The following is a 72,089-nucleotide window of genomic DNA, read 5'->3' on the forward strand; positions in this document are numbered from 1 at the left end:
GTTCGAAAGACTATTTTGTGATTTGCAAGAATTTGACGACAAAAATTCTAACTTGCAAAAATCTTTTAACAGTCGATCTCTTAATCCGAAAAATTCTTTTGATAACATATTTGGAAATAAATCTTTTGATAAAGTGCTTAATTCGCAAGAATCTAGTTTGCAAGATTTGTTATACAAAAGTTTTTTTGAACTGAAAATCTCTTTTGATGAATCAATTTCTAATTCGAAAAAATCTTTAGGCAGCTTTTCGATTGGTTTAACCAATTGATTAGAAGATGGAGACCATACCTGACTTACCTTTTTGGTCGTTGGTTCTCCCCCTGTTGAATTAATTTCTTCCGAAGATTCTCCCCCTTCATCGTTCTCAGGATGTACTTTTGATGACGGCTCGATGTCTATTGAGGAGACGACTTCAACCGGTTCTTCGTAGAGCATTAAGAACTTTTCCCCAAGTTCTTTCGCGCTTTTGTACTCTCCGACTCTGTCGAAATCTTTAGTTGGTATTGCGCTTAGAATGTGAAACTCTGCCCGAGCATTCGCCATGGACTCTTCACGTTGCTTCTCGTTCCAGAGGCATATGCCGATTTTCTCTCCGTTCATGTCTTTTGGTGCTTCATAATCTGTTTTCATTATTAGAGAAATACCAATATCAGAGTTAAGAAATACCTTCATTTGTTGCTTCCATGAAGAAAGCTCCCCCTCGAATGTTGGTGGGTAGTCGCTAGCTCCGGCCATTGTTGCTTCAGACGGCGGTTAGTCCTTCTGAGGCGTCTCGGCTCTGATACCACTTGTAGGACCGTTGGGCCGGCTAGAAGGGTTGGTTGAATAACCTGTCAATTAAAAACAAACAAACCTTCCTCGAACGATTAAGCTAACACTTGTAAAATGAATTAAGCAGATAAATAAAAGCATAAAAGAAAAGGCGAGGCACCAGATGTTTACTTGGTTACAACCGATGTAGTTGTTAATCCAAGGAAGATTAAGCTAAAAAACTCCTTCAGGCGGAGAAGCCTCTTACAGAAAACAAAAGCTTAACTACAACTAAAGCATACAAGTGTTTGGAAATAGAATGATCGTGATTGTTGAAAAGCCTGGGCCAAGGCTATATTTATAGCCTTGGTGGAGGCGCCTGGAAGGGTTCAGGGCGCGGGGATAAAATTTATCCCCAGCGGTTGGATCGAGTCAGCTCGATCCTTTGAAAAAGTCACTGGCGCCCAGGCGAGGCGCCCGGACGATTCCGGCGCCTGAGCCAAAAGTCAACCGATTGACTTTTGGTCCGTCTCTCTTCTCCGGTTCAGCTCGCCTCTGGTCTGGGTGCTCCGCTTGCTTGGGTGATCTCTGACATCCGGAATAGAGCTCACCCGAACCCATCTTCCGGTCTTCTCGAGCGTGCTTCCCTCCGGCTTCTCGTCCCTCGGAATTACCGCGTGTCCCTTCTCATCGACCAGCGTACTCATCCGCAGACTTCGTCCCTCGGTCGCACCCCGTGCCGACCTTCGCGCTAGCTGCGTCTCTTGCTCCCCGAGAAATCTTCCGTTCCGGCTTTCGTACCTCGGAACCACTGCGCGCACTTCCTTCTCGTCCGCCGGTGTACTCTTCCGTAGCACCTCGTCCCTCGGACGCACAGCGTGCCGTCCTTCTCGCTAGCTGCGTCTTCCGCTCGAGTACCTGTGCTCCTAAGCTCCTGCACACTTAGACACAAGGTTAGAAACAACGCAGGACCTAACTTAACTTGTTGATCACACCAAAACAACCTTGGGGTTCCAACAGTTTTCTAGAAAGAGAAGATTTTTAAAAATTCAAAACACCCCTCCTTGTTTGAATTATTATGGTCGGCCCCTACATGCTTGGGCACCAAGCAAAAGGGCTGGCCCCTATAGAAGAGGATGTGGCCGACCCTTGCTTGGTCACCAAGCATTGGACCGGCCTCCTTCTTTGACACCAAGATGGGCTTATATTTGGATGGACTTGAGGCTATAATGAGGCTACGACAGGGACCTAGAGGAGAAATTGGTTTTGGCCTTCCGATGAGCTTGAGTATCCCGTGCTCGCCCCGAACACACAACTCAAGTTCATCGATAATAACTCATTCCACTAGAGAGTTATTACCGCACTATCGCACTAATCCCAAATTACATTATGGGCTCCTTCTTATTATGAGTGTGTTAGTCTCCCTGTGTTTAAGATTATGAATGCCCACTAATTAAGTAAGTTACTGACAACTCACTTAATTAATATCTATCTCCGAGAGTAGTACCACTCAACTTCATTGTTATGTCGGACTAAGTCCACCTGCAACGTTTAACATGACAATCCTTATGAGCTCCTCTTGGGGACATTCTCAACCTAGATAACTAGGACACAGATTCCTTCTATAATCAACAACACACACTTATGTAATATCATTTCCCAACTTATCGGGCATATTGATTTATCGAGCTAAATCTCACCCTTTGATAAGTCAAAGAAATAAATATTAAATATATGTGCTTGTTATTATATTAGGATTAAGATCACACACTTTCATAATAACTAAGGTTTAGTTCTTTTACTAAGTCAGTACAAAAAGAACTTACCTAAATGGTCCTACTCAATACACTTAGAGTGTACCAGTGTAATTTATTAATCAAGATAAACTAATACTAAATTACACTACGACTATTCTGATGATTTGTTCCTTTCCATCTTAGTCGTGAGCAACTGTTTATAATTTATAAAGAAACGTCAACATGATCTTCTGTGTATGACACCACACACCATGTTGTATACTATATATATTAATTGAACAATTATATTTAACAAGTAATGTAGATATTGACCAATGTGATTTTTTTATTTCAAAAATAAATATTTACAAAAGTTAGGCTTTTAGTATACACTCCAACAATGATAACCTAGTAGATCCGTTAACCAAAGGGTTAAATAGAGTGTTAGTTGTAAGCTCATCATGAAGGATGAGATTGATGCTAATGGAAAATGTTGGTGCAAATGAAACCCAACCTATGTAGATTGGAGATCTCAAGAATTAGGTTCAAAGGGACAACCTAATTGTATCGACAAAGTTACTCACTGTGTGGGAACCACCCAATGAACTAGTGAAGAATGGAGGTTGAGCACACGACTTTTAATAATCTACGGTAATGATGAATACTATTAAGACATCACCCATGTGAGAAAGAAGTGGGACCACTTCGAAGAGAATTATAGGCATAATTCTTAGAGCTTCTCACAGAACCTAGCATGTTAATGGCCAAGAACAAATATACTCGTGAGAACTGAGTTGTATCAAGGAGAGTCATGGATGAGATATGTTAATGCTTACATATACGGTAGAACAGTTCAAGGGTATCATGTCTATTGTCGGCTAGTTTGCAAATAGATCTTCACAAGAGAAGGTTCAAAGAGTAAAATCTATCTCTCCTATACTTGACTCAACTACCGAATGCTATCACATACCCTATTTTTTATTCATGTGGGGAATTGTTGGAAATGTGAATGGAATAAAAAGGTAGAGAAGAAGAGACTCTATTATGCATGGGTTTTTAGACCTATATTGGGAGTCTCTTGGCTTTATTGTTGGTTTAAATTATGTCACATGCATTGATGTTTTGAACATATGTATGGGGAGAGACTCTCTCTCATGCGTGGATGTGCAGGGGTGCAAATCTAGGGCTCGAATTTGTACTAAATCAAGTTGACTTGTGTGCGAGTACGACCTGCGCGCGTCGAATGCTGGACTGATCGAACCGAAATTTGTCCAAAAAAATGAACTAACGTTTTGCCACCTGAATATCTTTTTGCTACCTGCTCAAGAGTATAATAGAAGTATTAATATGAAATTAATGACGATTCTGTAATGTTTAGACATTAATGGTAACATTAAACTCATTAATAGTAATTTTGTAACATTTTGATATTAATGGAGACATTAAACATATTAATAATTGGTGGCAAAATGCGAATACGCTCGCCCCCAGCGCCCCCGCCAACCCGTCCCAGGGCCAACACGGAGGAGGTAAATCACGGTCGGCTACTAGCCTTTGGAATAGTGACTAGCACATAAGGATGGCATTTACCTCGGCTTTGCCGAGATTCGAACCCCAGACCTCATTTGTGTCAACACCTCATGTGCTAGCCATTAGACCAATCCGAGGGGACATTAAACCTATTAATAATGATTCTATAACATCTCGACATTAATGAAGACATTAAATTCATTAATGACAACATTAAATCTAGCATTAAATGACCATAATTTGGTCATTCATTGTAGGCAAGGTGAGAGCTCTTATATAAGGAAGCTAGATCTTAAGCAAAGGAAATAGTAGTGGAAGATAAGCAAAAGCGAAAGCGAGAGCAATAGCAAAAGAATTCCTTCACCGTCGTTCCCCTATTCTTTTCTCTCAATCGTGCATCCGCCAGGCTGAACTACTCGTGATAACACTCAGGTGCATTCTCAGTTCGTCATGAACAACCAGTGCTTGGTTGTGTGCATGGTTATGTCGCTATATCCTAGGGAACAGACGACTCGAGAGAACCTCGAAGCATAGCCGAAGGTGGGGCGAATCTATTTCAAGAAAACTGCATTGAGCGTAGGCCTCGACATCTTCCTCAATGAATTCCTTTTCCGATTTGGTTGCGCATTGCATCAATTCTACGACTCGAATCATCAAAAGCTTGATAGGCAACCTAAGATTATCTACTCAAGTCATCACAACCGATAAATTAAAATTGATTTTATGTAATTTTAATTCAATAATTTTTCCTCAGAATCTCTATCAGATTATCCAATCGAGTATTGGTTTGATATAGTACAATAAAATTTTAATTAATTTTACTATCTAATTGCAATAGATTTACTTTTCAAAAACTAATTAAAAGGTTATTAGGTTTTAAAAAACAATGATCCCAAAAAATTGACGAAATCATCTAATTTGACAAGAAAAGTCCATAGGACTTCTACTTGCAAATTAAGAGGATTATAAAAGTAAGTCTTTATGCCAAATAGTATGAAATTTACACATCCGGATCCCTTGGTAGATGGACCACCATCAAAAGCCACTATCCTTACTCCATGAACCAGGAGCAAAAAGCCCCAACAAGCTAGTTGCAATTAGACCCGACCCCGGGCCGGGTCTGGCCCGGACCCGGCCCGGGCCCGTAATCGGGTCAACAGGCCGGTTGCCCGTTGACCCGGTTCGCCGGGTCGAACCGGCGATTCAGCAGAAAACAATTTTTTTTTTTTTTAAACGGCTTGAACCGCCGGTTAACCGGCGGTTCGTAGCCGTTGGGAGAGTTTTTTGGGTATTTTTTTTCAACGGTTAGGATCATTTGACCGTTTTTTGATCAATAGCTATGATTTAGTGTCCGTTACTATCAAAACTCTATAAATAGAGAGCTCATTTCATCATTTTTCATACACATCTTCTCTACTCTTAATCTCATTTTTGTATTCTCTAATCTCTACACACTTTTGTTTTCAATTTTCAATTACAATGGAAGGAGGCCGCGGAGGTGCATCATCTCGAGCTCAGAAGGGAAAGCAAATAATGAATCCGTGGGAGGAGGACCCCAACATTCAATCCACCGATGATGAGATCGAGCATCTTCCGAATCCGACACCCGAAACACAAGGAAGTACCGATGCAATTACTTCTAAGGTTCGGGAACTTCCTCCTCTAAAGTCTTCTATTTTTACTAAACATTTTGAGAAGGTCACTCTTCCGTCGGGAGAAATGCGTGCAAAATGTAAGCACTGCAATGCTTCCTACAAATTCCAAGCCGGCGGCGGCTATGGGTCGTTGAAACGACATGTAGAAACGAAGCATCCGACGGAATATGGACTCGACCGTTCTCAAACACAATTATCAAGATTTTCTTCAACTAGCGGTAGTACCGATTCCGGTTTATTTTTATATTCGGATAATAAATTAAGAGAATCATTAGCTAAATTTATTTCCGTAGAACATCTTTCTTTTAGTTTAGGATCTAAATGCACATTTGAAGATTTTTGTAAAGAATCTCTTAATCCATGCGCTAAACGTATTCCTAGGACTACACTTACTCGTACAATTAAAAAATTAGTAAAACAAGGAAAAAAGATTTTAATTGATGAATTTAGTAAATTAGATAATAAAGTTTCTTTATGTTCCGATATTTGGAGTGATCATTGGCAAACACATTCGTATATGGGTGTGACTTGCCATTGGATCGATAACTCTTGGAACCTCAAAAAAAGATTATTAGCTTATAGAGTTTTTGATGAATCACATAATGCTCATAATATCGCACAATTATTATGTTTAATTTTAGAAGAATATGGTCTAACTCATAAAATATTTTCAATATAATTAGAAAATGCTAGTTCTAATACCGCTTGTATAGATGATCTAAAATTTGTTTGTCAACCTATTATTGGAGGTTTATTTTTTCATATTCGTTGTGTATGCCATGTTTTAAATTTATGTGTTCAAGATGGTTTAAAAATTTTAGAAAGTTATATTAAACCAATTAGAATTGCAATTTCTTATTTATGGTCTCATCCATCTATAATGAAATAATGGGGTAGGTTTTGTAAAATTAATGGAATGAGACCTAAAAAATTTCCATGTGATGTACCAACACGTTGGAATTTAACATACCAATTATTACAAGATTCATTTCAATATAAAAAATTATTATGTTCATTTTTTGCACAAAACACTAATACTAATATATATTTATTTTCACAACAATGGAATATTTGAGTAGTATTTGTGAAATTTTAAAAGTATTTAATGATGCAACCGAACAACTTTCCGATGTTTATTATCCCATTGCTCAATTAGTTTTAGAAAATTTTTCTAATATAATATTAGTTTTAAATGAACATATTAATAATGAATCTTTATCTCCTTGCATCTTAGCTATGAAAACTAAATGGGAAAAATATTTTTATTTAATTCCTGAAATTTATTTAATTGCATTTGCTTTAGATCCTAGATTTAAATTAGAAGTTTTACAAGAAATGTTAACTTTATATTATGACGCTTTAATTCCAATTAAAGATTCTTCTTCCCCTGATCCAGTTAATATTATATATAATGTTAGAATTTATTTATATAATATTTATAATCAATATTATGCAAAATATGGAACATAAATTAATATTTCTGAAATTCAACAAACTACTAGTAGTAATTTAAAACATACAAAAGCACAACTCTTATTAAAAGAACTGACAAAACGTCCACGAGGATCCTCAAGTTCCACACAGGAACTTGAGAATTATTTTATGACTTCTTTTGATTTTAATGAAGCAGATAGCGAAAACTTCGATATCTTAAAGTGGTGGTCACAGAAGGCTCAAAACTTTCCCGTTCTCTCCGTGATCGCAAAAGAAATTTTAGCTTGTCCAGTGTCAACTGTTGCTGTGGAGTAGACGTTCAGTGCCGGCGGCAACATATTAGATGAACGACGATCAACTTTGTCTCCCGACTCATTGGAAGCCCAAGCATTACTGGACGATTGGACCAGAGCGGAGAAAAGAATCCAAGGAATGCAACTTTCAGATGACGAAGTTGAAGATTTTGATACTAAAGGAACAAATACGACAGGAAAAGGAAATGGAAGTGAATGAAAATGTAAAAGGATAAAAATGTAAAAGAACTACGTGGACTTTGATTCCCCTAAAGGGATGCGTAGGCAACTTAAATAAGTGCAAGCCCTTTTTTTAATAAATTTTAATTTCTAATTTTTAATGTTTAATGTTTAATTTTTTTAACATATTAATTTTGAACCGTGGCGAACCGTGACGAACAATGAACCGAACCGTGAACCGGCGGTTCTGAACCGTGAACCGTGAACCGTAACCGTCTTGGGCGGTTAAGGTTAAGGGTCGACCTGCCTGGAACCGTCGAACCGACGATTCCGAACCGTCGAACCGTCGGTTCCGAACCGTGGTCAGGTCTAGTTGCAATACTTAATGCAATACTTGTACATCTCGATGCACGTGGATTAGCTGGGACAGGTCTATGAAGCTCTTCCAATGCCTACATTCATATCACTAACCAAAAAAAAACCTACAATTCAATTATAAATATTTATGATAAAAATTATTTGTCGTAAATTTACGACAACTTTTGTGACAAAAAAAAGAACCTGTCGCAGCTTAACAACAAAGTTTGCGACAAAACGATTTCGCTGTCAATTATCAACAAAATAATATTCGTTGCAAACTTTATTAGAAATTAGTGATGAACTAAAATATTCGTCGCAAATATTGCGATAAATTTAGGATTCATCATAATTTTTGCGATGAATTTAAGATTAGTCACAATTTTTGCGATGAATTTAGGATTCATCACAATTTTTGCGACGAATTTAAGATTTATCGCAAAAAATATTTGTTTCCCAGTAGCGTCAGAAATTCCAAATTTATATATAAAAAAAACTCAAATCTACGATGAATTTAAAAATTTGTCGCAGATTGTAAATATTATTTTTTAGGAAAAAAGAACTTTGCAATGCCGATTAAGGTATCTATAGAGTTCGGAATGAGATGAAACCAAATCCTATGGGTTCTTAAAACTCCCTTCATCATATAGGTGTCCTCAAATATAACTTTGAGCCAATATATTGATGTTATTATTTTTATGAAGGTGATTAATGTTTTTATATCTTTGAGGTAAAAAAAATTATTGGTGGGATACAATTAATGGTTGAGGATATTTATAAAATCAGGAGAATTTTAAAAACCTATAAAAACTTGTTTCATCTCATTCTGAGCTCTTTAGGTATCTCAACCTAACCTACAAAATTTAAATTTATATATAAAAATATTTATAAATTTAAATTTTCCGGAGCCGGTTGAGGTACCTAGAGACTGTAAAAATAATTTAACCCATTATATTTATTCCTAATTTGCTAAATCAATTATGAGCATATAAGACTTAGTTAAATTTCTATATGACGGTGTAGATTAATAAGTTACACTTATTTTGAAATATCTAAAGAAGGTTGAGGTACCTAGAAAATTCGGAATGAGTTGAAATCAGTTCCTATAAATCTCTAATTTTACAAATATCCTCAACGACTAATTTTACCCCACTAGTGATTTTTTTATCTCGAAGATGTCCAAAAAATATTAATCACCTTTATAAAATTAATAATCTCAATATATTATGTAAAATTTATATTTGAAGACATCTATATAAGAACTAATTTTACAAATGTCCACAACCACTAATTTTACCCCACCGGTGATTTTTTTTACCTCAAAGATATCCAAAAAACGTGAATCACTTTCATAAATTAATAATCTCAATACATTGGGTAAAATTTATATTTGCGATGAATATGTAAATTTGTCATAGATTTGTGATAAAATTTGTGACGAAAAAACTTCATCGCAAAACTATAATAATATCCTGAAATATGACTATTATATTCTGCGATGACTTTTTAGATTCGTCGCAGAATCTACGATGAATCTACAAATTCGTCGCAAATATCTATGACGAATCTAATAATTTGTCGCAGATTCTGCGACGAATGCTGCGATGAATCTGAAAATTGTTGTAAAAATCAAAATTCATTGCAAATCGAAGTGTTTAAGTTTTGTAACCTTCCAACTAACTCTGCAATAAAAATATAATTCATCGCAAATTTTGCGACAAATTCTTATTTTCGTCGCAAAAAACAGCAACGAATATAATAATTCGTTGCAAAATCTGCGACGAATCATTTTTTTGTCGCAAAATATTTGCAACGAATATTATTTTCATCGTAAATATTGCGATAAATTCTATTTTTTCGTTGCAAATATTTAGAGACAAGTTTTTTGTGACGAAAAATATTCATCACTAATTTCGTCGTAAAACATTTTTGCAACGAATTTTTTTCCAATTTTCGTCGCCAAATTAATCACAAAAAAATAGTTTTTTTTTTTTTGTAGTTTCTAGAATAAAAAACAGTATGACATTAGATGGGAAACATTCAATAGAGGATGTAGCTGGCTCCAAATAGTTGGGACTAAGATGACTTGGTATATTATTTTGACAAGTTAAAATAGGGTTTCTACTTTCTAGTACAGTCATAAGAAAACCCGAGTGTTTATGCTCTCCCTCTTGATGTGTGCATGAGGACAATGGAGTCAACTAGTATTAAGAGCATCCATATCAATTTCTCTATCACTATATATCTAAAATTTAGGGTAAATAACTCACTTTATTAAATTTAGAGAATCATTTTTCATTACACACTACATCAACTACCCTAAAATTTCTATTATCTTTAATTTTTTATTATTTTCTTCTATTTCTTCTATTTTTTTATTATTATATTTCTGGAATAAGTGGAAGGAAAGAGATTGAAAAAAATAAGTGGAAGGAGAAAGATAGAAAAAAATGTTATTTTTTACTTTTATGGTAGAGATTTCATTTCCTAAATTTAGATAATCACTATTCATCAAATCTAAATTTAGGAAATATATAGGGTGGTTGATGCAAAAGTTTTTAGCTACCCAATCTAAAATTTAGGATAAAATCTTTAGATAAGGTAGCTGATATGGATGTTCTTATTGCTCTCCTTATAATGCAAGGATTAGACTCTACAAATAGTTAATCAGGTATTTAAGGATTGTAAAAATTTTCTTTTAGTGGGGCGATTACTATAAGAACGTTGGTTACTGAGATGGGTATCTACAAGCACATTAAAATATACTTTGTTGCCAGTGAAAATTTATATCTCTGACCATTAAACCATTAATGAAAATGAGACATCATGCGTAGGGCTATAAACGAGCCGAGTCGAACTTTGAGATGTTTAAACTTCTTTAATAAGGTAATTGAGTCGAGCCGAGCCGAGCCGAGCCGAGCCGAGCTTAAAATAAACCAATCTTTTAAAATGATTATTCAAATTTGACTTTGTTATTTTATGAGCTTGAGCTTGTTTAAACTTGGCTTAAGTTTTGTTCATTTAAATGTTATCGAGCTCTCAGTTCAAGCTTGCCTTGAACTTGATTCAAATTTGACTTGAGTTTGGTTCGTTTAGATGTTATCGAGCTCTCAATTCAAGTATGTTTAATTGTTTGAAACTTTAAGTTATTTGATTGATTATTGAATTTGATAATTTAAACTTATTTATCTATTTTATGTTATTTTATTATTTATTTAGCATATTGAAAATAATTTTATTAATGAATATGATTCATAAATATTATTCATGAACATTGTTTACAAACGTTGTTTATGAATATTGCTCACGAACATTATTCATGAACGTTAATGAGTTGAACACATATGTGTTCAAGCTTGTTTATTTAGTTTAACGAGCTATTAAAGCTTATTTATTTAATTAATCTTGTGTATATTGAACGAGTATAAACAAGCTATATATATATATATATGTGTGTGTGTGTGTGTGTGTGTGTGTGTGTGTGTGTGATTTAATTCTCAACTATAACGCACTGTAGGGATTTTCCTTCGATAGGATAAAAAAAATATAGAATGTTGGCAATTGGGCGAGGAACCACTTGCATTTCCAAATTTATCTTGATAATCGGTGGAAAACTTTTATGGATCGAGTCGATTATTGCTAGAATTAATCGATTCAAAAAATTGAATACCTATACCTTACTTAATAAAAAGGTTGTGTTAGAATAAGAATTAATGTCTTAGATACTTAATATTTGATAAAATGCAAATAGAATGAGCTTTATCGATGGTCCCATGGGAAGAATATATTTTATAGTTACTGATGCGGTGATGAAAGAGGGCCCCACCGATAGGTCAAAGTAGAAGAAAAGTAGCGAACGTAGAGGTCAAAGGCAAAGTAGTTAAAGGCTCCGACCCGGGAAACAAACCAATGGAGCAGAGCAGCACGTCATTTGTCCGGCTGGACGTGACCACCCGGTCGGCCCAAACTATATCTGAACGACTGCTCTGGGAAAATTCGTGATTAAGGCCCAATAGCGGAGTAGCAACTCTACGAGACTGATACCCTCAAACGGGAGACGTGGCCGGTCGGACAAAGGGCAATCCTTCGACAATAGTACAACCGAACGGAAAGTAAGGTAATACTCTGTACCTTATATCCAGGCAGGGACTACCCGACCAAGTAGCGGTTGGTCGACCACGTGTAGACCTGCTGACTATCGTATCATATCCTTTTAGGAGTTTGTGCCGCTGATAGCAGAGCATGCCCAGTAAGCAAATCGTACTTTAGAAGCTTCCAAGTTGTCACATTAGAGAATTACATGATTATTTAAAGAATAGTGTCAGAGACACTTTTTGATTTGTCTTTCCTAGGACTTCTAGGAAAACATGTCTACGCCTTGAGATACATATACGAATACTACAATGATGCTATAAAAGGGAGTTCTCATCTACAAGTAAAGATATATGCAACTTTGTTTTCTACGTGCTCTTACTATAACTCTTCTTTTCTACTCATTGGAAACTAACTTAAGTGTCGGAGATGGTTCTCCGAGAATTCTTTTCCGATCCGACACTAACAACTCTATGTTACATGCTTACATGAAGTCTTTACTTCATCAACGTAACTTTCTAATCACATCTTCAATTTATCATCATCTCCATTTTCAAATAGAATCAATTACCATCTCTGTTATGCCGGGGTGAAAATGTGGTGCAGAAGACGTTCAATAAGTAATGACAATAAAAAAAATCCAGCGAGCTAGTCAACAAGAATGAAAATCAACCGGTGCATAGTCCAAGGTGTTAATATAGTTAAATATTTGACAAGTGATTAAAGTCAAAACAGATAAAATCGATGGGATGTTTGCGAGTGATAAAAGTCGTCATGTCAAAGTTAATTGAATGCTTAGCGAGTTAATAAAGTAAAGACGGTCAACGTTGACTAATATTTAAGGAGCGGAAGATGCCCGAATTGGTTAAAATTGGCTGGATGTGTTAAAGTTTCAGAGGAGTATCCTCTAGGCATTTAAATTCTTAACGAGTCAAGATAAAACTAAAACTGGACAAGTGAGAAATAGTAAGTCACGGAGGACCTAAAGTTGGACGATTAAAAATCTTTACAAATCAAAATAGATCTAAGATTAGGCGAGCGGAAGTTCTACTATATCAAGATAAATAACACTAGATAAAAAAAATTGAAGTAGTGAAGACCGTTTTAAGCACAAAAATTTTGGTAGTTCGAAATCAAATACTAGTTATGATGTGTTTTGGAAAGACAAGAAAGTTTCTAAGATATGAGGGCTCTTATGTGGTAAAAGATAATTCGTTCGTCCTCAACGTCCCTATCAATTCAGTCTTTAAGCCAATAAGGAAAAAATAAATCAGGTATAAAAGAAGACATACTCGAACGTATCAAATTTCGATTCTATAATTTAATATGATTATATCCTATGTCTCAACTACGATATCATTATGAAAGGACAAGACATGGAGGCTCTTAGTAAGTTTAGGACGTAGTCATAGAGAGGGGCGAGCAATCGACTTAAGATTACTTTTAGTCTGCTGATGATTGAGTTGACCAAGCAGTCAACTTAGACAGAAATACTAATAAACAAAATATTTTTATTTAGAGTTAAACTAATAGGTAAGATCTGTCTGATACAATTACAAAAAATCTTAAAAGATAGTTATTGATCTAACAGAATTGGCTTTGGCCATTAAATGACTTGGATTTTATAATAGATTAGTCCATTAGATTGATTCAAGTAAATGTTTATAGTATTATAATAAAAAAAAGATGATTACGGTGATTTCAATTGTCTTTTATAATTTGTTTTTAAATTACGTAAAAGAAGATAAATCTTGTAGTCAGTTTATAAACGACATTGCTAAGGGTAGGATTCAAGTAAATGTTGTGAGTCAGGGTAGTAGCTAGGGTAGTTGACTAGCTACATGTAAATTCAATTAACTCAGCATATGATTAATAATTGATTGATTGGATAGATTCCAACAACTGGTTACTGCTAGCAAGTGATCTATGAGAAGGGATTCAAGGGGAGGTTTTTTTTTTTTGGTTCCACTTACAAGCAAATACCTCAGTCATTCTTGAAAAATTCAAAGTGAGAAAAAGCACACCATAACTCCATAAGCAGTTTAGATTTGTAAGAGGTGTCTACCTTTTATAGATATTCAAGAATAAAACATAGAGGAATTATCATAAGTCATGAAGAAGTAGAACTTAAGGGCTCTGAATCACATATATCAATTTGTTTTTGATTTTATTATTTATATTTTCTATCGATAATAACTCCTCCCATTAATGAGCATTTTTTTAGTTGGCATACGTATTCAATATTCAATCTACGCTAATTAATGATGATCAATTTAATCTTACAAAAAAATTTTAGCGATTACTAGGATGAATCAGTAAGTACTTCTCTAATGACAATTCATCAACCATTCATAAAAAAAATTATTTATTAATTTATTAAAATTTAGACTAATCCTTAACCACCTCACTCGATGTTTCATCGCTAGTTATCATATTATTGTTGCTCTGAGCTTCAACGTTCATCATCCACTTCTTTTTCAACACAACGAACATGAACACCTCCACGTTGTCAAAAACTGTCTGCTCTAGGTACAAACTATTTGCTTCAAGCTTGAGTTTCGATATTGGACAATATATGAAAAAAAATCAAGTAAGTTAAGGGAGGATCAGATACTTGTCTCGAAAAATCCTAACTGGAGGATAACAATAGGAAGTTCTAACTAAAGTTGGCAAAAGACAACTATGCTCGCCCTCAACTCCACGCCAATCTGTCCCAGGACCAACACAGAGGAGGTAAATCACAGATGACTACTAGCCTTGGAATAGTGATTGACATATGAAGAAGACATTTACCTAAGACTATGCCAAGATTTAAACCCCAAACCTCAAGTTGGCGGCATCTCATGCGCTAGCCACTAGACCATGCCTAATTGGAAGTCCAACAATGGGAAGTCCTACTAAGTAAAGCTAGGCAGTGGAGTCCTAATAAGGTTAGATGGTGAAGTCCTAGTGAGTGAAGCTAGACAATGGAAGCCCTAGTGAGACTCGGCAATGAAGCCCTAGTGAGTAAAGTTAGGCAGTGAAAGTCCTAACGGGGCTAGGTAATGAAGACCTAGTCAGGAACTAGGCCATGGAAGTCCTAGTGGGGCTGGGTAATAGAAAAGTCCAAGTAGACACTTGGTAATCGAAAGTCTAATTAATAGGATTGGCATGAGATGAAAAGTCTAAGTGAGTCAAAAATTAACCAGACACTTAGTGAAGAAACCCTAACAGGTCAAGGGTGATTAGATGCTAGGCAACGAGAAGTCACAACGAGTCATTGATGACTCTAGGGTTGGGCAAAGGAACCCTAAACTCGGGTCGATTTAAGCGTTGAACAATCAAGTAGTATAATTGATTAGGGCCAAAGTAATCAATTAGAATAATCGATTGAGCCCAAAGTAATCAATTAGAGTAATCGTTTAGGAGTTCTTCGCAGGAGTGCAGAAGGGTGAGGAATTGATTGACTCATGTTAATTTATTAGAGCAATCAATTAGGTTGTGTTTCTCTTGCGAACATAAAACCTTGAATTGATTGAATCAATTGGTTAAGGCTAAGCCAATCGATTGGCAATAGCCTTCTCACGAACAAGGGGTGCTGAATCAATAGGGAATTTGCCCAATCGATTGGTAGAAAGTCACACAAGAACAGTAAGGCTAGAAATTGATTGGTTAATCGACTAAGTCTCATGTTAAATGATTAAGCGAATCGATCCAGGGTTTTTTGCGTGAGATCAGAAAGACTTGGAATTGAATGGGACAATCGATTCAGCTCTGTCAATCAATTAGGCTAATCGATTGGGAAGTAATTTTCCGCAAACAGAAAGCTTCTGAATCGATTGTGACAATCAATTTAAACTGTCGAATAATTGGTATGACTCATCAATTGATTAGATGGGTGAAAAAGAGTCATTTTGTAGGTTTTGAATAGTCAACCTAATATGACAATCGATTGGAGTAAGCCAATCAATTAGGAGGTGTCAAAGTAACTCTAGAAAAGGAGTTCTACGAAGATTTGAAGCTAGATTTTCTTCATCTAGTTCTTGAGGTTTTGGTGAGAATTGTTGTTGCACTTTCTAAACATCAAGAGGCTAACCAAAGCAAGAAACAAGCAAGTAAAGCAAGGTTCATTATTGTATAGACATTTTCTATTCCAGTGCAACCTAATTTGTGTTTTCTTGTAGCATGCTCATGCTTGAGCATGTACGAGGCTTTTTTTCCTCCGGGAAGAAAGGTTTTCATGGTGTATCTATGAGAGTGAGGAGTGAACTCTTGGATTAGTCACCTAAAGGACACAGATACCAAGTAAAACGAAGATGTTATCATTGCTTCAAGTTTTCCGTTGCAAATCAAGCTCAAAGAAGTGAATGAAGTTATTCACCCCCTCTAACTCTCTACATGTCCTAACATTCATGACCTATTACAACAACACCACATACAAGTACAAATTGCGTCAGCCCATGGAGGCAAAAATAAAAGGTATATTACTCAATATATTTGCACGATCACTATAAAAAAACTGAGTTTAGCGACGGAATTAGAGATGGAAAATTATTTTTGTCTCTATATTATAGACAGAAATGAAATTAACATTCCATCTCTAATTAGAGACAGACCTAAAGTTTCATCTCTAAATAGAGATGGAACCATAAAGTCATTGTTAAAACGATTGTTATTAATAAAAAATATCATAGTTAATATGAAATTATTAGCAACGTAAGTATTAGTGTCATTAGTAATTTCCATTGCATCTATTTTTTTGTTTGTAACATATTTATAATATTTTCCTTTTTTTATATAGTTTTACCCCACATAGTCATTGGTTGGCGGCGTACATAACTGTTAGAGTAATCCCAATGGTCTATGCGACCATGTGTTTTAGTGTTTGGGAAAAGAGTTTAAGTTAAGTTCACCCTTGTATTTGATATGTGTATATGAGTGTGCAGGTTTACAGGATACACATATGACTCAGCTTAATGGCTTTGGGTCCAGTGAAGGAAGGAGTATCCGAGGGACCGTGGACAAGGCAAGGACAAGGGCCGAGGGAAGCGACTTCGAGGCATACGCGAAGGATGACATTGGGGATGAACCGTAGGCTTGGATGCATCCGAGGGACGAGAACCAAAAGAAGTAGACTTGAAAGCAAGAGGTCAAGGCTATAAAGAAGCGTTAATAAGTCGTAAGGGTGAGGATCCGAGTGCTAAGAGACTATACTTGGGGTATCAGTCAACTGATGGGAATAGCAATCTATTGGTACAGTTGACTAAGCAGTCGGTTGGCCAGTGTGGAACAATCGACTGGTACTTTCACCAGTCGACTGGTATCGAGCCGTTGAGTTGTAACGGTCGAATCTCCAAAGAGGGTAGTCGACTGGCACTTTCACCAGTCGACTGGTAGGCAGGTTTTCCAACCCTTGAACTATATAACCAAGGCTTGGAAGCTTGGTTAAGGTTGATGAAATAGAGGTGGTTAACCCCTATTAGTAGTCTACCTGTGCCCTAGCGTCTCAAGTGTTCTTGTGAGAGTTGTGGTGAGGTTTCTCCACCCACAATGAGCTACGTGAGCTAGCTGAATTTTGTTGGGGAGTCATCCACTGATGGATCAGGATCGTGAATCTTACAGACAACCGTGGAGTAGGAGTCTTATCTCCAAACCACGTTAAACAACATGTAGTGGTTTGCTTATTCTTGTCTTTATTATCTTTAGTCTTTGTATTCATATTCGTATTTTTTTTGTATTATTCCGCTGCACAACTAACGAATTACATAGGAAGCGATCATTTGGGGGGCACCGCCTATTCAACTCCCCCTTCTAGCCGGCTATACAAGATCCTCTACAAGTGGTATCAGAGCGAGGATGCTCTCCTTTGTACTAATGGCCGAGGAAGCAAGAAGATGGCCAACTTGATAACACCTCCAAAGTTTGAAGGAGGAGGCTTATGGGACATCACGTATTGGATGGTGAAGATGGAGATCATGGTCAAGAAGCCATTCAAAGTCCCAAGAGACAAGAAAGGTAAGAGACTCTAACCACGTCATTGAACAGAAGAGCAAACCTCACAATCAAAGGCAAATGATAAGGTAATATCTATTTTGATTGATATTTTGCCTAATGATGTGATGAGCCGTATAAGTGAATACAAGAACGTGCACGATTTGTCGTAGCAATATAAAGAAGGTTCCTTGGGAAGAACCTATGCCTACACAAGAATAAGAGGAAGAAAACCCGAAGAAAGGGATGAGGCGGCTCAAGTAGAGGAGGAGCAATCGGAAGGTGACTAGCGCTCAACTTCTGAGGAGGAGAAGAAGGATGAGGAAATACTAGAGCTGTCAAACGGGCCAACCCGTGACGGGGCGGGTCGGCCCGTGGCGGGCTAACTATTTGGCGGGGCGGGGCGGGCCAACCCGCCTACTTGGCGGGTTGGGAAATTTTCAACCCAACTCATTCTAAGGCGGGTTGCGGGTTTGGCGGGCCAACCCGCGGGCCCATCAAAAATTTAAAAAAAAATTAAAAAATATTTCATATCTTCAATATTTTACTTCGAAAAAGTTTTCTACAATTAAATGTATACATAAACATATATTTTAAATATAAATGAACACAAGCGAATACCTATGTTGGATGAAAAGTACTATTTTTATTTCAAAATTATAATAAAGAAAGATAATAAATTGGTTTAAAACTTATCTTACATGTGTTTTTCAACCCGCGGGCCAACCCAAGCCCGAGCGGGCCGACCCGCGCGGGTCGCGGGCCTAGGCGGGTCGGCCCACGGCGGACTTGGGTTGATAAAATTTCAACCCAACCCGCTTAAATTGTTTGGCGGGGCGGGCCAACCCGACGGGCCCAACCCAAATTGACGGCTCTAGGAAATACCATCCACAAATGTGGATGAGGAAACATCCTCAAAGGCTGAAGAAGAATCCAAGACAAGTGAAGAGGATGAAGAAGAGGTCTTGGAAGTAGTTATCTTTGCTAACATCTCCACCGAAGTGAAGTCAAAGGACAATATCATTTGCTTCGGTTACAATGAGAAGGGGCATTACAAGAGTAGATGTTCCTTGCTCAAGAAGGTAAAATCTAAACCTACTCAAATTATTTTAGATACTAATGTGGGTTGTAGGAATGATGGTGCCAATAAGAAGAAGGAGAAGAAATGACACATAGTGTGCTTCACGTATGGTGAGCGAGGACACTACCACACCAAATGACCAAGGAAGGAAGAGCTCAAGAAGTTGGAGCATTTGAAGAAATGGGAGAAGAAGAGAAGAAAAAGTCGAGGTGGAGCTTCAAGGGTAAGGGAGGTATACCCTAACTTGAATTATAATTCAAATGTTTATTCTTCCATGCATGCTAGAAATCATTTCCATTATTTACCCATGCAAAATTTTGGCTTTAGATATCATGATAGGAATAGGATAAATGTAGATCATGACCCTAAGATACCTATGCATGTTAGACCTAAACAAGTTAAATTCTCATTACCTAAGGAGAAGAAGGTAATGAAGAACCAAGGCATTAATCCCAAGAAGAGGAGACACATGCCTAGGAAGGTTAAGTCTAGGAATGCCCATGATAGACATGTTGACTCTAGGTTTAGGAACCTAGAAAGGGAGAATCAAGCTTTAAAGAAAAAGTTTGATCAATTGGAGAAAACCCTAGAGAGATTCAATGTTGGATCTAAAGGGTTAGATATGGTGTTGGGTAGTCAAAGACCCAACAATGATAGATCGGGTTTGAGATACCGATCTAATGTCTCTAAGACTAAGGGAAAGTATTATGCTAGGGTTTCATATGACTATATAGTAAGTTAAAGTCAATAAATGGCAAGGAAAAGTCATTTAATGGTAAGGAGAAGTTAACCAAGGACAAGGTGTCCAAGGTTAAGAAGGTTAGGTTTGTAGGCCAAGTGTCACCGGAGGTGCACCGATGTGGTCTAGCAATTATGGATGAGTCATCTAAGGAGGTGGCTAAGGCTAAGAGCTCTAGGGGGAACTCAAAGAGTCAAGTTGGGACCCATGACAAATGAATCTAAAGTGGATTTTACTTGGGAGTCTATATTGGGTCATGAAATATGCCAAAAGATTTGGAGACAGATTTGAATCTCAACCTTAGGAATTTGGCACAATTGGATTGTATTTCATGCAAGAAAATATGATATTGGAGTCATATCGCATGATAATTAATTTTGGATGTATATATGTCATATAAACCAATGCTAGGGATGCATTGTGGTTTAGTATGAACAAATACATCAAGAGGAAGCCAAAATTAGGACTTTAAGTCAAGGTTCAATTGAACCATTTAGCTAGTTTTGGGTTTTGTGTCAATATTAGGATTGATGATAGATAAATTTTTGAATGTATTTTTTACAAGTAGACATGGGTAAAACATACCTCTCCACAAAATTTGGAGATTTTTGGATTTTTGTAGAATTTTTTGTGCATTTTTGAAATTGAGTCAGAAATGTTGAATTGGGTTTAAAATAGTGTGTCAGTCGACTGGTAACAATGTATTTTGAACATAGAATGGTTCTATGGGTTTGTTTCGATAAGGGCAGTCAACTGATACTTCTGGCAGTCAACTGATACCAGTCTGAAATTGTTTTCAGCATTGTCAGTGACCAAGTCAACTCGTTTAGGTGTATGAGATCCATGGGGGATAAATACACAAGTTTAGGGTCAGTTTTGGTGATCAAGTTTCCGACAATTGGGATATTATTAGAAGCTTTTTAATGTTAGGCAAAGGGGGAGAAGTAAGGTTTAGTTGGGAAAACATTAAGTGCATTTGCGTAAGGGGAGCCTTGTGATAGGTTCTTAAATAGTCCTGTGGTAAAATTCCTAGCTCAATGGGGAGCTTAGGTGTAGGGGGAGCCTTGTGATAGGTTCCCATGCATGTTTTCATTTTTTGTTTTGGCAATGTAAGTTCAAGTGTGTAGCCTTGGCAACGTAAGTCCATTCAGCGATATAAGTCCATGTGTGTAGCCTTGGAAATGTAAGTCCATTCGGCAGTGTAAGTCCAAGTGTGTAGCCTTGGTAACATAAGTCTATTCATTGTTAGCATGTTTATTTACTATTATATTTTCCCTAACTTAAATGTATTATTAAACATCAAAAAGAGAGAGATTATTAGAGTAATCCCAATGGTCAGTGCGACCATGTGTTTTGGTATATGGGCAAAGGGTTTAAGTTATGTTCACCCTTGTATTTGATATGTGTATATAAGTGTGTAGGTTTACAGGATACACATATGACTCATCTTGATGGCTTCGGGTCCGGTGAAGGATAGAGCATCCAAGGGACCGTGGACAAGGCAAGGACAAGGACCGAGGGAAGTGACTTCGAGGCATACGCGAAGGATGACATTGGGGAAAAGTCGTGGGCTTGGATGCATCCGAGGGACGAGAGCCAAAGGAAGTATGCTTGAAGGCAAGAGGTCAAGGCTGCAAAGAAGTATCAAGTGAGTCATAAAGGTGAGGGTCTGAGTGCTGAGAGACTGCACTCGGGGTACCAGTCGATTGATGGGAATAGCAGTCGACTGGTACAATTGACTAGGAGTGAACAAAATACTTCTATTCGCTTGGCCAGTGTGTAGCAGTCGACTGGTACTTTCACCAGTCGACTGGTATCGAGCCATTGGGTTGTAATGGTCGAATCTCCATAGAGGACAGTCGACTAACACTTTCACCAGTCAACTGGTAGGCGGGGTTTTCCAACCCGTGGCCTATATGTTGGAACCCCAGGTTGTTTTGGTGTGATCAACAAGTTAAGTTAGGTCCTGTCGTATTTTAACCTTGTATCTAAGTGTGCAGGATCTTAGGAGCACAGGGAGTCGAGCAAAAGACGCAGCTAGTGAGAAGGATGGCATGGGAGGGAGCTGACGTGCTCGGTGCGTCTGAGGTATGAGGTGCTGCGGAAGAATACGCAGGCGGACAAGATGGAAGTGTACGGTGTTTCTAAGGGATGAGAAGCCGGAGCGGAAGATTGCTCGAGGAGCAAGAGATGTAGCTAGCGAGAAGGTCGACACGGGGTGCGACCGAGGGATGAAGAGCTGTAAATGAGTACGCTGGCGGACGAGCACGCGACGATTCCGAGGGACGAGAAGCTGGAGCGGAAGCCTGCTCAAGAAGGCCGAAAGGTGGGCTTGGGTGAGCCCTAATTCGGATGGCCGAGATCACCCAAGCAAGCAGAGCCGGAGCAGAAGACTCGGACCGAGGCGAGTTGAACCGGAGCAGAGGGCCCAGACCAGAAAAAGTCAACACTATTTACTTTCCTGGTCCGGGTGCTCGGAACTAGTTCGGGGTGCCCGGAACCTTTTCGGGTGTCCGAATAAAGTTTTATCCCCTCCCAAGCGCCTAAACCCTAAACCCTAAACCCTTCCAGGCGTCCCAACCAAGGCTATAAATATAGCCTTGGTCCAAGAAGCTGAACACAACAAGTAATTAGCACTTTCAACACTTGTGCGCTTAATTTGTAGTTTAGCTTCTTTATTTTCTGTGCTTAAATGCTGTAAGAGGCTTCTCCGCCTGAAGGAAATAGTTAGTGCGTTTCAACTTCATTGGATTAACAACCTCTTTGGTTATAACCAAGTAAAACCCCTTTGCCTCTTCTTTCCTGTTTTGTTTCGTTTACTTTATTTATGCAAGTGTTTATTTAAAAGATTGAGAAGGGTTGCTTTTTGTTTTTATTGGGCTATTCAACCCCCCTTCTAGCCGGCCGCCGCGGTCCAACAAGTGATATCAGAGCCAGGACGCCTCAAAAGGACTAACCACCGACTGAAGCAACGAGATGGCCGGAGCTAACATCTACCCACCAACTTTCGAGGGGGAGTTCATTTTTTGGAAGCAATGAATGCAAGTTTATTTTAAAACTGACTTTAATATGTTATTAATAATGAAATATGATTTTGAAGTGCGCAAAAGCAAAGAAGGAGAAGAACTTGAGGAGCATCAGTGGACTGATGAGCAACGTAACGATGTTATGGCAAATGGTAAGGCCGAGTCCAGTCTTTTAAGCGTACTACCTACCAAGGATCTCGATAGAGTCGGAAAGTACAAAAGTGCAAAAGAACTTTGGGAAAAGTTCTTGAAGCTATACGAAGAACCAGTTGAGGTCAAAGCTGACTCCTCGATGGACATTGAGCCGTCGTCAGAAGAATCTGAAATCGAGAAAATTGTCGGAACGTCTCTCACCGCCGAGCATCTACCAGAAGACGCAATCATCTCTTCCTCAATAAGCATCGAGAGCATCGATGAAGGAGGAGCAACGTCGGAAGAAAACAACTCAACAGGGGGAGAGTTAACAGCCGAAAAGGTAAGTTAGGTATAACCTCCACCTCCTGACCAATTGATTAATTCAATCAAAATCTTATCGAAAGAATTTTTTGAATTAGAAAATATATTATCAAAAGATTTTTACAAATCAGAAATTATTTTGTCGAAAGGATTTTGCGAATTAAAACCCAAAAAATTATTAAAGAATAGTGGGTTAAAGGAAACTCATGAAACAACTTGTCGATTGAAGAATTTCGACAAACTAACAATAGAAAATAACATGATAAAGGAAAGAATACAACTTTCTATATGCTTAATATTTTCTACTTCAAATTTAAAAAATTGTGACTTAAGAAATTATGATAGACTAAAATGGAAATTTAGATACCATAATGATATTAAAGAAATGGTAATAACTTAAGAACGAATTTTGTTTAAATAAAAAATAATAATAAGTCAGTATTATTCTTTTTTTAAACTATGAAAATTTCATTTGAGTTATCCGTACCTACAAAAGTTTTTTATTTAAAAAAAATTGCTTATCTAAAATGCAATTTGTGTTAAATCTTGAAAATACATGCTCTATTTTTTTCAAGATATCAAAAATTGATTTAGAAAGTTATCAAAAATTTGTTTTCAAAATCATGTTCTAATTGGTTTGTATTTTTCAAAGTATTTCAAATAAATATACTTCGCTTATTTTCAAATGAATATATTTTGTTTTACCCTTAGATTTTTTCTTGGAATCCCATTTTTTTATGTGATCAAAGGGGGAGAAGGAAAAGTATAAGTCTAGGGGAGATAGATCAAATTTTCTATCTTTTTTTGTACTTTAATGAAAAATTTTATTACCCTTAATTTATGTCTATTTACCCTAGCTTAACTTGGGTTGCTCATATCAAAAAAGGGGAGATTGTTGGAGCCCTAGGTTGTTTTGGTGTGATCAACAAGTTAAGTTAGGTCCTGTCGTGTTTTAACCTTGTGTCTAAGTGTGCAAGAGCTTAGGAGCACAGGGAGTCGAGCAAAAAATGCAGCTAGTGAGAAGGACAACATAGAAGGGAGCCGACGGGCCCGGTGCGTCTGAGGTACGAGGCATTGCGGAAGAGTACGCGGGCGAACGAGAAGGAATCGTGCGGTGTTTCCGAGGGAGCAAGAGACGCAGCTAGCGAGAAGGTCGGCATAGGGTGTGACCGAGGGACGAAGAACTGCGGATGAGTACGCTGATAGACGAGAAGTAAGCATGCGACGATTCCAAGGGACGAGAAGCTGGAGTGGAAGCCTGCTCGAGAAGGTCGGAAGTTGAGTTCGGGTGAGCCCTATTTCGGATGGCCGAGATCACCCAAGCAAGTGGAGCCGGAGCGGAAGACCCAGATCGAGGCGAGCTGAACCAGAGCAAAGGTCCTGGAGTAGAAAAAATCAACATTGTTGACTTTCCTGGTCAGGGCGCCCAAAACCATTCCGGCGCCCGGACCAGTCCAGGGCGCTCGGAACCTTCCGGACATCCGAACCTAGATGATTATCCAGATCACGGTCAACGCGATCTATGAGAGTAGAGATAAAGTTTTATCCCCTCCCAGGTGCCTGGAACCCTTCCAAGCACTCCAACCAAGGCTATAAATATAGCCTTGGTCCAAGAAGCTGAACACAACAAGCAATTAACATTTCCAACACTTGTGCGCCTAATTTATAGTTTATCTTCTTTATTTTTTGTGCTTAAATGTTGTAAGAGGCTTCTCTGTCTGAAGGAGATAGTTAGTACGCTTCAACTTCCTTGGATTAACAACCTCCCTAGTTGTAACCAAGTAAAACCCCTTTGCCTATTCTTTCCTGTTTTGTTTCGTTTACTTTATTTATGCAAGTGTTTATTTGAAAGATCGAGAAGGGTTGCTTTTTGTTTTTATAGGGTTATTCAACCCCCCCTTCTAGCTGGCCGTCGTGGTCCAACACTATATAACCAAGGCTTGGAAGCTTCGTTAAGGTTGACGAAATAGAGGTGGTTAACCCCTATTAGTAGTCTACCTGTGCCCTAGCATCTCAAGTATTCTTGTGAGAGTTGTGGTGAGGTTTCTCCACCCACAAGGAGCTACGTGAGCTAGCCGGAGTTTGCCGGCGAGTCATCCATTGACGGATCAAGATCGTCCACCTTACGGACAACCGTGGAGTAGGAGCCTTATCTCCGAACCATGTTAAACAACGTGTAGTGGTTTGTTTATTTTTGTCTTTATTATTTTTAGTCTTTGTATTCATATTCGTATTTGTTTTTGTATTATTCTACTGTGCAACTAACGAATAGGTAGGAAGCGATCATTTGGGGGGTACTGCATATTCAATCCCCCTTCTAGCCGGCCATACAAGATCCCCTACAATAACGTCAAAATTTTAAAAATGATTCTACCCTTTTGGTGCTACATGGAGGGGTGTAGACCAGGGGATGAAATATTTCTATTATGATGAATTTCTAGTAAGTAAAATTTATTATCAGGATTTTTATTATTTTTATAATAATTTATGAACTTATTGTCAGAGAAAAGATTTATTTGGAAGTCAGAGCACGAGATGACATTTTATGCAACCTGGAACACAGTTTGTGCTAAACTCTATAAAGATATGCTATACAAAGCAAGATAAAATAGAATAAGGTCATCCTATGTACCAGAGGATACTTGGAATGCATGATGAGTCATTTGGGTTGTAGACTGATGGCAAACAAATTCCACCATAGCTCAAGCCAATAGAAACACTAAGCTGACTGGCCTCTAGTACCGAAACCACAAATTAAAGTATACAGTTGGATCCTGATTGATCGTTGAGCATGCCTTAGACTTGGTGATTTTATAATTAATAAATTTATATAAGAATTATGTTATTATCAATAAATTCTAATATTTTTATTTAATTGTATTTTTTAATATTCAGGAAAGTGAGTTACAACGATCTCCTACTTGTTGGGAGGTATTTACCAATACACATAAGTCAAAGGATGGTACATTTGTTGATCGTTGATTGTCAGCATTAGATATAAGAATATAAACTTGACTATTTTTAACCATTAACAATGATTAGTTTTTATAATTGTATATATGATACTTTTATTTTTTTTATGTAAATAGGAAGAAATGACTGCTAAGGTTGCACTTGTGTCTCAGCCTGCTACAGAGGGAGATGAGGCACAGTCTCTATCCACTAACCAGTTAAATGAGATCTATTATAGTGTAGGATCGAAACGAACAAGAGAGAGTGGGTGAATCTCATTTTAAAACTTTTCTTTCAATTTTAAAAACTTGTCAGAAAACTAAATACACAGCGTAAAAATTAAATAAGAAAAGCACAATGGAAAATAAGTACACAAGTTGGTTTACTTGGTTAAAAGTTTCAATGACTCCTACTCTAAGGCCCATGATCTCTTGAACTATATAAATTGGGCAATCCACTAAATTCTTCTCTAAAAATCTTCAAGCAGAGAGGTCAATTATAAAAATGAGGAAAGTGTAACAATATACACTTTCCTATGCAGGTATAATAATAACTGAAAATATAATTTTACCGACACTTGTAGCAGTTGTAGTTCATAGCTCGAGGTCAGTGTCACTCTAACTGCAGCAGTTGGACATAGCAAGGTTGCAGCAGAGCGATAATAGAGAGACGAGGCACTAGAATGATCGAAAATGCTTGTTCAGAAGTGATGTGGAAAGAGCTAGCTGAACCCCTCTTTTATACTACATTGGAGACACCTCCAATGACCTAGGGCACCTCTAATTGTGTTGATCCAATATGAAAATTTTAATGTTTATCCACTTGAGGGCACCTCCAATCATCTGAGAGTGCCTCTAGTCCGATCTAAGGTGCCTTAAATCAATCCAAGGCACCTTCAATGGTTAAAACTTCATCCATAAGGTTTATCTGCGTGAAGGCACCTCCATCCAAGGCGCCTCTAGTGCCTCAGCTAAGGCACCTCCTATCAGCCGAGGCATCTCCAACACTGTTCATCCAAGGCACCCTCCATTCAACTAAGACACCTTAAGTACTATTCATCTAAGACTTAGTTTTTGCTCTAACTTCTACAAAATATGTTAGTCTAAAATAACATAGAATACCTGCAAAACAAAGTTAGCATAATAAAATTTATGAATTAGATCCTATCTGATATGATCATGATCTAGTCTTGGTCTCAACTTAGATTTTTAAAATAGATCTAAGTTGGACGAGCACCTACAGTTACACTGGGACTTGTCCTCACTGGTACTGTTGTTGGTGTTGCAAGGTTACAAATATAGTCCCACATTGAAAACACATGGGAAAGATCATGGGTTTGTAAAGAGAAAGATATCTCCATTGGCATGAGGCCTTTAGGGGAGAGCCCAAGAGCAAAGCCATGAGAGTCTAGGCCCAAAGTGGACAATATCATGCTATTATTGAGATATCTAAATTCTTTTCGATCATACAATTGGTATCAGAGCCCAGACTGCCAGAAGGTTTAACCGCAGACTGTGCACAAGAGCTATGGTCTGATTGAGGCATGTGGGTACAATATTGACCTCGAACAAAGAAAGTGGGGGCTCCTATGTTCAGATCAAGAGGACCAGACACTAGGCAGGAAGTCCTAGTTGCGGCTAGGTAAGGAAGTCCTAGTAGGTCGGGTGGACCGAGGGGCAGGAAGACCTGGTGGGTCGAGGATCGGATATGGGAAGCCTGTGGTCCTTTTTTTGAGGGGGGATTGTTGGTGTTGTAAGGTTGCAAACATAGTCCCACATTGAAAACACATGGGAAAGATCATGGGTTTATAAAGAGAAAGATATCTCCATTGGCATGAGGCCTTTTGGGGAGAGCCCAAGAGCAAAGCCATGAGGGTTTAGACCCAAAGTGGACAATATCATACTGTTGTGGAGATATCTAAATTCTTTTCGATCCTACAACTGTTTCCTCCAATTGCTTACCTAACCTGCTCACCAAACATCTAGTCCTCCAGATCTATTTAGATTTTCTCTAGTCCTACTTAGTGTTTGATCAACTTGATCGACTAAAACTTACCTGCAACACTGGTTTGTACAATAGATATAAAATACTAAGGTAAAGCAGTGTTAACATCTTTCAAGATTCCTTGGTCTGGTATCGAAAACCATTCGGTCACACATGGTTGGAGTTCACTCCTCCAAGACTTCTCATTACCTAAGTTACCTCCTCCTAGTATTTTCCATTGCTTAGCTTCACTCAATAGGACATTCCACACCTAGTTTTGCTCACCGGAACTTTCACTACCTAGCTTTACTCACTAGAACTTTCACCACCTAGTTTTACTCATTAGGGTCTAGCTTCACTCACTAGGACTTTCACTATGTGACTTCAATCATCAGGACTTCCACCACCTAGTTTCACTCACTAGGACTTTCACTACTTCACTCATCTTGACTTCTCACCTGCCTAACCTCCAATTAGGACTTTTCTTTGCCTAATCTTTAGTTAGGATTAGTCACTTAGTAAACTTCTCACCTGCTTAATCTCTGATTAGGATTTTCCCTTACTAGTCATCTAGTCTTGACTAGACTTTCTCTTCTAAACATCAAGTTCTATTTGAATCAACTCTTGCTCAAACTGATCAGACTTATCCACATTGTCAAATATCAAAACCCTAGAGACTAATTATGTTGGAGCAATCTATGTGACCCTAGATTTTGATGTTTGTGTAAAGATTTAAGTTAGGTTTATTATTATATTTGATATGTATTGTGAGTGTGCAAGATATAAGTAGAACAAGAAAAGTTCAAATGTGATCTTGGTAAAGGTGAAAGTCCAAGTGGAATCTTAGCAAAAAGAAAAGTCCAAGAGTGAGTCTTGGCGGTGTACATCCAAATATATAGTTTTGGCAACGTAAATCTAAGTGTAACTTAGTAAGGTTAAAGTCCCAAAGGTGAGGAGCTCCTTGTCAATAGAAGACCCGACAACAAGAACAAGGCCGAAAGATGCTCTTAAAGGTAAAGCATGAAGAATGGGGAAGGATTTGAGGGACGCAAGACTGATGGAGGAGGCTAGAAGGCAAGGTCAAGGTTGTACAGGAAAGGACGAGTGCCGAGAGAATGTACTCAAGGTAAACCTTAGGTTTAAGGTTTATTAGTCAACTGGTGTATGTACCAGTTGACTAGTGGTTGAGATGAGAGAGAACAGAATGGTTCTGTTCTCTCAACCAAAGTAGACTAGTCAATTAGTCCTAGCACCAGTCAACTGGTAGCCGACCGTTGGGGTGTAACGATCGGCTTCACTTAAAGGCTAGTTGACTGATGCATACACCAGTAGACTGGCAACGGAAAAATAGCTTGATGTTTTCCTCCCTAGCTCTATTTAATAAAGTTCAGAGTAGCTGGTTAAGGTGACAACAACAGAGGTGGTTAACCACTATTAAAGTCTCTAAAGTTCTCCTTGTGATCCAAGTGCTTGTGGTCAAGAGTTATGATGAGGTTTCTCCACCAACAAGGAGGTTGTGCTAGCTGGAGTTTGCTAGGGACTGATTCACCAACAGATTTAGGTTTCGTCTACCTTATGGGCATGCCGTGGATTAGGAGCAAGTTATCTCTGAACCACGTAAATGAACCCATCATTTGGTTTGTTGTGTTTATTGTTTATAGGTTATCTTTCATCTTATTAGTTTATTTTTATATTTCGTTGTGCACTAACAAGTGTAGGAAGCGATTAAAGTGGGCAATCGACTATTCACCCCCTCTGTAACGATCCAATTTTTCCTATTTTAAGTTCTAAAAGTCCAAAAAATATTTGGAAATACCTTTAAAATATTCTAGAGATTTTTAGAAATTTTTAGAGTATTTTTACGTAATTTTTGGAGGTCGTTTGGTAGGGTTACAAAAAGAAAAGAAGTTGTGACAAAAATCGTTGAAGGTGAGACTCGAACCCAAGACCTCCGGCCGAACCCGACCTAATCGGACACAGCCAACCAACTGAGCTATGCTCATTTTGTTAACCAAATACGAAGCGAATATAGTTGAGTTATAATGAGAACCCAAAGTTTAAAGTTAGACCTAGTTATAAAAGGTTAAGTTAGGAGGGATTAGGTTATTTTTCTTTTTCTCCCGAATCTCCTCTCCTCTCACGCGCGGCGCGGCGATTTGCTCCTGCTCGGGCGACGGCGAAGAAAAGGCTGGGTTTCAATTTTCGGCGCCGACGAAGCTTCCTTCCGGCTGGTTTTCATCCGCGGGTGGTTGTCTCGACAGAGGAGAACTTGGGAGCACGAAGGGATCACCGGGAAAAGTAGCTACCCGAACCCTAGAAGCTTCCCTTCCTTCTTTCCGGTTGTAAGTGCAAGAAACCCTAGGTAAGTACTACTCACCTGCGGTAGGAGTTGTTCCGATCTTTCGGTTTGTTTCCTTGTTTCCCGAGTTTCTTGAATCCGAACCATGTTATAAAGATTTTTGGCTTTGGGTGTTTTGCCGTGGGTTTCAAAGAGAGACCAAGAACTGGTTTTGTTTAATTGAGCATGTAGGATAACTCCGAATCTCTTTTGTTCTTCCCTTTGCTTCTATTGTAGTTGGATTCAGTGGTTAAGAGTAGTTGGTTGTGGTTTTACCTTGCTGTGAAGATTGCTGCCATTTAATACTGCCGTGAGTTTCCTATGCATAGAAGTGTTCTGGGAACAAATTCCTTGTTCATTCGTTTAAGGATTTCGGATTTGATGTTTCCTTGTGCTTAAAACTGCCGAGAGTTTTCCATGCTTAGAGGTGTTCTGTTGAAGAATATAACATTCTCTGTTTGTGCTATTAGCTCCTCGTTTATGATATTTGTTTATGCTATTAGTTCAAGTTTATGCTATTACAGAATTGAGGTCCTTATACCAAGTAGATTTTGAGCATTTCTTACATAGAAACTCTATTTCGAACTCCTGGTTAAACTGGACAGCCTTAATTTCAGCTTATAGTTGTCTCTTTAGCATGCCTACAGCCTTAAATGTAGTATTCGTGTAGGCCTAATTGCTGCCATAAATTCCAGCAAATGGATTTAGAGTTTTTACAACATGATAAGAGGCGTAAAGTTGCATTCTTTTACTTTTATTGCAGCATGCTAAAACGTCTAGAATTAGCTTCCTTTTTGCTTTATTTACAACATGATTGGAATCACTAAAGTAGCATTCTTTGCCTATATTTACAGCATGATTGGAATCACTAAAGTAGCATTCTTTGCCTATATTTACAGTATGATTGGAATTAGTTTACTCCCATGCTACTACCATGTTTTAGAATTCCTGAAACCATTTTTCTGGAAGTAGTTTAGGATTAAAAGAACACTAAAGCTTAATTAAATGCCAGAGCATTTTTAATATCAGAATAAGAAAGATAACAAGTAAGTAAAGCAAGAGGCTAGTACCCGACATCCAAGAGCTTGTCGTTAAACAAATCCAGGTGACCATTTCCGAGGTCTTGGCCCTGGTAGACCGAGGTCTGCTCTTTTAGGATTGGTGGCTCGCAACCCCAACCTATTAGGGAACGCGCATGAAATGGTACTAAGCCTGGGCCCAAGAAAAGAAAACCCAAGAAAAGAAAACCCAAGAAAAGAAAACCTAAGAAAAGAAAAGTTAAGTAAGAAGGAAGAAAGAAAAGAAAAGTTAAGTAAGAAGGAAGAAAGAAAGAAGAAGAAAGTAAAAGATAGAAATTAAAAGATTAATTTCTAACACAAGGATACAAGAAATGAAATAAGTTCCAAGCTTAGAATAAATAAGAATGGTTAGTTTTCTTTGATTCTAAGTTTACATTGTTAGTTTCTTGTTATCCTGCTTGATACTGAGTATGATTTGTATTCTGTTCATTTTCTGTATACCATGAGCACATGCAGATAGCTTTATTATTTCAGTTTCAGCACTTATGCATTTCATTTATGCATTTTGAGTTTTGTGAGATAAATTAGTACTTACTAAGCGTTTTCGCTTATAGATCTTGTCTTCTTTCCTCCTACTGCAGATAAAGGAAAAGCTAAGATATGAAGGGAGGCGACAGGGTGGTGGTGATGATGGATGTGTGTGGTGACTGAACTATGGAGAGGTCCAGAGGGGACTAGCAAGACTTATTTATTTAGAGTTTATGTCTAGTTTATTTTCCTTATTTCTGTTATGAAATTATGAGTTTATGATTGAGTTTGATGTGCATTGTAGCTTATTATGCTTCATTCTGGGAGCTTGAGTTTAGTTCATGTTGCTAGATTAGTTTTTGATTATGATATGATTTATTACTGCGTGGTTGTGAATAAATTATGATCCAGCCGCATGTGGCTGTGTATATATCTTGTGTATTATAGATTTGGTCACCGGTACAGGGGAGACTTTGCCGAAATTTTTCGGTAGGAATTTCTCTGAACCGTGATAAATCTAAGTGTCGCTAATAATAGCATAAGTGACATTAGTAAGTATAGTAGGAGTTAGGTAACGGTCGCCCTTAGAGAGTAGTAGTAAGAAGGGTGGTCATTACAGTTGGTATCAGAGCACTGTTCCATTCTCCAGCATCACACACACATCAGCATCATCCTTGTCGTCTCCAAGTAATAAAGTATTTAAATTCCTTTCTTATTTCTGCTTTCCTTATTTTTACTGCAGTATAGAGTACTTTCCTTTTTAGTACTAAAGTAAGATAGAAGATTTAGTTTCCCTTTTATTTATTCATATTTAAGTATGATTAGAAGGGTTAAAGTAAGATATCAAGCCTTTACCTTTCATAATTAGATGGCAAGAAGAGGACGTCCCCGTGCTACTCACACTGAGGAACCAGCTCAAGAGAACGAAGTGCCTAGAGCAACTGAGCCCAACCTTTCTGAAGTGGTTGCTCAGCTCCAGAGGCAAGTAGCAGAGCAGCAGCAAGTGATCACTCCTCCAACAGTCACTGTGAGACCCAGTGGTAACCGAGACTCCACCAGCTACTCTGGGAACCGTCACAAGACCCCAGAGACGAAGCTTATCTTATACAGTGGTGAAACTGAAACAGAGAGCTTCTCAGCACGACTGAGCCCCGGGATGCCCAGGCTTGGTTTAAAACACTAGAGAGCACTATGGAGCTTCTTGACTGGCCAGAAGTCGAGAAGGTCAAGTGCGCCTCTTTCTGCCTGTCTGGAGATGCTCGTATGTGGTGGGAGAGGATAAAGACCAAGAGAGCAGCTGATCAGATGAGCTGGGCTGATTTTCAGTCAGAGTTTTATGAAGAGTTCTTTCACCTGCAGATCACCAACAAGCACTACGAGGAGTTTATAGAGTTCAAGCAAGGTGACCTGTCAGTGGAGGAAGCGGCCAAGAAGTTCAACAGGTTAGCTCGTCTCTGTCCAGAGCTAGTGAGTACAGAGAAGGAGCGAGTCAGGCTGATGCTCAGAATGCTGAGACCACAGATAGCACTGAATGTGAGCAGTGGAGCTCATCGGCCCCAGACTGGCGAAGAATTGATCAGTAGAGCATTAATCGCTGAACATTACATGAACAACATCAAAGCACAGTGAACACAACATCAGTCAGTAAAGACAGAGGACAAGACAGCAGGAAGCCAGAAGTCACAGCCAAGCAAGCAGAACTGGAAGGGCAAAGGTAAAAGGAAGCAGTGGAACACAGGAGGTGGCCAGAAGGGAGGACCAGCAAACAAGCAGACCAAGTTCCCTCCCTGTCCCAAATGTGGGAGAACACACCCAGGAGCCTGCCTTTTGGGTAAAACTGGATGTTACTCCTGTGGTCAGGAGGGACACATGGCTAAAGAGTGCCCTAACAAATTCAAAGCACCTCAACCACAGCCATTGCAATATGGAGGCCAGCCTGCACAGTTGCACCACATGGGAGCGGCATTGGAGGGACCCTACATCAGTCAAGGAAGGTTAGAAGCCCCACCAGTTCCAGCCTTTGATGGTGCCAGAGTATTCTCCCTCACCAAAGAAGAAGCTGCTAGTGCCTCCACGGTCGTAACAGGTCAAGTAGTTATTTTCCCTACTGTACTATTTGACACTGGGCGACCCATTCTTTGTATCGATACCTTTTGCCAGTAGTTTCAGGTGCCTACAGAAAGTATGAACTCCAAGTTCTCGACAACCCTACCTGGGAAGTCATGGAATCAATCGATGGCTTCGAGTCTTGGTTAGAATTGCAGAGAGCTATATGTAAATCTAATAGTCCTCGCCATGCAGGATTTCGATATCATTTTGGTATGGATTTCCTCAGCAAGTCTGACTGCCGCGGAAAGAAAGTAATTTTTAGTCCAAGGTGAGTCATCTTTTGAGTTCACCGAAGAGGAAGACCCAGCTCCTCTCATCCCTAGCAGACACCGGATGTTAGCTAAAGGGTGTGCAGGTTTTCTTGCATACATAGTAAAGGTAGAAGGGAGAAGGGACTCAAGCAGGAGGAGGTCCGGGTAGTATGCGAGTATCCGAAGTATTTCGAAGAGCTACTGGACTACCTCCCAGCAGAGGTGGAATTTGAGATTGAATTGGTTCTGGAACCGGTCCAATTTCAAGCTCCGCATGTCTGCAGAGCTGAAGGAGTTACAAGAGCAACTACAGGAGTTCTTGGACAAAGGCTTCATTCGCCTAGTCACTCACCTTGGGGAGCTCTGTGTTGTTTGTCAAGAAGAAAGATGGGACAATGCGGATGTGCATAGACTACGAGCTTTGAATCAAGTGACAATCAAGAACAGTACCCCCTTCCCAAGATCGATGACTTATTTGATCGGTTAAGAGGAGCGACGGTGTTCTCAAAGATAGACTTGCGCTCTGGGTCCCATTGAAGGTGAAAGAAAGAGATATACCCAGAGCGGAGAACCAGATATGGACACTACGAGTTTGTAGTTATGCCATTTGGAGTGACCAATGCACTGCGGTCTTCATGGACCTAATGAACAGAGTGTTCAGAGAATATCTTGACAAATTTGTCATTGTATTCATCGATGACATTCTGGTCTATTCAAGGACCCCAGAGGAGCATGACACGCACTTGAGGATAGTACTGCAGACTCTTGAAGCAGCTTTATGCTAAATTCTCAAAGTGCGAGTTCCGGTTAAATCGGTGGCGTTTTAGGTCACATTATCTCTAAAGAAGGTATTCAAGTGGATCCGACCAAAGTGGAAGCGGTCAACAACTGGAGTAGACCCAAGAACGTCGGAGATCGAAGCTTCCTTGGTTTAGTGGGTACTATAGGAAGTTCGTGGAGGACTTTTCCGGATAGCTTCTCCGCTAACAACCCTCACCGAAAGAACAAGAGATTCGAATGGTCGGATAAATGTGAGCGAGCTTCCAAGAGCTAAAGAAGAGATTGATCGGTGCTCCGACTGTTCCACAGAGCGACAAGAGTTTCGACATCTACAGTGATGCTTCCAAGATGGGTTTAGGAGTTGTACTCATGCAAGAAGGAAAGGTCATAGCTTATGCTTCCAGACAACTCAAAGATTATGAGAAGAACTACCCTACTCATAATCTTGAGCTGGCAGCTGTGGTTTTTGCACTTAAACTCTGGCGACATTTTTTTGTATGGAGTTCAGTGTAGAATCTTCACAGATCATCAGAGTCTTAAGTACTTCTTCACTCAGAAGGACTTAAACATGAGACAGCGTAGGTGGCTGGAGTTGGTCAAAGATTACGACTGTGAAATTCTCTACCACCCAGGCAAAGCTAACAAAGTGGCAGATGCACTCAGCAGAAAATCTAGTGCATCACTGATGTCTTTGTCATCACTAGCCCTGCCACTGCAGAAGGAGTTGTCAGATTTTGGACTTGAAATTATCGAAGGACAGCCCTCTGCATTGACCTTAGAGTCCACATTGCTTGTGGAGATACAGAGAAAGCAAAGTGAAGATCCGGATATCCAGAAGATCAAGCAGGGGATACAGAAAGAAGACAACTCAGAGTTTAGAGTAACAGACAGCGGAATTCTTTATCAGGGGAGTCGCATTTGCGTGCCCAATGATGAGGAACTGAGAAAGAAGATCTTAGAGGAAGCTCACAGTACACCATACTCCATGCATCCTGGTTCTTCCAAGATGTACCAGGATGTGAAACAGAGGTTTTGGTGGTCAGGACTCAAAAGAGATGTAGCTAAGTATGTCAGTACCTGCTTGACATGTCAGAGAGTCAAAGCAGAACACCAGAGACCAGGAGGAGTTCTTCAGCCTCTTCCAATACCAGAATGGAAATGGGAAGACATTTCCATGGACTTCATAACAGGTCTTCCAAGAACCACCAATGGAAATGATGTGATATGGGTAATAGTAGACCGATTGACCAAGTCTGCTCATTTCCTAGCCATCAAGGTGTCCCACTCCATAGAGCAGTTGGCCCAGCTATATGTTAAAGAGGTAGTCGGACTTCATGGAGTTCCTAAATCTATCGTTTCTGATAGAGATGGGCGCTTCACCTCACACTTTTGGGAGTGAGTTCAGAATGCACTAGGCACCAAACTCAAGTTCAGCACAGCTTTCCATCCACAGACTGATGGACAGACAGAGCGAGTGAATCAGATTTTAGAAGACATGCTCAGAGCTTGTGCGCTAGATTTCAAAGGAAGTTGGTGCAAGTATTTGTGCTTAGCTGAATTCGCTTACAACAATAGCTATCAGGCCACCATCAAGATGGCACCTTATGAAGCACTTTATGGCAGGAAATGCAGATCACCCATATGCTGGCAAGAAGCAGGAGAGAGAAAAGAGATGGAAGCAGAGCTAGGCATTCAGACAGAGGTGATAGATGAGACTACTCAAGCAATCCAGAAAATCAGACAGAGAATTGAGACTACCCAGAGCAGACAGAAGAGTTATGCTGACACACACCGTAGGCCATTGGAATTCCAAGTAGGAGATTCAGTTTTCCTCAAGGTCGCTCCTATGAAGGGAGTGATGAGATTTGGCAAGAAGGGCAAATTAAGTCCTCGCTATGTAGGACCTTACCTGATCATAGAGAGGATTGGGAAAGTAGCTTACAGGCTGGACTTACCACAAGACATGTCAGCAATACACAATGTGTTTCATGTCTCTATGCTAAAGAAGTGTCTCCATGACCCGAGCCAAGTGATTCAGCCTCAGTCAGTGCAGATCCAAGAGGATCTTAGTTATGAGAGCAGATCTACACAGATAGTGGACAGAGCAGTCAAGAGATTGAGAAATAAAGAAGTACCACTAGTGAAGGTCGTCTAGTAGAACCAGAAGCACGAGGAAATCACTTGGGAGCGGGAGGACAGTATGAGACAGAAGTATTCTAAGTTCGAGGACGAACTTTTTATAAGGTATGGGGGATTGTAACGACCCAATTTTTCCTATTTTAAGTTCTAAAAGTCCAAAAAATATTTGGAAATACCTTTAAAATATTCTAGAGATTTTTAGGAATTTTTAGAGTATTTTTACGTAATTTTTGGAGGTCGTTTGGTAGGGTTACAAAAAGAAAAGAAGTTGTGACAAAAATCGTTGAAGGTGAGACTCGAACCCAAGACCTCCGGCCGAACCCGACCTAATCGGACACAGCCAACCAACTGAGCTATGCTCATTTTGTTAACCAAATACGAAGCGAATATAGTTGAGTTATAATGAGAACCCAAAGTTTAAAGTTAGACCTAGTTATAAAAGGTTAAGTTAGGAGGGATTAGGTTATTTTTCTTTTTCTCCCGAATCTCCTCTCCTCTCACGCGCGGCGCGGCGATTTGCTCCTGCTCGGGCGACAGCGAAGAAAAGTAGGTGTGGTTTCCGGCGCCGACGAAGTTTCTTCCGACCATTTTTCATCCGCGGGTGGTTGTCTCGACAGAGGAGAACTTGGGAGCACGAAGGGATCACCGGGAAAAGTAGCTACCCGAACCCTAGAAGCTTCCTTTCCTTCTTTCCGGTTGTAAGTGCAAGAAACCCTAGGTAAGTACTACTCACCTGCGGTAGGAGTTGCTCCGATCTTTCGGTTTGTTTCCTTGTTTCCCGAGTTTCTTGAATCTGAACCATGTTATAAAGATTTTTGGCTTTGGGTGTTTTGCCGTGGGTTTCAAAGAGAGACCAAGAACTGGTTTTGTTTAATTGAGCATGTAGGATAACTCCGAATCTCTTTTGTTCTTCCTTTTGCTTCTATTGTAGTTGGATTCAGTGGTTAAGAGTAGTTGGTTGTGGTTTTACCTTGCTGTGAAGATTGCTGCCATTTAATACTGCCGTGAGTTTCCTATGCATAGAAGTGTTCTGGGAACAAATTCCTTGTTCATTCGTTTAAGGATTTCGGATTTGATGTTTCCTTGTGCTTAAAACTGCCGAGAGTTTTCCATGCTTAGAGGTGTTCTGTTGAAGAATATAGCATTCTCTGTTTGTGCTATTAGCTCCTCGTTTATGATATTTGTTTATGCTATTAGTTCAAGTTTATGCTATTACAGAATTGAGGTCCTTATACCAAGTAGATTTTGAGCATTTCTTACATAGAAACTCTATTTCGAACTCCTGGTTAAACCGGACAGCCTTAATTTCAGCTTATAGTTGTCTCTTTAGCATGCCTACAGCCTTAAATGTAGTATTCGTGTAGGCCTAATTGCTGCCATAAATTCCAGCAAATGGATTTAGAGTTTTTACAACATGATAAGAGGCGTAAAGTTGCATTCTTTTACTTTTATTGCAGCATGCTAAAACGTCTAGAATTAGCTTCCTTTTTGCTTTATTTACAGCATGATTGGAATCACTAAAGTAGCATTCTTTGCCTATATTTACAGCATGATTGGAATCACTAAAGTAGCATTCTTTGCCTATATTTACAGTATGATTGGAATTAGTTTACTCCCATACTACTACCATGTTTTAGAATTCCTGAAACCATTTTTCTGGAAGTAGTTTAGGATTAAAAGAACACTAAAGCTTAATTAAATGCCAAAGCATTTTTAATATCAGAATAAGAAAGATAACAAGTAAGTAAAGCAAGAGGCTAGTACCCGACATCCAAGAGCTTGTCGTTAAACAAATCCAGGTGACCATTTCCGAGGTCTTGGCCCTGGTAGACCGAGGTCTGCTCTTTTAGGATTGGTGGCTCGCAACCTCAACCTATTAGGGAACGCGCATGAGATGGTACTAAGCCTGGGCCCAAGAAAAGAAAACCCAAGAAAAGAAAACCCAAGAAAAGAAAACCTAAGAAAAGAAAAGTTAAGTAAGAAGGAAGAAAGAAAAGAAAAGTTAAGTAAGAAGGAAGAAAGAAAGAAGAAGAAAGTAAAAGATAGAAATTAAAAGATTAATTTCTAACACAAGGATACAAGAAATGAAATAAGTTCCAAGCTTAGAATAAATAAAAATGGTTAGTTTTCTTTGATTCTAAGTTTACATTGTTAGTTTCTTGTTATCCTGCTTGATACTGAGTATGATTTGTATTCTGTTCATTTTCTGTATACCATGAGCACATGCAGATAGCTTTATTATTTCAGTTTCAGCACTTATGCATTTCATTTATGCATTTTGAGTTTTGTGAGATAGATTAGTACTTACTAAGCGTTTTCGCTTATAGATCTTGTCTTCTTTCCTCCTACTGCAGATAAAGGAAAAGCTAAGATATAAAGGGAGGCGACAGGGTGGTGGTGATGATGGATGTGTGTGGTGACTGAACTATGGAGAGGTCCAGAGGGGACTAGCAAGACTTATTTATTTAGAGTTTATGTCTAGTTTATTTTCCTTATTTCTGTTATGAAATTATGAGTTTATGATTGAGTTTGATGTGCATTGTAGCTTATTATGCTTCATTCTGGGAGCTTGAGTTTAGTTCATGTTGCTAGATTAGTTTTTGATTATGATATGATTTATTACTGCGTGGTTGTGAATAAATTGTGATCCAGCCGCATGTGGCTGTGTATATATCTTGTGTATTATAGATTTGGTCACCGGTACAGGGGAGACTTTGCCGAAATTTTTCGGTAGGAATTTCTCTGAACCGTGATAAATCTAAGTGTCGCTAATAATAGCATAAGTGACACTAGTAAGTATAGTAGGAGTTAGGTAACGGTCGCCCTTAGAGAGTAGTAGTAAGAAGGGTGGTTGTTACACCCTCTAGCCGAACATAAAGGTCCCAACAAATGATATTAGAACAAGGAGTGCTCTTGAAGGACTAACCACTGAAAGGAGAAAGTGCTAGAGGAAGAACATGGAGTTGGAAGGACCACTAGGATAGGATATCTGAATCTCACTTCTATATGATTGAGATGATTTTGAGTATTGGAGGAAGTGCTTGGAGACGTAGTTCCAAATAGATTAAGACCATTGGACAGTGTTGAAAGTTTCTTTTGAAATTCTAACAGACAAGAAGGGGAAGCGTCTCTAACCTCGGCATTTGACCAAGGAGGAAAGGAAGCAATTGGAGACGGATAAGGATGTAGCTAGAATTGTATTGAACTTATTACCTCATAATATTATGTCACGTGTAGGTAAGTACAAGTGTGCTTATGAGCTATGAAATAAAGTGATTGCTCTTCATGAATATCCTACCCAAGCACAAGAAGTGAAGGAGCTCAAGGAGAATGGCTCATTGGTCCGAGAGGAGGAGAAGGACCAATCAGATGGGGAGATGAGCTCAACTTCCGAAGAGGAGGAAGAAGTAGAACTATCCACATCTTCAAGTGAGAAAGAATAGTCCAAAACAAGTGAGGAAGAAGTCTTAGAAGTTCAACCCTCAACTTCAACTACCGAGAAAAGCAGGAAATCACACATCAAGTGCTTTGAATATGGTGAGATGGGACACTACAAGAGTAGGTGTCCATTTTTCAAGAAGATAAATGAGATAAATCATAAACCCTATAAAGCTGATTTAAAAACTAATGTGGGTTGTAGGGATGGTGACAAGAAGAAGTGGCATATCATATGCTTTACGTGTGGTGAGCAGGATCATACCACGCAAAGTGACCAAGGAGGGGAGAGCTCAAGGAGATGGGCAATTGAAGTAATGGAGGAGGATGAAGCCATGAGATGCTCATATCAAGGGGAGCTCGAATGGTAGGTAGGAAGGTATACCCTAACTTGAACTTTAATTCAAATATTAATTCAAGTTCTAGGAATATGCATGCTAGAAATAATGTAGATTATTTATTCATGCATAATTATAGATTTAGGTATAATTATAGGAATATGGTTAGCATGGTTGATAATCCTAGGAAGTCAAACCTAAAGGTTTGACCTAACAAGAACCAAACTACCATTTCTAAGAAGAGGAAGTTAGTGAAGGATCTAGGCATTAATTTCAAGAAGGGGAGACACATGCCTAGAAATGTGAGTAGGTCTAGGAATGTCCATGGTAGATAAGTGGATTCTAGGGTTAGAAATATAGAATTAGAAAATCAAGCTTTAAGGGAGAAGCTTGATAGGGTAGAAAAAGTCCTATATAGATTCATTGGTGGATCTAAAGGATTTGATAGAAGTTTGGGTAGTAAAAGATCCAAGGGTGATAGATCTGATTTGGGATACTAGTTTTCATCAAATAAGAGTAAGGGGAAGTTACCCATGCACTACAAGAAAATTGGGATTCTAGAATACTTAAATGACAACACTTTTTATAAAAAGCGTTGTCTATTTTTTTTTTAACAACGCTTTTAGTGAAAAGTGTTGTCTATTTCATTATTTTCTTATTAATAGACAACGCTTTTCTAAAAACCGTTGTCTATTAGTGATTTTTACGGGTCAAAGACAACCTTCGTAAAAGCATTGTCTATTAGCCTTTTTTTTAGTGTCTACGACAACATTTTTTAAAAAGTGTTGTCTATTGTTAAGTTCTTATCTAAATCTTGATTAATACAAACCGTTGGATCTAAATAAGGAGTAGAAAACCCGAACCCTTCTCCCAACTCCTATCTTCCGATCGTTTTTGATCCCGAACCCTTCTCTCAACTCCTCATCTCACGCGGCCTTCTCCATCCAACTCCTCTCCAGCAAACCCCTCTCCAGCAAACCCCTCTCTGCGAACCACTCCTCCGAACTCCTCTCCGTCAAGAGGCAGATCCTGGTGCTGAGGTGATCGACCACGACAGATCCCGGTGCTGAGGCCTCCTCTCTTCCCTGCCGTCGCTTCCACTTTCCACCAAGAAAAACCCTTCCCCTCAGCCTCGTAACCATCCTTCTGGTCAATTTTCCTTCTTTGACTCGCTCTCTCTCTTATTGTAAGAATGCTCATTTTTTAGATCTTTGTCGTCAGCCCGATTCCTCAAACTGCTCACTGATTAGACCCTCAAATGGCCTCCGGATCGGGAGTTCACGGTCGTTTCTTCTGATTCGACAGTGAGTCTTTGACAGATGTGGCGTACAAGATGGCTGCGATGTTTCCGTCAGCCATCGAGCGGGTGGTGCTTTGCTGCACCGACGTGTGCCTCGAGGAGAGGGATCTCACCGAGGGCCTCTTTGTCGTTTCGAATGCAGATGACGCGGTGGAGATCCTTTTGCCCCAGTGGCCGGAAAAGCTTCGTCAGCTCGTCCGGCTGTCCTTCATCCACCCACCATTCATAATGTCGTCTTGCTTCCTCCGGGACTACATACAGGTTGATCATAGATGATCAATCCGAAGATCTATCTTACATTAGCTTCAAAATTAGACGGATCATGATTAGGTTGTGATTGAATCGACATTATCATTCAAAGACAGCCATGATCTAACACTAAACCTTCTCATTCATCTATCAGGCCAACATGAATGCCAAGCAGATTTCTTGTTTTCCCCATGAATGTGAAGCGAGACTTGCTTTGATAGTTACCGTGCCCTTGTCTTTTTTTCCAGGTGATGTGCACAGTTTATGCAAAAGAGAAGATAGAGTTACTTCATGCTTTAATCTATGAAAGAAAACACTTGGCCCTTCCAGAGATTGCACAGGTGATCATTCCTTATGCCCCATTTTCAATTTTTTTACCTTTGCAAAATCCTTTAGTATAGTACTGAAGATTGTTTCATCTTATCTAGGCTACTTGAAAGATAAATTGCTTATGACTATGTTAATACTACGTTGTTACATCTTAAGATACATGTTTCTCACTGTACAACCAACATTGATAGTGTGGGGCGAGAAAGATCGAATTTTTCCTTTAGAGTTGGGTCACAGCTTAAAGAGGTTAGTAGATGGATTATAAAGTACAGTTCTAGAGATCATATTTGTTCTAAATGTAAAACCTGCAGGCATTTAGGAGATAGAGCTCAGCTAGTAGTCATCAAGAATGTTGGGCATGCTGTTAATCTTGAGAAGTCCAGAGAATTTTGCGAGAATATAATCAAATTCTTCCATGATTCTTCCTTCAATGATCACAATTGGCAGAAGGTATGTGTCTATTTCTGGAGAAAGTAAGTTTAATGATGATTGATCTTTATCTCAAAGGAGTTAAGGCTACTCTTGTAGAATTGTTTCTGTTGTTGTAACAATTAAGCCTACTCTGTGAATACCTTCTTGGAGAAACTATTCTTCCATGACTAGAAAAGTGAGCTTATATGGTTGAAACAAAACTATAGGGAACCTCTTGTCGAAAACAAATTGGCCTTGAACCCCACTTGGTGTGGCTGGTCTAACCATCCAACTCATATGTTTGGAAACTCATTATGTTGTTGAACCTAGAACTACATTAGTTTTGGACCAAGAATCCTAAAAACTAATTTCTGCATTCGGAATTGTTGAACTTAGAACTACATAAGTTTTCTTGATTCTTGTATTCATAACCTTGTGCATGTGAATTCATATTTTTTAGTCTTGACCACAGAGTGTCCCCATACCATATTTCTCATTTAGAACAGTAGCTACAAAGTTAAACCCGTTAGAAACTTTGCACGTTGACGAAAAACCCTCCACATCTTGCCCACCATTCATAAGAAGTTTCATCAAAATTACTACATAGTGCACACAATACTATACTATATTAATAGAAAATAATTATTTTTATAGTGTATTATATCATACAATGTTGTATCAAATAGGAAACACCGTCTACTATCGACTGCAATAATTGGATGTCTTACTACCTCCTATTCAGTAAATAGTAGTCTTACTAATTGTATATGCACTAATTATGTGTTTGTTGCATAGTTTCCATTGGATTCTCACTGTCATTGACCCTTACAATGAAGTTATTTATTTGTTGTATTCTCTAAAGCACCACATTCATGATGAGGATTAGAAATATATAGTGGAAATGTGAGTTCATATTTCTTTTTTATTAAGTATTTATGTTAATACAAAACTCATATATAAAAAATCATTAACGTATGAAGGGCCTTAAGATTGTTTAATTCAAACAAGGGAAGGAAAGGTAGAAAAAAGGCTATGTGGGTAATAGTAAAGGTATGTGTAATTACATATAACATATATTTTAATGTGTATGTTTATCATTAATAATTTTATTTTAACATATATTTCACATTTAGTGTTTTTTTTTTGAAAAATATTGACAACAAAATGAAAAATATACTTCTCATTGTGCCACTTCAGAAACCATCATCTATCTATATTATTATCCTCTTGTTTGAAAGAAAAAATTATCACACCTATCATCCTTAGTAGATGGTTGTTATTTTATAAAGCATAATGATTTATAGGACAGAGGTTTATTATTATAGTATCATATCCTATGAGTTGCTGGCATAGATAGAGTACTCTTTCCTGGCCTAGCTAGCATGTCCAACTGCCTCTATTTTTTTTTCAGTATTCTTTGGTGATGAGATTAAAGGGTACTAACTATCAGTGTTTTTTTCCCCTCATACTGGTGCCCAAGCAACTGCATAAGAAAAATTAACTTCAATTTGATTATTAGTATTTTAAAAATAGATGATTAAGAGTATTTTCATAGTGATGGTTGCTAATTCTTATTGTAATAAATGGGGAGATTGTACTCACAACTATTCTTTTTTAGGACATGAATATGGCTTCTCATGCCATTTCTTTGCATTATTATATTCCAATTACTATTGTGCATTAGCATTTCTTATTTTTGTGTAGGGGATTTCACCGGCACAAGATTGGACTTCAAAAAACAAACCTGCAGGTTCTTTAAATTCTCATTCTTACATTGTACAACTCTATTGTTAACATATCTCTGCAAATTTTTCTCGGTGTAATGATGAATGTTATTTTTAGTCTTCTCAGTAGATATTAGTCAACCAACAATATTTTTTGGTTTCATTCACTAGTCTGAGATGTGTTCTTTAAGATATATTTTGGTTAGTCTAGATTAGTTCATATGTTTGCCCATAGAGCTGGTGTGATATTAACTACTAAGAATTCCTATGATTTTCATCCTATTTCTATGATGCAATGCTTTATATAATCCAGTTCAAGTTCAATTAATAATTTATGATGGTCCTGAAATTACTGTTTGGTATCACATTAACAATGGCTCCGTTTTAGGTTGATTCTGAAGTTATGAGAGTGGAGTGATCAAAGAGGAAGACAAAGTAGAATTATCACAACTAAGAGTTTAATCTTTGTAGCTTATCACACTTAGTTTCCTATTGATGTGATGAATTTATTCCATGAAATTAAGAAATTCTGAGTACTCCATGTGCCATATATGGACTCAATTCAAGTTGATGGTTTTTTGTTCATGGTACTATTTTCAACTTATGTACTGATTTTGATGTTCGAGTTCTTTTAGGTACTTGATCCATATTAGAATTCATATTAGAAACTGCATTTCTTTCAACTTAGGTACTGATTTTAGAATGCATATTAGAAACTGCATGCATTTTAGAATGCAGTTTGAAGAAACGTTGTCTTTCTGCAAGCCAAGCTTTCTTTCTGCAAGCTTTATTTCTGCAGTTTGAAGAAACGTTGCATTTCTGCAACAACAGTGCTTTTTGCAAGAAAGCGTTTGCAGAGAAGAAAGCGTTTCATTTCTGCAAGCTTTCTTTCTACAGTTTGAAGAAACGTTGCATTTCTGTAAGCTTTCTTTCTTTCTGCAAGCATTTCATTTCTGAGTAATGAGTTTTGGTTCATTTATAGAAAATAGCTAGTAGAAGTAATTTTTTGGTTCAAACTATTGACTGTAATTTTTTGTTTATATTTCAGGCCAACTGTTCAATCTGTTCAAAGCTCATAAAGGTCCTAGACAAAATCCAATTTCTTATTCCTGTAATAGATTGAGAAAGACAAGCTACATCTTTAGTATTGTGGTAGTAATTACTGTACTGTTTTGTCTCATTCTCAAGCAGATAATAATTTTTTGAGTGTAGCTAGTAGAAGTAAACAGATTGTTGGCTTCGAGGTCGGCTAGTTATTTTTTGCTCTTTTGTTTTATATGTGAATATCACTATCTACTTTGAAACAAAATTAGTGTTAATTTTGATATTTACTAGCTTCTCATGTAATTAAATACTAATATTACTTCAATGTCAGAATTCTATTATTTTGGTATGAGTTTGAAATCATTAGCTGAGTTGATTATATGTAAAATTCGAATCTAGATAGGGTAAAAGAAAAATAATAGTTTCGTAAATATAAAAATAATGATTTTTTATTTTTTTTTATTTTTTTCTTTAAAACAACAACGCTTTTAAAGCGTTGCAAAAAATGTTGTCTTTGTAAAAAAACAACAACGCTTTAAAAGCGTTGTAATAGTGTTGTCTTTGCAAAACATGACTACGCTTTTAAAGTGTTGCAAAAGCATTGTCTTTTCTACCAAAAACAACGCTTTAAAAGCGTTGCAAAAACGTTGTCTTTGCATAAACCGACAACGCTTTTAAAGCGTTGCAAAAGCGTTATCTTCGCTACAAACGACAACGCTTTAAAAGCGTTGTCGTTGAGCAGACTTTTAACAACAGTGCCTTTAACAACGCTTTTTCAGGCACAAAGACAACGCTTTAAAAGCGTTGTCTATTAGCTTTTTTCTTATAGTGATGGAATAATTTGGCAGTTATGCCATAGTAGAGGTCCCTAAGCCGAAAGAAGGTTACATAAAATGATTGCAAGTAAAAATAGCAAAGGGGAATCCTCCAACGCTAAGGGAAAGTCATATGCATATAACTATAGCAAGAAGAGGTCAAGAAATGGCAAGGGAAAGTTATTTAAAGACAAGGAGAGATCAACCAAAGACAAGGAAAAGTCTAAGGTTGAGAAAAAAAGAATGTCAAATGAGTTGGCCAATCATCATCCGAGGTGCACCTTTGTGGCCTCATATTTTTAGATGAGCCATCTAGGGAGGTGGTTAGGGGGGGCTCAAATAGTCAAGTTGGGACCCAAAGGGTTTAGAGATGGACTTGAGTCTCTGACCTAGTTAGTTGGCACATTTGGGATGAGTTTCATGCAAGAAATATGACATTGGAGTTCATATTACATGTAAATTGATTTATGATGTATAGATGTCATATAAACTAATGCTAGGGATGATTATGGTTTAATATGGGCAAATACATCAAGAGAAATTCAAAACTAGGACTTTAGGTTAAGGTTAAATTGAATTATTTAGATAGTTTTAGATTTTTTTATGTCAAACTAGGAATCTGTGATAGATACATTTTTAAATATATTTTTTCCAAGTAAATAAGGGTAATGCAGACCTCTCCATAAAATTTAGAGATTTTGGAGGTTTGTGGAATTATTGATGCATTTTTGAAATTAGATTCAAAATACAGAATTGGGCTAAAATAGGGTACCAGTCGACTGGTGTAGAAACCAGTTGACTGGTAATAATATTCATGAGCACAAAATATTTCTGTGAGCTCCTTTCAGTGAGAGTAGTTGACTGGGGTATATGGTAGTCGACTGATACAGTCTGAAAATATATTTCAACAATAGGAAATGACTAAAAGAATGGTGAACATATATGTAATTTTATAGGAAATTAATACATAATGTTTATGGTCATTAGAGGTCAAAGAGTCCAATAATTAGGATATTGTTGGAGCTCTTTTGATGTATGGCAAAGGTGGAGAAGTTTAGATTTAAATGGAAAATTTAAATACCTTTGCAAGAAATCCTAGCTCAAGGGAGAGCTTAGGTAAAGGTAGAGTCTAGGATTAGGTTCCATGATATAAACATAACTAGATTGCTTATTATTAGCAAAATGGGAGAAGTTTACCTTTGCGGAAAATCCTAGCTCAAAGGGGAGATTAAGTAAAAGGGAGCCAAAGATTAAGTTTCATTGTTATTTATACATGAGTAGGCAACATAAGTAGATTGCCTAGTTTATTGCTATATTATTTCTCTAACTTAAATAGATTGTCAAACATCAAAAACGAAGAGATTATTGGAACAATCTATATGACCCTAGGTTTTGATGTTTGGGAAAAGGTTTAAATTAAGTTTATTATTATATTTGATATGCATTGTAAGTGTGCAGGATATAAGTACAACAAGAAAAGTCCAAGTGTGATCTTGGTAAAGGTGAAAGCCCAAGTGGGATCTTGGCAAAAGGAAAACTCCAAGGGTGAGTCTTAGAGGTGTAAGTCCAAGTATGTACTCTTGGCAATGCAAGTCCAAGTGTGACTTGGCAAGGTTAAAGTCCCAAAAGTGAGGAGCATCTTGGAAATAGAAGATCCTACAATAATGACAAGGCCGAAGGAAGCTCTTGAAGGCAAAGCATGAAGGATGAGTCAGCATCTAAGGGACGCAAGACTGATGGAGGAGGCTAGATGGCAAGGTCAAGTTTGTGCAAGCATGGACGAGTGCTGAGAGAATGTACTCGGGGTAAACCCTGGGTTTAAGGTTTACCATCGACTGGTATATGTACCAGTCGACTAGTGGTTGAGCTGAGAGAACTGAATGGTTCTGTTCTCTCAACCGAAGTGGACCAATTGATTGGTCATGGCAACAGTCGACTGGTAGCCAACCATTGGGGTGTAACAGTCGGCTTCACTTAAAGGTCAGTCGACTAGTGCATACACCAATCAATTAGTGGCGAGAAAATAGCTTGGTGTTTTCCTCCCGAGCTCTATTTAATAGAGCTCAGAGTGGGTGGCTGAGGTGATAACAATAGAGGTGGTTAACCCCTATTAGAGTCTCCAAAGTTCTCCTTGTGATCCAAGTGCTTATGGTTAAGAGTTGTGGTGAGGTTTCTCCACCGACAAGGAGGTTATGCTTGTTGGTGCGGGAAGCATCCGATGATTGAACTCAAGTTTTGATAATGGCAAAGGGATTCAAAGTTAAGGTTAATTGTTATTTAACATGTGTGAATAAGGCTTTTCAGGAAAGTCCTAACTGCAGTTAGACAGGAGGAAAACCATAGGGGCTGGTAACCCTAGGTTTTAGGGGGTGGTAACCGTAGGTAGTGGAAATCCTAAGGGGGGGTAATCTTTGGTCCTAGGGGGAGGTAACCCTAGGTAGCGAAAAACCCTAGGGGGTGGAAACCCTAAGTCCTAAGGGGTCGTAACCCTAGGTGAAAAGTCCAGTCGGTCTAGAGGATCGGACTGGCATCAAGTATGCTCTCCTGAGTGGAGTACGTGAGGACACATTCCCCAGAAGAGGGAATAGTAGACGTCGATTCGACCTAGGGTTTCCGGTCGAAAATCCAAAGTTAAAATGGACAGTCCGGAGACTGTCAAAACATTTCTTTTACTATGTTTATTATGTGCTAACTTTGTTTTGCAGGATATGTTGGTATTTTGTGAACTAACATGTTTTGCAGGGACGAAAAAACAAAGTATGCCTCGGATGAACAGTACCCGAGGAGCTCTCATGGAGCTTGGAGGTGCCTAGGGTGCAAAGGAGAAGATGTGCGCGTGGCAAGGCTGGAGGCGCCCTCATGGAAGCTTGTGCACGCGGCAAGGCTGGAGGCGCCCTCATGGAAGCTTGAGGCACCTCGAACAGTCTTGAAGGCGCCTTCAAGAGGATCAGCGAGGACTACTTCAGCACTCATCCGCGCGGCTAACTCGGCAGTGATGGAGGCACCCTCAAGGGGCTTTGAGGCGCCTTCAACAACCATTATATGCAGATCTCAACCAGCAGCTCCAAACAATGAATTCCAAGTGATCATTCTCCCATGTCCTGCTTACGAGACGTTCCGATTGAGCTACGACAAGTACCCGACAACCTGAAGCTGCGAAATTTCCATATTGTGTTGTCGGTATAGCTTTTTCCAGCATTGTTTGTAATCATTCTTTGTAATCCTTTTGCGCGATTATAGTTATTGCCCAAAGTAAACGCTCAACGAGCGTGAGCCTTAGAGTAGGAGTCGCCTAAGGCTCCGAATCAAGTAAAAATACTTGGGTCTTTTTGTGTGTGCTTTATTTATTTCCGATGCGTTACTCATACATTTTCGAATATGATAAGTGAGCCACGAGCGCTATTCCCCCCCCCCCCCCCCCCTCTAGCGCTTCTCGATCCAACAATTGTTATCAAAGCGGGGTCACTTCGATTTAGTGCAACCACCAATCAAGCATTCTTTCATGGTGATTTTAGTTTTTTAGAGTCGATCAAAGTCGGTATTTTTGCCGCCTTCCAATCTTATTTTTTGTAATCAAATTTTTCTCGAAGTTGGTGCAACACCACTCGAGATCATATTTTATTCTTATTTTAAACCGCACTACTAATCCAGGATCTATTCCTGGGACAAGTTTTTTTTTTATTTTGTGTGCAAGTTTTATCGTTGATTTTATGACACTTCAAGAAGGATACAGTACAGCCCGACCTCCGCTCTTCACCAGAGAAGATTTCGGCTACTGGAAGAGCCGAATGGAGTCGTATCTCCAAACAAATTTTAAAGTCTGGATGATCATCAAGATTGGTCTGGACCTTCCAATGGACAACACTGGCAAACCAATTTCGTGTGAGAACTGGGATGCTGCACTCATAAAGAAAGTAGAAGTAAACGCTAGAGCAACCTGTACACTTCAGTGCGGCCTAACGAAGGAGGAACTGAATCACGTCCGCCCGTTCTCGAGCACCAAAGAATTATGCCAAAAGCTGATCGAGTTGCACGAGAGAACGTCCGACATGAAGGTAAGTAAACGTGATTTATTACTTAATAAATTGTACAATATGAAAATGTAGGAAGGTGAGACGGATAGCCTGCTCCACGCCCGGATACAAGAACTGCTCAACGGGCTTCACACGATTGGACAAAGATTGGAGAACTACGACATCCTAAGGTATGCCTTAAACGCCTTTCCAAGGAATACCTTGTGAGTATCCATGGTAGATATTTACAAGATTTCTAAGGATCTTTCCTTAATTAAGCTAGATGAACTTTTCACAGAATTTGAATTGCATAAATAGATATACTCATGTCCGGCCGAGAAGGGTATAACTTTGATTGTAGGTACAAGAAGAGCACGTAAACCAAAACCAAGACGCAGAATCGAACCGGAGATAGAAGAAGAAACAGACTCGGACAACGACGATGACGATGAACTCACGGTCGAACTAGTCAATTTGGTGAGGAAGCTCTACAGAAAGAAGAAAAGCTTCAACAAGAAGGATGTCAAAAAGATAATCTAGTCCAAGGAGGCCCAGCCAAACTCCAAAAATAAAAGTTGAAGTCACCTACTACGGATACAACTAGAAGGGGCACATCAAGGTGAACTGTCTGAACCAAAAAGACGCGAAGAAACCAAGAAGAAGGAAGTGTTGGTGCAATATCCCTCAGGTCAAGGTTGACCTGGGTAACCAAGCTGAGTCTTGGTTTGGGTTTAGATGTTTGACAATAAGATATTGATTGAAGAAGAGTCAAGTAGGTCAAGGTTGACTGGATACTTGACTGGGAAGTCCTAACTGGGATGTTAGGCAAAATGAAAGTCCTGGTGAGTGAAGCCAGGCAGAAGAAAAGTCCTGGTGAGTGAAGCCAGGCAGAAGGAAGTCCTGGTGAGTGAAGCCAGGCAGAAGGAAGTCCTAGTGAGTGAAGCTAGGCAGATGGAAATCCTGGTGAGTGAAGCCAGGTGAAAGTCCTAGTGAGTGAAGCTAGGCAGATGGAAATCCTGGTGAGTGAAGCCAGGTGAAAGTCCTAGTGAGTGAAGCTAGGCAGATGGAAAACCCTGGTGAGTGAAGCCAGGTGAAAGTCCTAGTGAGTGAAGCTAGGCAGATGGAAAACCCTAGTGAGTGAAGCTAGGTGAAAGTCCTGGTGAGTGAAGCCAGGCAAGGGAAAATCCAGATGGATCAAGGATGATCGGACATCTGGTGCTGGGAAGTCCAAGTAGGTCAAAGGATTGCATGGATACTTGGCATGAAAGAAAAGTCCAAGTAGGTCAAAGGGATTGACCGGATACTTGGCACAGAGAAAAGTCCAAGTGGGTCAAAGGGATTGACCGGACACTTGGTAAGGGAGTCCTAGCAGGTCAAGGGAGTGACTAGATGCTAGGCATGACATACCAACAGGTCAAGGTTGACCGGATGTTGGTTTGGGATGTTTGGGACTTGGTTTTGGACAAAAATCAAGTGCTGGATCGATCTGTGGATCGATCAGGCTCTGATCGATCGGTGGATCGATCCGGACTTCCGTGGAAGAGCTTGGATCGATCCGTGGATCGATCGAGGTCCCAATCGATCGATGGATCGATTGGGGGCCCTCACGCGCGATAAGCGCCGGATCGATCCGTGGATCGATCCAGCGCTTCGATAGGCGCTGGATCGATCCGTGGATCGATCAAAGCCTCCGATCGATTGGGAACATTCGAATCGATCGGGATCCGACCGTTGGCGTCGTTTATAGCTGCAGCGCTCGATGGTCGCGCAATCGCTCACCGATTCACTCGAGCTCTGCCAACTCCTCCACACAAAGCTCAGATCGCCAGTTCTTGAAGGATCTTGGAAGCTCTCCAAGTCAAGAGGCGGATCAAAGCCAAGAAGAGAAGCTAGGGTTAGGGTTTTGTACTCATTGTAAGCTTGTAAGCTTGTATTTCTTGTATCATTTCCCTCTCTTCTTGTATTGAGTCTTGTAGGGCTTCTCCACCCTTGGTAGTTACCATAAAGGAGAGTTTTATTTAGTGGAGAGTGTGTGTGTTGGTGTGGATCCTTGGATTAGTCACCTCTTGTGAGGTGGATACCAAGTAAAACCAACCGTGTTAGCGTTGTGTGTTTGTTTCTGTATTTTCCGCTGCACATCTTTGAAGGAACAAGCAACGCCGAGCACCGAGCGAACGCGACGAGCTATTCACCCCCCCTCTAGCTACTTTTGGTCCTAACAAGTGGTATCAGAGCAAGGTTGCTCTTCACCGGAATCATCGCCGGAAGGGTCAAGTATATCAAGAAAAGCTAGAGGGTGAAGAAGTTGGAGCAAATTCTTCAAGTTCAAGACTTTATCAAGCTCAACTTCAAGATGCAATTCCAAGATGGACTTGGATTTGACACAAGGGTGGCTCCACCATACACATCGGCAAGCTTCGATTCTTGGAGATCAAGAATCGAAAACTTTCTTATGATGGAGATAGAGCAATGGTTTGCTCTAATGGAAGGCTTCAAAGCTCCAACGAACTCCAAGGGCAAGCTTCTAAAGAAAAGCAGATGGAGCTCAGAGCAAATTCAAAGGGGCGAGGCAAATGACAAAGTAACCAAGCTTCTGGTCAACTTATTGCCTAGCCACATCTTGGCTCGAGTTGGAGAATTCGAAGATGCCAAGGAGCTTTGGAGCAAATTGGCCAAGCTTCATGAAGAGATCCCCTCCACTGTACAAGATCATGAAGAATCCAAAGAGGGTGACTCTTTGGAGCAAGACCAAAAGGAGGATTCCGAGGTTGATAGATGCTCAACCTCCGAAGAAGAAAACCAAGATGCTTCATCCTCAAGGGAATGCAACGAAGGGAACAAGGAGGGAGCATACTCCTTGTTTCATATTCAAGATGATGAAGCCTCCACCTCTAGGATTGAGGGGGAGCAATCTTTGGTGACACCGGATCAAGAAGAAGGAGAAGCTTCTACATCCGGGTCAAGTGAAGAAGAAGAAGATGGTGCCACCTCTGAAATTCAAGAAATATCAAATGGAGGAGCAAGTGTCATCCCTATACAAGAAGGTATAAATATTTCAATTAATAATAAAAATCATATAATATGTTTTGAGTGTAGGGAACATGGGCACTATAAGAGCAAGTGTCCCAACTTGGCCAAGAAGAAGGGCCAAGTGGCACAAAAGGGCAAGGAGAAGCCCAAGGAGACCACCCCCGGGACAAAGAAGAGCAAGGAGCACATTGTGTGCTTCTTGTGTCAACAAAAAGGGCATTACCGAAGTCAATGCCCCAAGGGGAAGAAGATGGTCAAGGCTCAAGGAGGCACTAGTCAAGGGGGAGCCTCCAAGGTAAAAAGGAAGGTAACTTTCGTTGAGCCTATTCCCTTGCAAAATGGTAAAAAGCATGCTAGGTCAAATTTTTATCATTTTAATGCGATTTACCATAAGAATAGGAAGCATGAGGGCTTTAAGGAAAAGCATGTGGCCCTACATGCCAAAACTACTATCCCTAAGGCTAGGAATGTAGGTAAAAACCTAGGCGATAACTCTAAAGATGTAAGATACAAGCCTAGAAACAAAAATGCTCATGGATCAAATGAAAAACCAAAAACTAAGGACTTAGTGATAGAAAATCAAGTCTTGAGATCAAGGCTTGATAAAATGGAAAAGACCCTAAAAAGGATGGAAAATATCCTATTAGGGCAAAATGAGCATAACCTAGGTTTAGGGGTACAAAAGCCATCCAATGGCCATAGAGGTTTGGGATACAAATCAAAGGCTAAGAAAGATGTGCCCTCTTACCATAGAGTTCCATATAGTTATGGAACAAACCCTAGGTCTAGTGGTCAAGCCAAAAATGCTAGGGAAGTCATCCCTAAGAGTATTTTTGCAATAAATGTGACTAAAACTTCTAAGAAGTCTAAGAAAGTCACAAACAAGGTCACAAGGGAGGTTATCCCTAGAGTTGACCTAGAAAATGTGACCAAGGCTTCTAAGAAGCCCAACAAGGTCACTAGGAAGGTATCTAGGGAAGTTATCCCTAGTGAGTACCTAGAGCATCCAAGGAGCACCAATAGGTGTTGAGTTCCTAGGAGCATCTTCTCTACCCCATAGATGGGTTAGAGAGTGTCAACTCCGATTAGAAGGGTAGTTAACCCAACTTTGAGGAAATTGACACTCAAGGAGCATTTTCAAGGTTTTAGTTAACCTTTGAAAATGAAATGGACCTTTTGATTACTCCTTGAAAGAGTAAATGTGCCAAACTGGAGAAGTATTGATTTTATTTTAAAGTGGCACAAATTTGAGAAAACACAAGAACTACCAAGTTGGGATTTTGGTATGTTCTTAGGAAATTAAAGGCAAACTAAGCCTTAATTTAAAAGTGCTACTCTTGAGGAAAAATGGAATATGCCAACATTTGAGGACATGTTTACTTTCAATTGGCATACATTAAATCAAGGAAATTAGAAGTGCCAATTTAGGTTTTGGCACTCTCTTGAAGCACTTTAGGGCAATCTAGGTTTAAGTTGTAAGTTTAGCTAAGACTTTAAGGATACTTAGATAGTTAATCTAGGTATATTTTATTTATGCTAAACCTTGCCATGATTGTTTGCCCATCATATGCCATGATATCATGTCTATTTTTGCATTCATGTTTTATTATGAAAAATCCAAAAATACCATGTCATGACATTCATACATCATGTAGTAATAGGATATTTTCTTTTGAAAATTATTTTCTGTTGATGTATGCCATAACATAATCATGCATTTAGTTTAATTCCTTGTAATTAAGGACGAATGGCATTTAACGACACTTATTAACAAGTGACATCCTGGGTGGATGTCTAATATCTCTAAAATGCCTAGATAGATATGCATGATCCCTAGAATAGGGCAAAACCAAATTTTACATCTCACAAAGACCTCTAAGGTGACTTGTATGTGTTTTAGTGCATATTATATACAAGTGAGATGTTAGGATGATGAACAAAGCTCAAGATGTTGATTTAGTGCATTCCTTTGAGTTTTAAATTCATCAAAACACATAGTTATGTGTTTTCCCATCATTGGGAAAGCTAATGTACAAGTCATGTGCATTATGCCCAAGGAACATGATGGGATATTGGTTTTGAAAATGTTTTTAAAATGTTTTGGAAAACCTTGGTGAAGGCTATCTTTTGATAGTAATCACCATTGAATAGTTAGACACAAACTTGAAGAAAAACACTAAAGTTTTTGCAAGTTTTCAAGTTTGTGTCAATCTTTGAAAATATGATGTATTTTCATAGAAAGCTATTTTTCCATGATTAAGTATGCCCTAAATAATGTCTACACGAAATTTCATAATTTTTGGATTTTTGTAGAATTTTCTAGGGGTTTCTGAAGTTGACTGAAATGGAATTTCAGCAACTATCAGAGCTCCGATCGATCCATGGATCGATTGGAGTTCCTGAATCGATCCATGGATCGATTCAAACGGCAATTCCCGCGAGCAGAAGCTCGCTGGATCGATCAGCCGATCGATCCAGGGAGTCTGAATCGATCAGTGGATCGATTCAGAAAGGTTCAATCGATTGGAACCCAACTCCAATCGATCCAAGTTGCTGATTTTGGCTGGGAAGGCCTGATTTCAGCATCTTTGAACCTATTTTAGTCTAGGTAACCATTCCAAACCCCTTAAATACATTTGTATACATACAAAGGGTGTTTTCATGTTGAAAACAAGGATGGATTGGTTAACGAAGACTAAGTAGAAGTTTAGGTTGAGGTTGTTTCAAATTTTGAATATTTGAACCTCAAAACTTCTAAATTTGGGTTTCCTAATGGTTTAGGGATTCCAAGTCATTGTTGGTGCAATGACAGAAGTTACCACCATGTCTTTAGGGGGAGGGACTCTTTAAAGACATGAAAATTATTTTTCATGAACCTTGGAAGGTGGTTAACCTTCTGTTGTGAACTTGCTCAAGGTTGAGCATTTAAACTTGAAATGGGGAGAACTGGGGGGGGGATATCCTCATTATTTCAAGTGGACACTCAAGTGGTAGATAATGCTCAAGGTTGGGTAGTTGTCTACATTGAGGGAGAAGTTAAGGATAAATGAAGGGTATGGGACCTTCATTATCGTGTTGATCACAACGAGTGATGTTGTGAACAACGATGAGCAACTCTTCGGGGGGAGCGTCTTCAACAAATGGATTTGTTGAAGTGTGCCCAGAAGCATAGGTTGATGTGTGTCCAACGATGGGTTGATGTGTGCCAATAGGGGAGAATGTATGGTTAAGCTTAGTCCTTCATTACCTATGGGAAGGTCATAGGGGAGAATGAAAGGACTCATGAAAGGGAGTAAGTTAGGCTTTCAGTACCTAGAGGGAGTTTGCCCTCTTAGGGGAGAATGAAGAGCTTAATTTATGCTTTCATTACCTAGTGGCATGAAGAAGGAGGCTATGGGATTAGCCTAACTTACATATGGGATTGTAAGTGTTATTGTGGTATTGTCAAACATCAAAAGGGGAGATTGTTGGTGCATATCCCTCAGTCAAGGTTGACTGGCAACCAAGCCGAGTCTTGGTTTGGGTTTAGATGTTTGACAATAAGATATTGATTAAAGAAGAGTCAAGTAGGTCAAGGTTGTTGGATACTTGATCGAAGTCCTAACTGGAATGTTAGGTAAAATGAAAGTCCCGGTGAGTGAAGCCGGAAAGAAAAGTCCGGTGAGTGAAGCCAGGCAAGGAAGTCCCGTGAGTGAAGCCAGGCAGAAAAAAGTCCTAGTGAGTGAAGCTAGGCGGATGGAAATCCGGTGAGTGAAGCCGGTGAAAGTCCTAGTGAGTGAAGCTAGGCGGATGGAAATCCTGGTGAGTGAAGCGGTGAAAGTCCTAGTGAGTGAAGCTAGGCGGATGGAAAACCCGGTGAGTGAAGCCGGTGAAAGTCCTAGTGAGTGAAGCTAGGCGGATGGAAAACCCTAGTGAGTGAAGCTAGGTGAAAGTCCCGTGAGTGAAGCCGGCAAGGGAAAATCCGGATGGATCAAGGATGATCGGACATCCGGTGGGAAGTCCAAGTAGGTCAAAGGATTGATTGGATACTTGGCATGAAAGAAAAGTCCAAGTAGGTCAAGGGATTGACCGGATACTTGGCACAGAGAAAAGTCCAAGTGGGTCAAAGGATTGACCGGACACTTGGTAAGGGAGTCCTAGCAGGTCAAGGGAGTGACTAGATGCTAGGCATGACATACCAACAGGTCAAGGTTGACCGGATGTTAGTTTGGGATGTTTGGGACTTGGTTTTGACAAAAATCAAGTGCTGGATCGATCCGTGGATCGATCCAGCTCGATCGATCGATGGATCGATCCGACTACTCCCGTAGCAGGTCGGATCGATCCGTGGATCGATCAGGTCCCAATCGATCGATGGATCGATTGGGACGCTGCTTCGCGCGATAAGCGCCGGATCGATCCGTGGATCGATCCAGCGCTTTCGCGAGAGCAGGTCGGATCGATCCGTGGATCGATCCAAAGCCTCCCGATCGATTGGGAACATTCGAATCGATCGGATCCGACCGCTGGCGTCGTTATAGGCCGCAGCGCTCATTTCAAAATCGCTTCTCCGATTCACTCCAGAGCTCTCGCCAACTCCTCCACAGCGCTCACAAAGCTCAGATCGCCAGTTCTTGAAGGATCTTGGAAGCTCTCCAAGTCAAGAGGCGGATCAAAGCCAAGAAGAGAAGCTAGGGTTAGAGTTTTGTACTCATTGTAAGCTTGTAAGCTTGTATTTCTTGTATCCTTTCCCTCTCTTCTTGTATTGAGTCTTGTAGGGCTTCTCCGCCCTTGGTAGTTACCATAAAGGAGAGTTTTATTTAGTGGAGGGTGTGTGTGTTGGTGTGGATCCTTGGATTAGTCACCTCTTGTGAGGTGGATACCAAGTAAAACCAACCGTGTTAGCGTTGTGTGTTTGTTTCTGTATTTTCCGCTGCACATCTTTGAAGGAACAAGCAACGCGGAGCACCGAGCGAACGCGACGAGCTATTCACCCCCCCCCCCTCTAGCTACTTTTGGTCCTAACAGGAAGGCACTAAAGGCGACCTGGGACGAGTCTTCTTTCGAAGAGTCAGACAATGAAGAACTTGAGAAGATGAGTTGTCTTGCAATGATGGCCCGTGACCAACTCAATGAATCTGGAAGTGAGGACGAATCCAAAGCTGAGTCCGAGAGAAGCCATGGATTTGTATCCGTTTCCGAAGGGCCAAACTTTCCTGTAAGTACGCGTCGATTATATAATTTAATTAATTACTTAATACATAAACTAGCAAAATCCAATGTTCGGATAAAATCGCTTCTAAAGGAGGACACATCTCTTAAAGAAGTGACTCACTCTGAATCCTTGACTGACCCTGTTTAGACTGGAACCTCAACTCAAGTTCAAAAGCTTGAGGAAGAGAATTCCAGCCTGAAAATTCAAGTCAAGGACTTGAAGACTACATTGGAACGATTTACACTGGGTTCCAAGAATCTTGACTTGATTCTTGGAAATCAGAAAGTCGTATACAATCGATCCGGACTAGGATTTAGAACTAAAAGGAAATATCGGTCTTATTTATCGCTTGTTAACAGACCGAATAGAAAGATAGTTCAAGCATGGGTACCTAAGTCCAACTTGGTCAATCAAATTGGACTTGGTCTATATTGGGTCCCCAAGGATCAAGTACATTACCTTGATAGACCATATCGAGGCTATAATCCAGGGGGAGCCAATAGGAAAACTATCTTAATAAATAGATTAAATTGCTTGATGCTTGTTTATTTTCTTCTTCTTGTAATAAGCATGTTTAGATTAGGATAGATTAAGGACCTAGGCATAATTTACACTTGTTTAGTTATACCTAGGGGTTTCAAAAGAGAAATTAAATATATATTTTCTTTGAAAGGCTCTGTCTAGAAGTGGTGCCTCACCATAATCTGGGAGCCAATCTTCGAAATATATATTTAATTAACCAATTGGAAAATCTAAGTTTAACTCAAATGTAAATTAATTCTTAGAAATAATCTATATTAAAGATAATCATCTCACAAAATTACTCAAGGTTCCCTTATTGATAACTTAAAATCGGGTGAGATGGATCTAGGGTGAACTTAGTCCAATTTAACTAAATCTAATTCAATTTAATAATTTAATTAACTTAATCTAATTAATCAATTTAATTAACTTAATCTAATTAATCAATTTAATTAACTTAATCTAATTAATCAAGTTAATAATTTAATTAACTTAATAATTAACTTAATCTAATTAATCATGTTAATAATTCAATTAACTTAATCTAATTAATCAATTTAATTAACTTAGTCTAATTAATTAGTTTAATTAACTTAATCGAATTAATCAAGTTAATAATTTAATTAACTTAATAATTAACTTAATCTAATTAATCAATTTAATTAACTTAATCTAATTAATCAGTTTAATTAACTTAATCGAATTAATCAAGTTAATAATTTAATTAACTTAATCTAATTAATCAATTTAATAATTTAATAAACTAAATTAACTTAACTTAATAAACTAAATTAACTTAACTTAATCAACTTATTAAATTAAAATTAACTTAACTTAATCAATTTAATAAATAAACTTAATTAGCTTAATAACTTAATCAACATAATAAACTAACTCTTTAACTAAACTTAATTTATTTTAACTTAATCAAACCTTAATCTATACACTAATTCAAATAATAGTAATATTAATAAATAAATAAACAAATAATTTTTTTTTAAAAAAAAAGACACGCCAGGCGCCTCTCGGAGGCGCCTCCGATAACGTCTTCAGGGTGCCTTCAAGGTCGTTGAAGGCGTCCTCAACATGCAATCTTACCACGAACAGAATACTTTCTGTTCGTCTTCTGTTCGCGATTCCCACGCTCAAAATCGGCGATTTCTCCCTTCCAAGGTGCCTTCAACCCAAGTTTCCTTCAAATAAGTTCAACAATGCCTCCTAGGTATACCCTAATCCATCCTAAATAATCTTATACATGTTTGTTGTGCTTGTTTTACTATTTTATGTGTATATGGTTAAAATTAGGAAATGACGCAATGTTGCGTCCACTTCAGGCACTGCCCCCTTTGTCGATGCTAGATTCCCCACTGAGTAGCATAGGCTTAGTTTCATTGAGCATACATATTCTGTAATCAAATGTAGATATTTAAGTAGACCATTTTTAACTAGTATTGTTAGCCTGTCGTTCAGATGATCGAACACTATCAGCTTGATAGACTGGTTTACTGCAGTAATGCAGTAAACCAAGATTTATGTGCCCAGTGTTACAACAACCTTGAGAGGGTTGATGATCTGACCTATTCCACCAGACTTGGTGGAAAGGATCTTTAGTTTACCCCTACCATGATACGCACCAGTTTAGGTCTTAGAGAGTCAGCATGCACCTTTTTATGCTATTCTAGTAGGGATCTGCCATTTGGTGAGCTCTACTCCCACATCACTTTAGATATACTCTATGTGTATTTTTATGGGGGGAGAGACTACTTGGAGTCTCTGACTTCAGGTCGATCTCTCTTGGGGTCCAGGACTACATCATGTATAGAGTCTTGACTGCATGCATTCTGCCCATCACATCTCGGGATGTCCCGAAGATGTGTCTATCTCATTCTTTCTTTTTATATGCATTATGTTATCATCTAGATATAGACATTGCATTGCATATGTTTATAACACTATTCATGCGGCTAGGCTCGTCACGTCCCGTGTAGTCCACATGCCCTATTGTCATGTGCTGACTTACATCTTCTCGACTATAGAGGGTATAGATGTAACTCAGGGGATGATTATTCCCCTTACACCATATGATGAGTTTGGCCAGCGTCATCTTAAGTTAGCACATATAGACATCACTGCTCAAGAGGTCCTAGCATGGAGAGGTGGGTCCCCGCCAGCCGATCCAGTCAAGGATGAGCCAGTTACTCCAACCGAGGGATTTGGCCTACCCCCAGATGCGTTCTTTCAGCCACCTGAGGGATGGGAGGAGTTATTTGAGTTTACTCATGATCAGATATTTGGGGAGCCTCTCAATCCATCACAACCTTCGACGTCAGTGTTGGAGTGTATACTGAAAGCCTAAACTTTGTAAACATTCATTATGAATAAAGAATCATATTTGGTCAAATTGTCTACATTTAGTTGTAGTTGTTCAATTAATTTATACTGTAGATAACATAGTATGTGGTGCCACATGCAGAAGATGATGTTATCAGTACCTTATAAATTATAAACAGTAGCTCACGACCAAAATGGAAAGGAACAAATCATTAGAAGGTCATAGTGTAATTAGGTATCAGTTTATCTTGACTGTATAATTACACTAGTACACTTAGAGTGTAATGAGTAGGACCATTTGAGGTCGTTTCTTTTATACTGACTTTATAAAGAAACAAAGATCTCGGTTATTATGGAAGTGTGTGCTCTTAATCCTAATATAATAACAAGCACATATATTTGATATTTATTTCTTTAATTTGTCAATGGATGAGATTTAGTTCGATGAATCAATAAGCCCGATAAGTTGGGAAATGGTATTATTTATAGTGTGTATTGTTGATTATAGAAGGAAACTGTGTTCTAGAGATACTAGGTTAATAATGTCCTCAAGAGTAGCTCATAAGGATTGTCATGTTAAACCCTGCAGGTGGATTTAGTCCGACATGATGATAAGGTTGAGTGGTACTACTCTTGGACTAAGATATTAATTAAATGAGTTGTCAGTAACTCACTTAATTAGTGGGCATTCGATATCTTAAACACAGGGAGACTAACACACTCATAATAATAAGGAGCCCAAAAATGTAATTTGGGATTGGTGCGGTAGTTCAATAATAGTTCTCTAGTGGAATGAATTATTATTGATAAAATTAAGTTGTGTGTTCGGGGCGAACACGGGATGCTTAATTTTATCGGGAGACCAAAACCAATTCCTCCTCTTGGTCCCTATCGTAGCATCTTATTTATAGAGTTCTATACCCACCTATACCCACTTTCTATACCCACCTAATAGGGGTCAGCCAAGCTAGCTTGGGAACCAAGCTAGGGCCGGCCTAAGCATAAATTGGTGTGGCCGACCCTAGCTTGAACCCAAGCTAGAGGGGCCGGCCATATTAAATTAAAAAGGATTTTAATTTTAATTTTTATTATGTGGAAGATATAATTTATTAAAAAGAATTAAAATTAAAATATCTCTCTTGTAAAAGATCTACAAAAGATTAAAGAAAGAGATCTCTTTCCTTATTTGTAGATTGGTGAGATATTTTATTTTCTCTTTAAAAATTATTCACATGTTGTTAAATTAAAATTATAGAAATTTCTTTTTATCAACCATGAAGAGATTTTTGAAGAGAAATTTTATTTTTTAAAATTTTCGGAAACAAATTAAGAAGTTTTAATTTGTTGATTAAAACTTGTCTAATTTATTTCTTTTGATGTGGCCGGCCAATATTGTTTTAATTGGAAATTTTATTTTATTTTTCTCAATTAAATCATGTCAAGGAAATTAAGAAAATTTTATTGTAATTAAATTTCCTAATTTGCCTAGGCCAAGGAATATAAAAGAAGGGGTGGGGGTGCCTTCATGAGATACAACTTCTATTATTTCTCTCCCTCTTTTGTTCCTTGGTATGGCCGGCCATCATCATCCTCTCCCTCTCTTCCTCTTGTGGTGGCCGAACCTCTTTCTCCCCTTGGAGCTCTTATGGTGGTCGGATACTACTTGGAGAAGAAGAAGAAGAATGAGAGAAAGCTAGCATCTCTTGGAGCTTGGTTGGTGTTTTGATTTTCTTCTTTGGTGAAGCTTCCTTATTGTGGCCGAACCTAGCTTGGAGGAGAAGAAGGTGGTTGGTGGTTTCTCATCTCGGAAGATCGTTGCCCACACAACGTCCGAGGTTAGAAGAGGAATACAGTAGAAGATCAAGAGGTCTTTCTAGAAGGTATAACTAGTAGTTTTTCCTTTTCCGCATCATACTAGTTATTTATGGAAATAATACCAAATACAAGAGGCTTACGTTCTAGTATTTCGAATATGTTTTTCGGAGTTGTGTTCTTTTGTTTTATTTTTCCTTGTGATTTGATTGTTCTTTTCGGTTAACTTAAAGTTATTTTAGGAAATTAAATATTAGATTTCTATAAAAGGTTTTGTCTAGTCGGTGGTGGTTGCTCCCATATCCAAGAAGGTCATGTGTCTCGCCACGTCAGTACTGGGAACCAATTATGGAAATTAATATTTAATAGAATTAATAACTTAAGGTGATTTGGGTTGAACGTGTTAAGTTCCACAGGAGATCCAAGTCAAAACCTAAAAGGACAAATAGATTAAGTTTTGGATCAAACGTGTTAAGTTCTACAGGCGATCCAAAATTTAATTTAAAAGAACACATGGTAGCTAGGAAAAGGTTCAGACCTTTGTACAAAATTTTTGCACAGTGGAACCTCTAGGCTTTTCGAGTAGCAACCAACAATTGGTATCAGAGCAGGGTTTTGCCTCTGTGTATTTGGTATTAGTTTAATTATGCACATGTCATACATAATTTAGGCAGGTTAATAGTAGGATGTGCTAACTTTGTGGATGCAGGATCCAACTATTATGGCTTTTAGTTATTATGTGTGATTGGACCCTTGGACATGTCAAGGGCATTTATATGTGTGTGCATGATTGTATTAAAAATACAGCAGGAGCTGTATTTAGTTTTATTAGGATTTTATTTTTGATCTAGATACATGTACATTCCTTTTATGGAATATAGGATCAAAAATTTAAAATTCTATTTATGTCGCGGATCAAATCTTGCAAAGCGTGGCACCTTCTAAGGACCAGAGGCGCAGCAGAACTAGGAGCAAGATGGATGCGACAGCTAGATTCGGTGGCGGTGGCCAAATATGGCAGCAGCTTGGGATGACAACACACGGATGACAACTATAGATAAAAGTCATAATAGTTGAAAATTAGATTTTCTATTTATTGCTTTTATATTGTGTTGTGTGTGCATGTTAGTATACATGACTAGTAGGCTAGCATAGTTAAAATTCCTCGTTTATAAATAACTAAGTGGGAGAGGGATTTTAAATAAATCCCATGGTCTCCATTACTGGTTTGTAAGTGATGCAAACATGCTTGCGCGTTGGCTCTGAGTGCCTTCCTCCATAACGGATGAGCTTGTTTGTGGATCACTAGAACAGACCTCCATTTTTGGATGACTATAGGAAGTTAATTAAGAGCGTGTGATCTTCCCCAACGGAAGGGGCATAATCTTATTAATGGACTTAGTGTCAAGTAATGGTATACACTTAGACACATCTAATAGTATCCTCCCCATCGGAGTCACTGCTATTATTTGTGTGACCAAAAGACACCAACTATTAATTTTATTTGTCAAAAAGTTAGGTTGACAAGATAATAAAATTAATGGGTTAAAACCCTCCTTTTACAAATGTTGAATTTGTATACGTCCACACTAACGTGGCATACAAAATTCACGGTGTTTTGAGGTGTTGGTTAATTTAAAATAGTATTGTTTGAGGAATCAATATTATTTTAAATTTAGAGTTCTGACCAAAAGTTATTTGTGATTCTTAGGATGACTTTCAACCCACTGTCCATCATACTTTAACAGAATAGACTTACTGGACCTAATTACATAGATTGGAAAAGGAACCTGGACATTGTCCTTATTGCTGAAAGCTATAAATTTGTACTGACTGAGCCTTGTCCTGAAGCACCTACTGGTGAATCTACCCAAGAGGAGATTGAATATCATAGGAAATGGGTAAAAGCAGATGAGATGGCGCGGTGTTACATTTTGGCTTCAATGTCAAATGTATTGCAACATCAGCATCAAGATTTACCAACAGCCTATGATATTATGAACAATCTCAAGGAACTCTTTGGTCATCAGGATAGGGCTTCTAGACAAGAAGCCTTGAGAAAGATAATGACAGCCACCATGCAAGAGGGTACTCCTGTGAGGGATCATATCCTAAAGATGATGGCTTATCTGAACGAGATACAGATCCTTGGAGGAGAAATTGATGGGGAAACCCAGATCGATATGATCCTCCAAACACTACCTAGAAGTTTTGAGCAATTCCGCCTGAATTACAATATGAACAAAAGGGTATATTCATTGGCGGAACTACTGACAGAACTTCAGGCAGCGGAAGGATTGTTTCGTCACAACTCTCATATTCACTATGTTGAAAATGGTTCTACTTCTAAGCCGAAAGGAAAGAAGAAGAAGAAACAAGTTGGTTCAGCAAAGAAAGTGAATAAAACTCAGAGTACAGGATTTAAAGCTGGAGTGAAGAAGCCGAAGGGCAAGTGCTTCATCTGCAAGCAGTCAGGGCATTGGAAGGCGGACTGTCCTCGTAGGAATCAGAACAACAAAGGTATATCTCATGCTCTAGTTGTTGAAACATGTTTAGCGGTGTTATCTACCAGCACCTGGTGTGTAGATACGGGAGCCACTGATCATGTCTGCAATTCCTTGCAGGGGTTCCAGGAAACCCGACGACTAACTGAAGGAGAGATTACCGTCTACATGGGCAATCCTACTAAGGTGGCGGCTATTGCAGTGGGAGACCTCTACTTATCTTTTAGTAGTAATAGAAATTTGGTTTTAAGAAATTGTCTTTATGTACCCAGTTTTAGAAAGAATTTAATTTCAGTTTCTAAACTGTTTTTAGATGGATATTCAGTTTCTTTCAGTAACGATGTAGTTATTAAGAGAAATAAAGTGATTATCTGTTCTGGTACATTAGTTGGCAATTTATATACTTTAAATCCAATTTCGTCCACAAAGCAAAACATGAAAATTTATAACTCATCTTCTAACTCAAATAAAAGAAAAGAACCTTCGGAAATGAACCAAGCATATCTTTGGCATCTAAGGCTTGGTCATATTAACTTAAGTAGGATTCAGAGGCTAATAGCCGATGGACTTTTGGATTCATTAGAGTTGGAAAATTTTTCAACTTGTGAATCTTGCTTGGAAGGTAAAATGACCAAGAGGCCATTCAAGGCCAAGGGATATAGAGCCAAAGAAGTGTTGGAATTGGTTCATTCTGATTTGTGTGGTCCTATGTCTGTCCAGGCAAGAGGTGGTTTTGAATATTTTGTCTCTTTTATAGATGATTATTCAAGATACGGATATATTTACCTAATGCGCCGCAAGTCTGAGTGCTTTGATAAGTTCAAAGAATACAAGGCTGATGTGGAGAAACGATTAGGTAAAAGTATCAAGACACTACGATATGATCGTGGTGGCGAATACCTCTTAGGAGAGTTTAGGAATTACTTATTAGAGGCCGGGATTCAATCCCAATTGTCTGCACCTAGAACACCCCAACAGAATGGTGTAGCAGAACGAAGGAATATGACTCTTATGGAGATGGTTAGATCGATAATGAGTTATTCAGAATTACCAAATTCGTTTTGGGGATATGCTCTGGAAACAGCAGTGTATGTTCTGAACTTAGTACCTTCTAAATCAGTTTCTTCTACTCCCATAGAATTGTGGAATGGGCAAAAACCCAGTCTAAGACATATTCGGATTTGGGGTAGTCCAGCACATGTGCTGAAACCAGATGCTGATAAGTTAGAATCTCGTATAGAAGTTCGTGTGTTTGTAGGATATCCCAAAGGAACGAAAGGTGGTTTATTTTATAGTCCTAAAGACCAGAAGGTCATTGTTAGCACCAAAGCCCAGTTTTTAGAAGAAGACTATATAATGGATCACAAGCCCAGTAGTAAAGTTGTTTTAGAAGAACTAAGAGAGGACACGTCTACTTTAGTACCAACAGTACAAGATGAAGTACCACAAGAGACTGCAACACGTGTCACACATGATACACAACCACAGACAGTGCCTCGTCGTAGTGGGAGGGTTGTGAGGTAGCCTGAGAGATTCATGTTTTTGGGAGAGTCTTCGGACTTGATCCCGGGTAAATATGAACCTGATCCCCAGACATATGACGAAGCACTCCAAGATATAGATGCAACATCTTGGCAAAAGGCGATGAATTCTGAAATAGAGTCTATGTACTCTAATAAGGTCTGGGAGCTTGTAGAACCACCTGATGGTGTAAAAGCCATTGGATGTAAGTGGATCTACAAAAGGAAAAGAGGGACAGACGGGAAGGTAGAAACTTTCAAAGCTAGGCTTGTTGCGAAAGGGTACACTCAGAAAGAGGGAATCGATTTTGAGGAAACCTTTTCACCGGTAGCCATGCTTAAGTCTATCCGGATACTCTTATCCATTGCTGCTCATATGGATTATGAGATTTGGCAAATGGATGTCAAGACAGCTTTCCTTAATAGAAGTCTTGAGGAAAACATTCATATGAGGCAACCAGAAGGGTTCATTGAAAAAGGTAAAGAGCATCTAGTGTGCAAGCTCAATCGGTCCATTTATGGACTGAAGCAAGCTTCAAGATCTTGGAACATCCGGTTTAATGAAGTAATCCAGTCATATGGATTTATTCAAAGTCCGGATGAGTCTTGTGTATATAAGAAGTGTAACGGAAACGTGGTGGTATTTCTTGTACTATACGTAGATGATATTTTGTTAATTGGCAACAATGTCAAGGTATTATCAGACGTAAGGATATGGTTGTCCAAACAATTTGATATGAAGGATTTAGGAGAGTGTGCACACATTCTTGGGATCAAAGTAATAAGGGATCGCAAGAAAAGAATGTTGTGTCTGTCTCAAGCTTCATACATAGATACAATCCTTGCTCGTTTTAGTATGCAGGATTCCAAGAAAGGTTTATTACCTTTTAGGCATGGAATAGCACTATCTAAAGAGATGTCTCCAAAGACATCAAAGGAGATAGAAGACATGAAAGTGGTTCCTTATGCTTCGGCTGTAGGAAGCCTTATGTATGTAATGCTATGTACGAGACCTGATATCTGCTTTGCCGTGGGCATGGTCAGTAGATATCAGAGTAACCCTGGATAAGGACATTGGAGTGCGGTAAAGCATATATTAAAGTACCTGAGAAGGACTAGAGATTATATGCTAATTTACCAAGAAGACGATTTGCTCCCTGTGGGTTACACGGATTCATATTTCTAATCAGATAGGGACAGTAGTAAGTCTACATCAGGCTATGTGTTTACTTTAGGAGGTGGAGCCATTTCATGGAGGAGTGTTATGCAGAAATGCGTTTCGGACTCAACCATGGAAGCTGAGTATGTAGCAGCCACTGAGGCAGCTAAAGAAGCAGTATGGCTCAGGAACTTTCTAATGGACTTAGATGTGATTCCTGGTTTGCCCAAAATCATCACAATTTATTGTGATAATAGCGGTGCAGTCGCAAACTCGAAGGAACCACGAGCTCATAAGGCAAGTAAACATATAGAGCACAAGTACCACCTGATACGAGATATCATGAAGCGAGGAGAAGTTGTCATCGCCAAGATTACATCAGCGGATAACCTGGCAGATCCTTTCACTAAGGCCCTTCCGGCGAAAGCTTTCGATCGGCATGTGGAGGGAATGGGAATCAGATGTATGGTAGAAGATATGACAGCTTAGTCATTAGTATAAGTGGGAGATTGTTGGAGTGTATACTGAAAGCCTAAGCTTTGTAAACAATCATTATGAATAAAGAATCACATTTGGTCAAATTGTCTACATTTAGTTGTAGTTGTTCAATTAATTTATACTGTAGATAACATAGTATGTGGTGCCACATGCAGAAGATGATGTTATCAGTACCTTATAAATTATAAACAGTAGCTCACGACCAAAATGGAAAGGAACAAATCATTAGAAGGTCGTAGTGTAATTAGGTATCAGTTTATCTTGACTGTATAATTACACTAGTACACTTAGAGTGTAATGAGTAGGACCATTTGAGGTCGTTTCTTTTATACTGACTTTATAAAGAAACAAAGATCTCGGTTATTATGGAAGTGTGTGCTCTTAATCCTAATATAATAACAATCACATATATTTGATATTTATTTCTTTAATTTGTTAATGGGTGAGATTTAGTTCGATGAATCAATAAGCCCGATAAGTTGGGAAATGGTATTACTTATAGTGTGTATTGTTGATTATAAAAGGAAACTGTGTCCTAGAGATAGTAGGTTGATAATGTCCTCAAGAGGAGCTCATAAGGATTGTCATGTTAAACCCTGCAGGTGGATTTAGTCCGACATGATGATAAGGTTGAGTGGTACTACTCTTGGACTAAGATATTAATTAAATGAGTTGTCAGTAACTCACTTAATTAGTGGACATTCGATATCTTAAACACAGGGAGACTAACACACTCATAATAAGAAGGAGCCCAAAAATGTAATTTGGGATTGGTGCGGTAGTTCAATAATAGTTCTCTAGTGGAATGAATTATTATTGATAAAATTAAGTTGTGTGTTCGAAGCGTGCTTAATTTTATCGGGAGACCAAAACTAATTCCTCCTCTCGGTCCCTATCGTAGCCTCTTATTTATAGAGTTCTATACCCACCTATACCCACTTTCTATACCCACCTAATAGGGGACGACCAAGCTAGCTTGGGAACCAAGCTAGGGCCGGCCTAAGCATAAATTGGTGTGGTCGGCCCTAGCTTGAACCCAAGCTAGAGGGGCCGGCCATATTAAATTAAAAAGGATTTTAATTTTAATTTTTATTATGTGGAAGATATAATTTATTAAAGAGAATTAAAATTAAAATATCTCTCTTGTAAAAGAACTACAAAAGATTAAAGAAAGAGATTAGATCTCTTTCCTTATTTGTAGATTGGTGAGATATTTTATTTTCTCTTTAAAAATTATTCACATGTTGTTAAATTAAAATTATAGAAATTTCTTTTTATCAACCATGAAGAGATTTTTGAAGAGAAATTTTATTTTTTAAAATTTTCGGAAACAAATTAGGAAGTTTTAATTTGTTGATTAAAACTTGTCTAATTTATTTCTTTTGATGTGGTCGGCCAATATTGTTTTAATTGGAAATTTTATTTTATTTTTCTCAATTAAATCATGTCAAGGAAATTAAAGAAATTTTATTGTAATTAAATTTCCTAATTTGCCTAGGCCAAGGAATATAAAAGAAGGGGTGGGGGTGCCTTCATGAGATACAACTTCTATTATTTCTCTCCCTCTTTTGTTCCTTGGTATGGCCGGCCATCATCATCCTCTCCCTCTCTTCCTCTTGTGGTGGTCGAACCTCTCTCTCCCCTTGGAGCTCTTGTGGTGGCCGGATACTACTTGGAGAAGAAGAAGAAGAAGGAGAGAAAGCTAGCATCTCTTGGAGCTTGGTTGGTGTTTTGATTTTCTTCCTTGGTGAAGCTTCCTTATTGTGGCCGAACCTAGCTTGGAGGAGAAGAAGGTGGTTGGTGGTTTCTCATCTCGGAAGATCGTTGCCCACACAACGTCCAAGGTTAGAAGAGGAATACGGTAGAAGATCTAGAGGTCTTTCTAGAAGGTATAACTAATAGTTTTTCCTTTTCCGCATCATACTAGTTATTTATGGAAATAATATCAAATACAAGAGGCTTACGTTCTAGTATTTCGAATATGTTTTTCGGAGTTGTGTTCTTTTGTTTTATTTTTCCTTGTGATTTGATTGTTCTTTTCGGTTAACCTAAAGTTATTTTAGGAAATTAAATATTAGATTTCTATAAAAGGTTTTGTCTAGTCGGTGGTGGTTGCTCCCATATCCAAGAAGGCCATGTGCCTCGCCACGTCAGTACTGGGAACCAATTATGGAAATTAATATTTAATGGAATTAATAACTTAAGGTGATTTGGGTCAAACGTGTTAAGTTCCGCAGGAGATCCAAGTCAAAATCTAAAAGAACAAATAGATTAAGTTTTGGATCAAACGTGTTAAGTTCGCAGGCGATCCAAAATTTAATTTAAAAGAACACATGGTAGCTAGGAAAAGGTTCAGACCTTTGTACAAAATTTTTGTACAGTGGAACCTCTAGGCTTTTCGAGTAGCAACCAACAGTCAGCTCAGCCTTCCACTTCCTTATCCATTGAGGATAGACTCACTC

The 72,089-nt window shown here is 38.8% G+C and overlaps 1 protein-coding gene across 1 annotated transcript; it reads left to right on the forward strand.

The window, feature by feature from the left end:
• Positions 1 to 22,985: 22,985 nt before the first annotated feature.
• LOC121972273 lies at positions 22,986 to 46,438 on the forward strand. Its single transcript, XM_042523961.1, has 8 exons — positions 22,986 to 23,250; positions 42,491 to 42,732; positions 42,969 to 43,057; positions 43,225 to 43,296; positions 43,362 to 43,500; positions 45,985 to 46,081; positions 46,234 to 46,296; positions 46,377 to 46,438. Exons 1-8 carry the CDS (start codon positions 22,986 to 22,988, stop codon positions 46,436 to 46,438), a joined length of 1,029 nt encoding a protein of 342 aa, XP_042379895.1.
• The last annotated feature ends 25,651 nt before the right edge of the window (positions 46,439 to 72,089 follow it).

Source organism: Zingiber officinale, chromosome 4A (genome assembly GCF_018446385.1).
Source record: "Zingiber officinale cultivar Zhangliang chromosome 4A, Zo_v1.1, whole genome shotgun sequence".
Lineage (NCBI taxonomy): Eukaryota > Viridiplantae > Streptophyta > Magnoliopsida > Zingiberales > Zingiberaceae > Zingiber > Zingiber officinale.

What these genes read in the sequence shown, in the direction of transcription:
- LOC121972273 (XM_042523961.1), top strand. Translation starts at nt 22,986, where the DNA reads ATGGCAAATGGTAAGGCCGAGTCCAGTCTTTTAAGCGTACTACCTACC. An exon ending in TCCTCCGGGACTACATACAG is followed by an intron (nt 42,733 to 42,968) that starts GTTGATCATAGA and finishes CTTTTTTTCCAG; the next exon opens with GTGATGTGCACAGTTTATGC. An exon ending in AAATCCAATTTCTTATTCCT is followed by an intron (nt 46,297 to 46,376) that starts GTAATAGATTGA and finishes ATTCTCAAGCAG; the next exon opens with ATAATAATTTTTTGAGTGTA.